A 72,089-nucleotide genomic window follows, 5' to 3' on the forward strand; every position below is an offset into this window, starting at 1 on the left:
GAATAGCTATTCTTCTTATCCGTTGCAATTTTTTTACTTTAGTTTCCATTTCAGGGTTACGATGACAAATTTGTCCAACTAAAATAAGTTGAACAAACTAAAATGCTTCCTTTTCACTTTACCGTGCAATCCATTGTAGGAGCCAAAATGAGGACATATCATATGCTTCCAGACACCAAAATCTAAATGTAAGAGATTTATTTCTGGAAAGAGTAGAAATTAAATGAACAGCAAGTGTTTCAGGAACATCTTAAGTTCCTTGAAGAAGGGAAAGCAGAGCTGCAACAGATGGGAGCCCAACCAATATAGTTCAAACGCTCAAGAAAACATTTAAGTTATAGAACTAAGTAACGATTTATTAAGAAGTTAAGGTAGACAGGGTACACAAGGGATACACCCAAAGCCGCAAAACTTACTGCAGCTTTAAGCTATTTTTCTAGTCCTAAATACAATTTTAATAGCTATCATCAATTGTAAGATCCTCTAAAATTTTAACGCTGCAGGAAGAGATACAAGGAGAACAATTCGCAGGAGCATACTACTGCAAGCTGCAGTATGCATGCTTTTGACCTTCTATTAATCAATAGATTCTATTGTCATGTAATACTTTTCACTGATTCTTACTGTCTGTGAAGTATACTTCTATATTGAGCTCGCATTGTTGATTTTCTTATCAACTATTTTGATAAAATTATTACTATTTCAAAGTAAAGCTAAGCCGTTAATTCCTGTTTTTCTTTCGGTTTTGCTTATATTTTTTGCAATGTACATATTTTTATGAATTATTCTTCTTTTCATGTTTTTAAAAATAATGTCCAATAAAAAATAATAATAATTTCCAAAGAAAGCAAAAAGTATTAGCCTTTATATTTCAGCTTTCAAAGTTCTAGGAATAGGGTAAAAAATCTTGAATAGAGAAAGCAAAAAAGTAAACTAGATCTACATAAGTCTGATGGCAAATTAATGTGGGAATTCCAATGTATTACCATGTACATTTGTTTTGGAAATTATGACAGTGTTGCAATATTCATGCCTTTGTTTTCTTTCACAGAATATTCAAGGAGTTATTATCTTGGTCGAAATCTGCAGGCTATGGATGGAGATCTTAGCTGTGTTAATACGTTAAGTATGGAACTTATATAAGCATTATGTTTTGCCTGCTTTTGTCATTGATTTTCAAATAATAAATGCATTGTATATATTGTATCATGGCCTTTAAATAATAAATGTATTGTATATATATCTTATGATGACTTTCAAATAATAAGTATATTGTGTGTATTGTATCGTGGGCTTTAAACATAAAGAATGAAGCTATTCTCGTAGATTTAAAGGTACAAATATCCTAACTATTTTAACCCTTTGAACGTCTTTTATATATTTTTGTTTGAACAAATCTCTCTTTTTCTCGGACACTTTACATAGTTAACATGACAATATCATTCAATTATATAATTCTGCTTTGACAAGCCTCTATGTGACCAAAAAAAAAGAAGAGATTTTTATTTGATTTATTTTTGGGTGATATTTTAATCGAGATTTGAATCCATATGTATGAATGCTTCTTATTATGAATGAATCAGTTATGATTAGTACGTGATTGAATGTAATTTGTTAGGGAAATATTAATGCATGCTAGGCCAATCTAGTTCAGTGTTTGACAAGTTCAATTTTTAAGAAGGCCTTTAAGATTTTTTTTCACCTAATAATATAAGGTAAGCCCTAAAAATCTTTTCACCTACTTAAGTTAAAAAACTAACTTCCAATAGACCATAGTTAGCAGCAGAGTGAGTTCTCGAGTTGTTTAAACATTTAATCCAACAATGCATTTTCCTTCCAAGAAGAAAGAAACTCTACAAGCATTTCCAAAGACCATATGAGCATATGATTTCTTACAATGAATATGAAATCATGTGGAACTGACTCAAAGCATTCTTTGAAGACGACAAATGCTGAAAGCTCCCTTTGTGCTACATTTAGAAAGTTACATACACTGTAAAAGAAAATGCCAAACCACAACATACAACCCTAAGCTCACCTGAGAAGGAAAATTTTCATAACTCATAATTTGTGCAGAAGCTGCAAGAATCAAGAATTCAACGAGAGATATGCTATGCCCTCCAGCTGCACTCGACGTACGATTCTGCTCGACATTTTGTCATCCAACAAGTGATCTCAAGGGGAAGAACTTTTTTTGGATCTGCTATGAGTAAAATGGATCAGCATTCTCTTATGTCCAGTGTATAAACAGGTACCTGCCATGTCTTGGTATTCTTTTTCGGATCGTCTGTGAGGCTAAGATCATTGTCGTCTTCCTTGAACGTTTTAATGAATGTCTTGGCTCCCATCACGACAAGTCTCTCCACCATAAAGAGTTGATAGTTGTTCTCGACCACTGGATCCAAAATGCTGCTATAATTTGATGCGTATGCCAATTTATACCTAAAGTTTAGGAAAAGAGACGTCTATTAGCCATCCCAGGATCCATTAAACCTGACTTCATAAGTTCAAGCACATTGTAAGCAACAAAATTGCCCAAGTCACGAAGACAATAAAAACCAAAACAGCATTGCTAAACAACATAAGCGAAGATTCCTAGATCTCTTTGTGACAAACTCGGAACTTGGTGTAGAGAAAAACTAGGAAAACAAAAATTGGAAAATTGTCTTTACCATATGCATTTACAGTGTACTCGCACAGTCATATTCATATAAAAACCAAATATGGCTGATTTAGCACAAACCTTAAATTTGGTTTAGAAGACCTCCAACAACAACAAACACATCCCATTGATGCAAACCACACATAATAATACAATGGAGGAAGGACAAATTTGTAGTCTTCTAACCCAAAAGATGTTCCGATCAGAAAAGTTTTTTTTTTTCCCCCAAAGAGTTGAACCAAATATATAAGTGAAATAACATTAGGATCCTCAACCAAGAAAGTCGATAACCAGAAAGTCCTAAAGGTGACTTGAAGACCTACAGCTAATTTTGCTTTGACATGTCGACTATACCAACAGGATGACATTATTTAAAAAAAAAAAAAAAAAAAGACACCTGCTGAAAGAAATCCTCAGCATGCTTCTCATCCTTTGCAGCTGATTCTCTTTCTCCATACTGCTCTCTCTCCTTCTCCCCCCAGCACCCCCACTCCCCACCCCCACCCCCCCCCCCCCAAAAACAACAAAAAAAACAAAAAAAGACAGAAAAAAAGCTTAGCAACATTGGAATCAATAGTCCAGGACAACCAAAACAATAGAACACCACTTCTTCTATCTACCTCCCATTCAAAATTTTGAAGGCACCAGCACATTATTATGCATCCCAACTACTACGTTTATCATCCACATCTTTGTCAATCTATCCTAATCCTTGACCACACATGCACCTCACCACTACATACAGCTCTCTAGATGGTCTTGATAGGCATTTGTTTGTGAATAGTGTACAATGTGAAACAATAAAATATTGGAAAAAGCATGTAACTTCAAGCTGCTAATTCAAACATAGAACAGGAGAATAGGGGAGAATAAACATGGCAAACCAGTTCAAAGCAATCAGACGAGCTAATTTCTGTGATAATCAACTACATAGGAGTTGCTTTTATGTCATTTTGCAGACAATAGTAACAATACTAAATCACTCACAATACAGTCAGATGAGTATTTATATATTAGATAACAATGAGAAAAGACACCAAAGCGTAATGCTAATTGCCCAGAGTAGCTTAGCCAAACCAAACGATAAGTCAATAGGAAAAAATTTCCACCCAAAATCTGACCCATAGGCAGAAAGAAAATTTGATATAAAAAAGTGTCATTAGGACTCATACAACTACCAAGGCAAAACAATTTCTCTTAATCTTTGATAAGCAGAAGGCCTTTATTTTTATTGGTTTGGGGAAAGGGGGGTGGGGGTTGGGGGCCCCAGGATATCCAAAATTTTGATCTGCTGTTACTCCTAGACAGCAATCATATAAAGTTCAGGAGGATCAGATTGGAAGACAAAATACCTCGATGCAAGTGGGGCAAAGAAACCTGGGGTTCTCTCATTTGAAGCAATGAAAAGAGTTCGTCCCGGTGGGACCCATTTTGCAATTCGGCACGAAATAAATTCTGGACGGGTATCCCTGTCAAGATGAGGATGCAAAGACCGAACAACACCAAACCTATCCTTACGAGTTTTCAGTTTATCACCTCGTCTGACATGGATAGCATCATAATCACCAAGAAGCACCTTAATCTGTACGGATAACAATGGAAAACAACATCAATCATATTAACTTTATATAAAAAAAAAAGGCTTAAAGCAAAGCAATACTGCAGCTGACTGCAATAGAACACTAGGCATTTGAGGGCACCAATGATGGCATCTTAAAGCTTTTGACTCCCCTAAAGAAGGTATTCGAAACAACACGTGCCCACATGCAGATGACATTAACCACAATTAGGCCAAGCCATTTTGAGTCACAGATGAACCCAAAATGCATATAAAACTTCTAAATACACACAAAACCCAAAGGTCACCTAACCTATATTGACTTTGAACAGGCATATGCCCCGCCAATGACATACATCCAAAACTTTTTTATTATACACGCTCTTGACTCTCATTTCAATTGTGAATGCAGAACCAACGAATGATCAGCACCTCAGACCAAAATGGTTTGGGACATACACAAACAGCCAGCAGAAGAAAAAAAGAATAGCTCTAAAACAAAAGAAACTTACTGTCATATTTGAACACCAAGGTTCATTCTCAGATCTCCAGCAAATATTCAAGCCCCACAATATGCACCAAAAATTTTAATCAAGCAACCAACCAAAGAAGCCACTAGTAAAGCATGCAGCAGCAGTGAAAAGGCGAGGCTTCTTGTAAAATTCAAGTGGAACTCACAAGCATAATACAGTATTTCTATGTGGTGAATTAACCCCCTGGCCCTCATCTATAAGCTGAAGCTATAAAAAAGAAAGAAATTACTTATTGAAGCCTCTCACGTGCCCCCTGACCTGTATGCTGGACTCCTTTCAATACAAAAAGCACGTGACACACCTATTAAGAATGGTTCGAAGCATTAACAGAGAACCTGTGCTTACCCAGACACTAGTGTTCACTTATGGCCATATCTAGAAGCTTCAACTCTCAGACAGGAAAAGGAGTTAATATATATTTAAAAAATTAAAAGTTCCCAACCTGTTTATGGAAGAAACAGTGCACCTTACAACTAATTTGCAGTTGTCAAGCTTTTATGACATTAACGTTTACCCTGCCATGGAGTGGTGAATGGTAGACTGATCAGTCTTCTTAAATTTCCATCACCAAAATGATTATAAAAGGGGAATATCTCATTTCAAACTTCCAGTAGCAGCACCAACCAAAAATCTTCCATAGGAATGGAAATTTTACGTATCATTGAGATATCATTACACATTTGTCCAAAACAAGATCCACAGCATTTTCAACATCAAGTTTACTTTATGCCCAGGTTTTGCTCTCTTCATCAAACCAAACTTTGATAGTCAACTCAAAAAAGCAACAAACCTTTTGCAGTGCTCAAATAATGTAATGAGAGTATAAATTTTGGCTATCAGACTTAAGGACAACTTATCGACCATCTCCCCCATTTTCAAAAGAATACCAAGCAAAACACTTATAACGAGGGCTTTATTAAACATTGCACCTATGACAGACCATTCTGTTCCCATATTTGACAGAACTTTCTTTTCTTTCCAGCATTTTTTTCCTGTCCTTTCTTTTCCTCTTTAGCTATGGGAGAGGAAAGGAAGGGGAGAACTCATGGCAACAATTCTCCATGTCAAAAAAGTTCACACCATATGTAGCATCCTCAGGAGATCATCAACAGAAACATATGCAATGCTTCTGTCATGTCTAACTTAGATCAACAAGAATATAAAATAAAAATAGTCAGGCTGTAATTGTACATTTACCAAAAGGACCAAAATAACTAAAGAGTTCATAATGGATATAGACTATGTTGTAATGCATCAAATTCAAAAATGGTTAAGATACAGTGTTTGGAAGCTGGAACCACTCTTAGCTTCTTAATAGACTCTTTGAAGACCCTCAAGATCAACCAATCAAGATTTTTTACATCCACTTTTAGACAATAAAGAAGTTAGTTTTCAGCCTAAAGGTAAGCTTGTAGTTAAGCTTACTTCCGCAATTCGTAAGAACACTCTCAGAAAATTAAGAGACTCCAATTAGTTAGTACATTTTAAATGAGTATTAGGTGATATAAAGCTTTTCATAAACAATACAGCACTTGGAGAGCTAGGACTAGACCACAAAAGATTTCTTGATTATTTAACTAACCTGATGGTGGGAAATTTTTCCAAAACGACCTGAATTGCTTCAGTCTAAAGCTTACATTCAAAGAGAAGTTTATTCTTCTTTGTCTACAAGCTACCTGACTCTCAGGTTATAGACAAGAAGTGGTCCCAATTTAACATCACATCACAGGCTACTATAGTGCATACCTTAGAATCATGTCTGTCCAAGGTTTAAAGCTAACATGGTGTACCTGAGACTACAAAACAAGATCCCAAAGCAACTTAACAAATGATTAGAGAAGTATATTACAAATAAAAGGAGAGGGGAAAAAAACTAAAAAATCTGAATATAGACTCCAGTCAATTATGTTTTAGCCTTTTGCAAATCCTAGTATCATAAATATGAGTGGAGAAGGTCCTGCTTTGCCAAACGCTCAAAACACATTACCATGATAAGTGGCTAAATTAAAAACAAAACAGTAAGAGCAACATTACCAATTGCATGGGCATAAACCAGAAAAGATAGTGCGCTAATAAGAAGTGTTATTTGCAATCAAGTTAAATTGCTAGGACAGAGGAAAAAATCTCACAGCACAACAAATTTGTGTTTCACTAGTGACTGATACTAATGACAGGAAACAGAAAATGGAACAAAATGCTGCATATATCACTATGAACCAACCTTTTCTGCTGCATTCCGCAACTTCTTGCTAGCCATTGAAGGAAGAAAAGAATATGACAAGAGAATAGCATTACGGTTATTCCGATCCTTGCACTCCATGAACCTGAATGATTACCATGATTAATACCTACAAGAAAATTATCAAGATTCAAAAAACCAAGCCCATGAGCTTCACAAAGAACTTTCTACAATGAAACTGTAATCATCGGTGAACCTAAACTTAGAGGGAAGAGGAAGTGACCAACCCGAGCATGATTCAACAAGTTAAAGGGCTCAAAACTTAGATCCTTTACCAACCCAAAAACAAGATCATCCTTCAACAGTGTGTAACAAAATTTTAAAGACTGATTGCTTGTATACAAATCATTGAACGCAAGGAAGATGGAACAGTTTAGAACAAAGCAAAAGGCAATACAGAAGTGTTAAATTACCATGATAGATGACTTGCTGTTCGATTTATGAGTAAAATATTCGAATACGAACTTTTTGATCCAAGATCCTCCCGGCTAACTCCTTGCACATTGGCGATCCCTCTGGATCCTAATTTCATGCTTGTTAATAGCACCCGATGCCATTCTTTTGAGTTATCCAAAATTACAGGTACTGTTCCAGATATGAGATCAAGATCATACAAGGAATCCATTGCACAAGAGCTAGCTGCCCACCTAACAAAAAAATTAAAATTGTAGGTTAGTCATTAAATGACCCCTTTTTGCTGATTTATTTCATCATGTACTTAAGGATAATATAAATGGAATAAAACAAACAAGCCTTACAAAATTTTTCAGCTGCACCACTTTGTTTTACTCTTTATCGATTCATTTTTGTTTTAGAAGCATTTGTAAGCAATTAGTAATACTGGAAAACTTGATACTTGCATCTTTTAAATCAAACAAGTAGCAACTGTAACCATTTTTGTCTTACCTTTATTTCTTATATTTTCTTTTTTTTCCTTTCAATGTAAGAGGCCAGAGTTTGCAGTGATACTAAATACAAGTCTTGCCATAACTCACCTTTCTTCTGAACTGGCATCATTGGACTGGTGAAGAATCCCTTTCTTATTGTGTATTGGATTGATGCACATTCTAGAAGGCATTACCAAGGTTCTGAAACATACAAAAGGAGCAAAGAACAGGAATCAGTAGGCCTTTTTTTGCATAATTATGGGCATTAGAAAAGGCACAAAAACTTGAAATGCTAAGTCCACCAATTGTCAAAACAGATGCTTTTCTGTTCTTCAGTGAGTAAATTGAATCAATGAGGCCATGAAAGGGGAAGACCCACAAAACCTGTAACCCAGTAGCACCAGAGCATAATGCTAACAGCTCCAAGTCTTTTAAGGGTTACATCCATAGAGTAAGACTTCCAACTGAATGTGAAAACAGGTCCTCCAAGTGCAAAACACTAAGAAGAATGGAAAGCCTTAAAATGCAAAAGTTTGCCAGAGTAAGCTAAAATCTCGAAAGTCAAAATTGCAGAACGTGCAGGTAACTAGAACATGTTTGTTTTGTTATAATTGTAGATAACATCCAGCAAAAATTCTCATTGATATGTAACTAAAGTTGCATACTACCACAGCTCACATGTGCTGGTTTATCTCTATATGCTACAATTTCATCAGCTGTCCCCAAATTCTTGCAACACCTCAAACAGTTTTTTGAATCACAAAACAACATTCAAGCAATGCAGTGTAAAACATGCATCACCCATAATTAGTACTGCAAAACTGTCCTCTTCATTTAAAAGTTCCAGTCTTTCCCAACAAAATCCTAAAGAAAGACAGGGGACTAACGGTAAAATCAAATCCAATGATACATACACAGGGGAAAGCAACATTCTTCTATTCCCCTAGGCACAGGATTCAACTGAAGTCACTTGAATCTCCCATTTTGCAATGTTTAGATAACACCCTCATTCCAAATGATAAAATCTATAACCTCCACAATCAGATTCACTCAGGGAAAGGGGGATAACGGAGAATAAAAGGAGGATCAACTTTTCTTTTATATCAGTAATAACGAGGGTATTTACGAAGACAAAATCAATCTATCTCAAGGTAAACTACACCAGATTTAATTATTCACTTTTACTCAGTACCGGAAAATAATGCAGCTTCCTCTTCTTCATTACTAAACCCATATTACATCCAATCAAAGATTCAAAGTTACTAATAGAATGCATTATATGCCGGGTGTGTAAGTAAAATTCTTCCCACAATACAATTATGGCAGTGCACTTGTACTTTGCACTGCCAATGTTGTATATAACTATATATTTCCTCATCAGTAAAATTTACGACTTTCTGAACCAAATTGAGTTAAAAAGGGGACAAAGAAGAGGGGAAATGAAAGGGAGATCAACATTCTTCTATATCAGTATCATGCGCAGTTTACTTACTGAAAACCAGTACATTTTGAGGTAAACTACATCATGTTTACAGAATTAGTTGTACTTAGCAATGCCAAAAGATGCAGATCTCTCTCTTCTTTAAAATTAGATCCGTACTATATCCAATCAAAATTACTAGCAGACTCATAATAGACGTAATGCATAAGCAGAATTCTTCCATCGATTCTATATGAAATTTACTTGTACTTTTGCCAATGTGGTACTTTACCAATACCTTCTATCATAAACCTTCATCCTTCCAATGGAAACCCCTCAATGGGGAAAGTTGGATAATGAACCAGAAGAGACAAAACTACAAAAATCCCAAAGCCGTGAATAATCAACAATATTCCTCTCATTCTCCTTATAGTGAAGGATCAGCAAACTCTCCTCTCCCCTATTAAATTTTTAAGAAATCCAATCAATATCACCAGTAAATCCAGTAATATACATGCTGTACGTCCAAAATTGCTCCTCTATTACTATTATCGCTTGTACCCAGTGCTGACAATCTTGTACTTCAATATACCACTGATAACAAAGCTCCATTTTTTAAAACCAAAACCTCTCCGAAACGAGAATTAACATAATAAAACAACAAAAGAACAAAAACCCACTTGTCCAAGCATTCACGTAGTCAAGAATTTTCGGTTTCTCCTTCCGTTAAAAATACTAATATATTTACCTCTGAAGATACATCGCCTCCTCAAGAGCACACCTGAGGCTGGACTCTTGGTGGCCAAGGCCTTCACAAGACTCACAATGCTTCCCGGGACAGTCAATTCTTTTGCCCCAATACAAATACTTCTCAGAATCTCTATGATTCCTAGCATTGCTGCTCTGTATACTCGTTTCTGTGATGGAATAAAAAAACCCTTTTGTGGAAGAGAAAGAAGATGCAATGTAGAAAACAGCAATGCAGCCAACTGTAGCTGTAAGGATTATAAGAATGGAAGATCTAGAAGGTGGCCTCTGGAGAGGCTTTCCTCTCTGGGTTTTGTGGATCGCCATTTTGCTTGTTGGGTGTCCCTGTATAACTTTTATCTCAAGTGAGATTCAAAGAAAATAAAAATAGATTTTTTTTTCTTGTTCAAATTTCCATTATGTCTAATTTATTTTTTTTTCCCCTCCTTAGGGCTGGGCCTGCCCTGTACTAGTTCGCAATTTTGTAAAAACTTGTCGTGGAAAGTGACTGTACAAAAGGAGTATATTTCAACAATAACCTTCTTCTTTAAAACTATTCTCAAATTAATACACTTTCAAAATTTATTCTCTTGTTAATTTACTTGTTGCCTTTTTCAAAAAAAAAATTTACTTGTTACCATGTGGACTTTGAGTATGGAAGGTATTCACATTCTCATCTTATATTGAGAAATACAATTCACAATAATGGATTCTTAATAACTTTTCAATAGTTCAAATGTTGTAACTTGCGTACAATCTTAAAGATACATAAAAATATTTATCTATCTATTATTAAGTTAATTAGTATTTTTCACATTAGATGGGCTCATATAGTGTGTTAAATTTTATACTAACAATGACCTAGTCATATTCTCTCTCCTTTTTTTTTGAATGTATTCTTTTTTGATGAGTCAAAGAATGCAAGGGAAATTTTTTTGAACTTTTCTTTCCCCTTATAGCAGAATTTTTATAGTTCATGTAAACTATGATATTACATGTATCTTGAAATGCTTACTCGTACTTCAAACAATTTGAATTTTTGCAAATTTCTTAAAATTTACAATGTCAGGAGAATACCATATATAAAATTGCAAGTAACAAGAAAAAAGAGAGGAACTTGTGAAATAACAATCAAGAATGATGCTAAAGAGGAACAATGACAGCAAAAAAAAAAAAAAAAAAATCTTCGGCAAAAGCATTGCTATTAGAGGGTGGTCGACGATTTTAAACCACTAATTATGGATCCACTTTCCTTTTCCAATTTGCCTACCGAATGTCATTAGAGCACTAAATAAAGAATAACTATGTAATATATGAAAAAATATTTACAAGTGATTCTTTTCCTTTGATGGTAGTCGACATAGCAATAACTAGATTAATAAGGGAATAAAAATTGAAAGAACGTTACTACGAGATTATTTTCTGAAAAGTAGATTATTTTAACCAAAAACTCTAGTGAAGAGAAATCAATATCAGCAAAAACCCACTATAGGTTAGATTTTAGGTTTTAAATTTTTTAATTATTAAATAATTCAAAATCTAATTTCCAAAGCAAATACAAACATAAAAAAAAATTGATTATCTAAAATAAAAATATGAAATCATGTGAATTATCTAAAATTTAAATATGAAATTAGATGAGATGATCAATTGTGTATTGGAAATTTTATTTTAGATAATGAGGTTTAATTAAATCCACCTTTCTAGCAGTTTGTCCAAACATTTTTTTTATTGAGGTTTTTTTAATTGCACTTAGTTCATTTCTTTTTTTCCTTTTTTGGTACTTAGTTCATTTGTTTTCATTCAAGTTACCAATTATTACTTCTTCTTTTTTTTGGATTAATTGCATCTACCTCGTTATGCTTTGGCCAAACTACGACAAGACTCCGTGAAGTTTGAAAAATAGGTCAGTCTTTTTTCACTCCAACGTTTGTTTATCCCAATCAAACCAAAAGATACTAAAAGGTCCAAAATACCCCTTCATGTCTTACCAATGAAGGATAAACAAAAAACAAAAAATAAATTTTTTATACACTGACAGTGCATATACTATCACCGTTAGTTGGATCTATAATACGTGTGCAACGGTGATCCATAACACATGTGCAAAAAAGTTGAAGTTCAAATTTATATAGTTGTCATTCTTCCAAAACTAACAGTATAGTATACACTATCAATGTAAGAAACATTAATCCAAAAACAAAATTGATATAAAAAAGAAAAGTTCAGCAAAGAAAAACAAATGCTTTGCTTCTCCATCCACCGCTCTTATTCCAAAAACCACTAGTAACTGCACTAGTGCATTCCCAATTTGTGTAATATAAGTAAAAACAAATGCCAAATCTTCTTCCTATGCCACCAACAACCTCCGTCAAGCCAAGGTCTTAAAATCTCATGAACCTCCATGCTTCCTGTATAGGTCTAAAATGGGCATCAAAGGAAGATTCAATTCCAATCTATTGGAGAAGAGATTGTGAAAGGCTCATCTGAGTGGTCAAGGGTGATAGAAATACATATTAGTGCTATGATTGATCTGAAAACCTAAATTGCAAACGAAAGAACACAACAAATAGGCGAGGGCTCAAGAGTTTGAGGGTGCAAAAATGGTTACCTAAGTGGAAGGGAGAGGCGAGCATAAATGGATGAGTTCTTGGACATGAAAAAAAAAATATGGATGGTTTCAGTTTATCTGTGGAATGAGCATTTAGTTTTGATAACATTATGAGCAATTGCTATGGTTATATATTTTATAAGAATTGCACGCGGTTCAATAAAAGAGTCAATACAGTTTTTTAGAAACTTTTATGTTGATCATTGTTCCTTTTCCCGGAATGCACTGGGACTTGACTTTAAAAAATGTATATATTTCCAGAATCATGTTATCATCTTTGCAACCGTAATCATTGTTTAGTGGCTTGAGTGTCATAAGCAGAATTTGTTGCAGTCAGGATGTGGGACTTGGGATATTACTGAAGATGTGATAGTATGGATTTGTGCTGGGGAAGAGGATGAAGACAGATGGTGGTGGCCGGTTTGTTTTAGGGGAAGGGTCTTTTTGTCTACACGCATAATATTTTAACACCATTTATCAAAGGTTGTTTGGTTAAAGAGGGTGGCCATTATTTTTCAAACTTTAAGGGATTTACTTGTAGTTTGACTGAAGCACAAGGAAGGTAGATGTAATTAACTCTTTATTTTTTTTGTTTGTTCAAAAACACCAATTATTATTCGAGTTTTAACCAAATTACACTTACCATTGGAGTGTTCATTGGCCAATAATTGGTAATTTCGTAAAAAAAAAATTTTGATTTTTTCGTTATTTTCAACAATCTCAACATTCAATTACTGCCCAAACTTTTATTTGATAATTGGATTTCGGCCAGATAATAGGTATTTCAGTAAAATATCCAAAGTTTTATATTGGTTTTCTAATATAGATTAGTTAAGTCTATTGAATATGTAATTAATAATATAAAAGTTATCAATATGTTAATTAATATGCTTTTAAGGTCACATATTTATTTATAATAAAAAATTATAACTTATAACAATATTGACTAATACATTAATATGTAATATGATATCTTAGTCTGCATGAATTATATAAAATATTTAATTAAAATATGAAATTCAGTAATTAGGTCGGTAATTGGTAATTTGGAAATCGAATTTCAATATCCATTCCCAAACTATTTTACCAAATTTTAAGATTGGATCTTAATTGTTTTCTCAAATTCTATTTTATTGACATCCTATTTCTGATCTAAGTTGGATCGGCTGGTTATTCAATTTTTCTCGAAGTGTGAACACCCTAGACTTACCATTGTCACTTACAAAATCCAAAGCCCATTCTTTTATAGGTATTTTATAGCCCCCTTCAATTTCTTTTATAGGTATGTTGGCTCCCTCTATGATATGGTTGGACAAAATTAATCCCACTATATTAATTTTTTTTGTTTCCTTTTTTCTTATTCTTTTTCCATTTTTCTTTTTGCTTTTTTTCTTCTTTTTTTCCCTTTTCTTATGTCACTTGCCAAATGTTTCCCTCCATTGCTAAATTATGACACTAAATCTTTTAATTCTCTTTAACCCAATTTTTTATAATTTATTTATTTGCTAACTTCACTCTTAAAAATTTGTCATAAACTCTACTCTACTCGAATAAATATATATGTGTGTGTACCTTGCATTGTAAACATCTTCGAATTTAGGAATTTAATGATTTGAGTACATATAAACTAATTAAGTTCAAAACTAGTTAACTAGTCACATTAACAGTAACGTATTACAAATCACCTAATAGAGAAATGTTAATTTGTTCATTTATTATTTATTCATATCAATAATTCATTGATTAATCATTCTATTTTATTCATATATATAAATGTGTATATATATATTTCAATTCATTAGATGAAATAGACTTCATAATATAAAAAACCATTGATCTCTTGTTATGTTAGGAAGTTTCTTATGAAATACTGATTTTGACAACTGATAAATAAGCAAAGAACCACCAATCTAATATGTCAAGTTAAACAAAACTAAAATCCATTTGAATTAGCTGTTTTTAGAGGTGTTTTAAAATTTTTTTACTGTAACAGGGTTTTTAGAGTATATTTTAGGATATTTTTAAAATATATTTTTGGAATATTTAAGAGTAGCAAAGTTTTTAGAATATATTTTTGGATATATTTTTAAACATTAAAAAAAATTTAGACTATGTTTTAGAGTACTTTTTAAAAATTTTTATAGTATTTGAAAAACTAATTTTTAAAAAACTGATGAATCTAAACAGAGCATATGCACACAAATAATAATGGCATTGGAGATAAAGAATGAAAAAAGAAACAAGAAAGAGTAAACTAAAAAGAAAAGAGTAAGCAAAAAAGAAAATAAAAATAATTAAGATGGAAGGGATAGTTTTGTCCAAAGATATCATAAGAGGGACAATGTGCAAGTTGAGGAGAGTAAACTACAACTTAATGGATAGTTTAAGGGCGTTTAATGCATTTAACTCTAAAAAATATGCTTCTACGGAATAGACAAAAGGGTTATTATCACTTTACCCTTTTAACGTTCGGTGTAACTATCAATTTCCTTCTTAACATTATTTTTTAGTCACTTTATCCCCAAAACTAACGGTCAAACTTAACGGAGTTTGTTAATTAAAGTAAAAAGAGATGTTTAGCCCTTAAATTTATTATCATTTTACCCCCATAAACTATAGTCTCATTATCAATTTACCCTATAGAGTTATTTTTTAGACAATTTACCCAACTATTAAACCAACTTAGTAAGTTAAAAAACTTTAGAAAAAAGTACCCCCATCTTTGTATAATAAAAATAATAAAAAATTTAGAGTCGCTCTTCTCCTCTTTAGTATCAAGGAAAAAAATCAAATATTAATTTCTTTCTTTTTGGCAATCTTGTTAATATTAAAAAAATAAAAAGATAGGGAGGGAGAGGGAGAGGAGGAAAAAGAGATAGATAGAAAGAGTTCAATTCTTTTTTTAGAAAATACAAATAAGAAAGAATTAAATATTTTTATTATTTTAAAATTATTTCACTTTACTGTTTACTGTGACGACCCCAACTCCTCATACGGTGTACCCTAGAGTTTAGCGGATCGCCTACCCAACTCTCACCAGGACTCGCTCACGCACCTCAAGAGAATAACTTACAACCATAGAAAGGAAATGAAATAACAAATCCCAAACTTAGAATATACATTAATGCTTAAATTCAGCTCCAAGGGTTATACATGTCCAAATATATCAAAATGCGAAAATTCAGGTACATTCAACTCTAGTCGAGTACTAGCGCGAGTACAATCGCATAAATTCAAAAACTAGACTACGCTAGCCTGTACCAGTATCACGCCTTAACTCGTACTCCTTGTAAGGAAAACAAAAACTAATAGAGTCAGCTAAATCTCAGTGAGATTCCAAGTAGCAAGTTGACCGTTATTGAAAACTTGAACTCTTAAAATGAGCGAGTGTAAAAATTCATAAAAAAAAAAAAACAATAACACGACAAGAAATAATCATTTCAAAATATAAGGATACGGATGGCTCTCAAGAGCCAAATTTCCGTTGGTTTACCAGAGTTTGATCAAGTAGTAGTTGACACTCCGTTAACTTTCAAGTAAAGTAACCAGTCCAATAGAGCACCACTTTAACTACAATCTCCGTCCACTATCCAAACCCCCTACCGGGTCCAAAATCCTTAATAAACATGGGTGGTAATATTCGAGCATACCGATTAGTCGAAAAAATAACACTACACTCGATAAAACAAGAGACCTAGGGTTCGTTACCCAATCGACCAGACCCTTGCCGGCTCGACTCAAGTAACTAGCCACAGGGTTTCTGGAATTCCAGAGAGTGCGCACATCATGCACAAATATATCAAGTTAATTGCAACAAATAAACAAGTATATATCACATTAGAGCAAGTGCGATAAAGTACACCCTTGCCTGATCATACCCCGCAAATCTTATCTGATCACGTTGGTAAAGAATTTAAATCAAGTAGCAAGTTCAATCATGTATTTGGAAGCACTCACCAAAGATTTAGTGTTTGTCAAAATCACGCTCAGGTACAACTCCTTGGTTGGAGTCCAAATCTGCAATAAAATATCATTTAAAAATTTAAAATCCACTAGGATTCGAAACCTAGGAGTTTCGTTTCAAAAAAATCAAATAAATGAAACTTGTTTAAGTAGTAGTCATATGACTTCTCAAACTCTCGAAAATTCATGCTCGTTCTTTTAGTTTCGATAAAGAAGTTATTTATAATTTGGAATTCACACTTGGTATGAAAATCAAGAAAATAGTATTTTTAAAGGTTACTACTTTCACTTTTTAAAGGATACGAGTTTCGGCAAAAATTTCAACTTATGTACCCCTTACTACAAAAAATTCGAATACCATAAACAAGCGGAGTTCGCTTCAACCTCGAGTCGTCGCTCAAGTCTCGAGTTCACTCGCCTAACCCTCGAGCGAAAATTTGGGCAATACGCCCGTTGTATTTATCCATTTTCCCATCTAAGTACAATTTAGATTCACAAGCCAATAAATCTCCAATCATACACCTATTCAAGGCCTCAAAACCAACTAAACAAACGAAATAATAACTTATCATCATGAATCAAAGTTGGAAACCAGTTTAAAGAAAAACTTATAAATGGCAGATTTTTCATCCTTCGGTGTTTTGGTCATAACTGTAGTTAGGTATATGAGATTGAAGTAAATTTTATGGCATTTCAAAAATAAGACATAGACTTACATTTCCCATGAAGACATAGACACCCAGTTCTCGCATTTTCAGGGTCAAAAATAGATGATCAGAAGCACATGAAAAACAGATCAGGAAAATTAAAGTTTTTGCACAGTCAGGAGTGCTTTGGCCAAATCATAAGCTAAAATGATCCAATTGATCTAAAATTTTGTAGGTAGAAAGCTAATTCAAATCCCTATGACTTTCATGTTTTGTCCAAAAGATGATTCAATCTAAAACATGAGAAATTCATAGCCCAAGTTGAGTCCAGAAACAGGGCAGAACTGAAATTCACCACCAAATGCTGGAAATACTTATCAACTCTAAAACTATTCATCAAAACTGAAAATTGCTTGACAAAACTGAAATTTCATCTTTTAAGGTTAAATATCACAATCAAGCCACTAATCATCTCACAAATTCCATTTCCAAGCTCAATACCAACATCTTAGAGATAAACATCATAAATCAAAGTTGAAAAATCACAAGCCCTAGCTGAATTCGTTAATTTTCACTAAAACTAGAGTATCATCCAACATAATTCAAGATTTTGCTAAAAAAAGAAAGAAAAAGGAAGTTTTAGACTTATACCTTTCAAAACACTTGAAGAAAGTGATGAACCAAGCTATTTCTCTCCAAACAACTCCACAACAAGCTTCCTTAGCTCCTTGGTGCTAATTTAATCGGTTTAGTTTTGTTGTTCTTGTTGATCTTCACTCAAACAAGACAAAGATCAAGATGGAACTTGAAGCTTTCCTCTCTTGTTTTTCCTCTCTCAAGTTCGGCCAAGACATGAAGGAAATGAACAAAAATGGTAGCTAGAGGAAAGATAAGAAGGAAGAAAGTTTCTTGGTCAACTACTCTTGGATCTTTGACACTTGTCAAAGCCAAGTTTTCTCTTTTTTTTTTTCTTTCCTTTTCCTTTGTCAACAAAGATGGCTGGATTAAGGGGTAATTTAGGGAGGATTAGGTGAAATATAACAAAAAGATTATGGTAAGAAAGTAGTGGTCAAGTGGTGTATTCAATCGGTAACAAACGGTACGCGTCCGTTCAAACCTATTTTCCTTAACTCGCTCGTACTTGTGTTTTAACTTATGATTCACTAACTGATTAATAGCACTTCTAATCACCCACTTTCTCTTATCTAAAACTCACTCTTAACCACCAAATTTAGTACACACACCTCACCAAGACACACACCTCACCAAGTGATCACACGGCCAAAGTGCACAAAAATCCTAATTTACGCTAACTATAAACGATAAGGTAAACTCTCGATTCTAGTGTATATTACACCTATTAAGAGAGTAAATTAGTAGTAAAAGGAATTTGTAAACTAACTTATTCAAAATAAGGGAATTATAAGGAAAATATAGGTAAATTTTCAAGTCCTCACATAAACACCAGATTTCAATCATAATCCTAACAACCTTAAATTAATATGATAATGTTAGACTTTTTTTATTTTTTTCTTTGCAAAATCTAATTTTCTGTCTCTTTCTTTCCTATCTATTTTTTTCCTAATATTAATAAGTGTGAAAAAAGAAATTTGAAAAAATCTTTTTATTTTTATATTTTTGGATCTCTTAAAGTGAAAAAAAAGAAGAATAATCATTCTAAATTTTTTATTTTTAATTATCTATATAAGAGTAAATATATTTAAAAATTTTTGACCATACTAGTTAGATTAACGATGAAATAAAATTTCAAGAAAATAATTTTAGGAATTAAATCGATTATATCACTATAATTTAAACGAATAAAGTAAGAACAACAATGTAGTAATGCTATAAAATAAAAGGGTATTTTGTTCCAAAATTTCTTAACATGTTGAGTTGAATTACTTATGGGGGTGAAATGACTAAAAAAATAATCTAATGGGGTAAATTGATAGTGGTGATATAGTTTAAGGGGGTAAAGTGATAATAATCTTAGACAAAATAAAAAAACAAACATACGAAGAAACTAGTAATCCCAATCTTATGATTCAGGCAATCTAATATTTAATCTCTTACAATTTTGAGACCTTAGGGTCTCTATATTTGACCAAAATATATGATGGAAATACATATTCAATGCTAGCATCTCTAAAAACGCCACAAAAATAATTCAAAATACATCTAAAAACATCCCAAAAATATCTTAATAAAATACCCAAAAACACCCTAAACACAGATGGACGCGCATCATCATTCCTTCTCCCTCCATCACTATTCCTTTGCCACCTACTCCCTTCCCCTTCCCTACTACGAATTCCCCTTCACCCAACAGCCCTACTTCTTACCACCCTACCCTACCTTTCTGATGACCTCTCCCACCCAACTCCTTCCCTTCCCCCTTCAACCCCCTCACATTTGTCCAAATTGGTCATATACAAAAGGAGGGTAATGAAAAGGTTTGACAGCAAGCAAGAGAGGGTAGGGATTATAACAATAAAAAGGGGGGGATTGATCAGGGAAAGTGGGATGAAGAGAGAAGGCCTGATGGGAAGAAGAAGAGAGAAGGCCTGATGAGGGCGACAGGAAAGGGATGGTGGATGGTGACAACGAAGAGACAAGGATGGTGACGGGGAAAAAGGAAGGAGACGGGAGGGTGGCAGGAAATCGAGAGGTGGCAAAGGACACAAGTATAAAAAAAAAATCTCACAAAACACCTTTTTAGAAAACATTAGTCCAAAAATGCTCTTAAAATTAGAAACATCAATCCAAATTTTTTTTTAGAAAGACGTCTACAATATTTGATACATACCGCTAAATATAACCAAATCCAAGCTGCCCTTAAACTTTCATTAAAAAAAAGGGGTTATTATTACTTTACCCCCTTAAACTATATCACTACTATCAGTTTATCCTCTAACGTTATCTTTTAGTCACTTCACCTTCATAAGTAATTCAACTTAACATGTTAAGAAATTTTAGATAAAAATACCCTTTTATTATATATCATTACTACATTGTTATTATTACTTTATTCCTTTAAATTATAGTGATATAATCAATTTAACTCCTAACATTATTTTCTAGACATTTTACTTCATCGTTAATCTAACTAGTATGATAAAAAAATTTTAAATATATTTACCCTTATATAGATATAATTAAAAATAAAAAAGTTAGAATGATTATTATTTTTCTTTTTTTTCCACTTTAAGAAATCAAAAAATATAAAAATAAAAAGATTTTCTCAAATTTCTTTTTTCACACTTATTAATACTAGAAAAAGAAAAAGAGATAGCAAAAAAGGAGACAAAAAATTAGATTTTACAAAAAAAAATAAAGAAAAGTCTAACATTATCGTATTAATTTAAGGTTGTTGGAATTAGGATTGAAATCTGGTAGTAAACAGTAAAGTAAAATAATTTTAAAATAATAAAAATATTTAATTCTTTCTCATTTGTATTTTTTAAAAAAAGAATTGAACTCTCTCTCTCTCTCTCTATCTTTCCCTCCCCCTCTTCCTCTCCCTCCCCTCCCCATCTTTCTATTTTTTTAATATTAATAAGATTGTCAAAAAGAAAAAGATTAATATTTTGACTTTTTTTTTCTTGATACTAAAGAGGAGAAGGATAACTCTAAATTTTTTTATTGTTTTTATTATATAAAGAGGAGTGTACTTTCTTCTAAAGTTTTTCAACTTGCTAAGTTGGTTTAAAATATAACTTTATGGAGTAAATTGATAATGGAGCTATAGTTTATTGGAGTAAAATGATAATAACTTTAAGGGCTAAACTTGTATTTTTACTTTAATTAACAAATTCCGTTAAGTTTGACCGTTAATCTTGGGGGTAAAGTGACTAAAAGATAATGTTAAAAGGGAAATTGATAGTAGCACCAAATGTTAAGGGAGTAAAGTGATAATAACCCTAAATTAAAAAAAATGCTCTTAAACATTAGAATATATTTTAGAAATTAATTAGGCTTGCCATTTTGGTTATTGGGGGGTGCTCTTAAGAAAGAAAATTTTATTGAAGTATCTTTTTACAAGCGTGTTTTGAGTGAAAAATGTGCTTGAATTTGTCTTCCAAATAGGGAGGAGTTTAATATATACTATAATAGTACTTCATTACAAGGGTGGCCATTGAAAGTCGCTATAGAACTACTAGAAGTTTAATCTAAAATGAAATATTAGCTTTCACACCAATTTAGATACTAAATACTACTAAAAACTAACTTTTTCACCATCTACAACAATTCAACAATTCAGTTCCTTAATGTTGTGTACTGCTAATTTGGGTTACATATAATATGTTGGTAAAAACCATTAATTTGAACTTTTACTAGTGAACATATAGTTTTTAGTCCAAAGCATAGAGGGGTTGAAGTTAGATTTTTAATCTATACTTAGGTAAAGAGTTAAGCGATTCTTACTTTTCTAAATGCTTTTCATGACTTGATAACTCTACAAAACTACACGTTTTATATATGAATGCTTTGGCCTATGTGCCTCCGATGGGCTCATTTCCTAATCATTGGATATTGGTTGTGTATTAGAATTATGTGTAATTCCTAGTGGATGTTTTATTAAATGAAGTTTGGATTGGTTTTTGTGAGGATGCTTTAGTTTATTCTTAATTCTACCTTGCATAATTTGAGAAGACCAACGTCAGTGTCTCACGTTTTCTGCTAATAATCCTATTTCCTCCGTTGACATCCACGATTATGATGAAAAGGAATGGTTTGTTACCCTTATATGTTTAGATGGTAGATTATTTGAGATGTTATTTGAAATAATTACTAGGGATAATTTCAAAAACCTTTCCTGAGATTGGTTATAATATCACTCAGCTCCTCTAAAGTTTTAAAAATCTCACTTACCTTCCTTGTCAGTTTGACAAGACTAAATATTCCTATCAAATGTCACAAAATTCACAAGATTATCCTTGCTCTTAATAACTATATAACCAAAAAACAAAATAAAATAAAATTTTAAACCAAAATATCTAGATTAAAAAATTGATATCTAATAATGGTCCATGTTTCTTTATACAGAGGTCATTGTAGGATAACAAAGAATGTGGGTAAATTAAATCTAGTCAAAATCAACTATTTAGAAGGATGTTGGTGAGTAATTGACACTTGAAAAATTTTGTGAATAATTATAAGGAAGTCAAGAAATTTAATTAGGAAATGTATTTTAGTATATGATGCAATTTAAGTGGTATTGAAACTAAAATAATCTCTTCATACATGTGAATTTTGAAGATGTAAATTTTGTTCTTGTTCCAATACAACAAAATAAATAGTTCAAGTCAAGAAATTTATACCTTATAAATATTTAATTTAATTTTATCTTTTATTGTTGTTGTAAACTTCATAAGTAACATAATATGAGAGTATTGTTGAAATAAAAGTTTTATCTTTTTTGTATTTCCTCTAAAGGAGCTAAAATATTACAAAAAATGTCAATCAAAGGGAGGTAAGTGAGATTTTAAAAACCTTAGGAAAGTCAAGTGATATTATGAAAAACCTCTAAGGGTGGTTTCTGAAATTATCCCTAATTGCTATTGCACTTTTTGTGATATAATGTATATGAGATAAAAATATGATTGAAAAGATAAAAACGGTATGATAAAAGATGTATTCATTATGCAAGCAAATAATTTTTCGACAAATAAGTGCTATCCAGACACAAACATGTTATCCTTTCCTAGTAGTCCTTTAAGGATTTTCATTTACCTCATTATTCTTTGGGAAAAGAGTTCTAATGGCCCTCCAACTCTTACCCAGGTAAAGTTTTGGCCCTCCAACAATTAAAGATAAATTTTTGGCCCTCGATCTAACAAAGTAGTATATTAGTGGCCCTTCTGTCAAATCCAGCAGTTAACTATGACAGGAAATTTCATCTCGTGAGATGCGCCACCAAATATGAAGGGCACTATAGTCTATTTGCCAAGACAGAGTAAAAACAGTTTCACCAACAATTTTCCCTCCAACAATTTCCACCCTCTTTGCTGTAAAACCCTAGTGCGACTTAAATCAGAGTTCTCAATCCGGATGCTGTAGTGAAAGTGGTAATTGCCGGCGTGGGAGGGGTTGTATAGGCAGAAATAGAGTGGCAAATACGGAGGAAAGATGACTACTTTGATCCGTACCTTGTTTACGGTAATTGAAATTGTTGTTTACTAACTCATTTGGGTTTAAGATTTGTTTATATGTTTGGGTAATGTGTACTGGAACTTATTTGTTTACTAGATGCATGTGTAATGAGACTTATTTGTTTATATGTTGGGGTAATGGTGCTGTTGGGAGGCTAAGTGGTCCAATTTGTGGTCCTACTTTGTTTGTTGTAAATTGACAATATCGGACAAAAGAGGTTGTTTTGAAAGTGATGTATTTTAATGGCTGAAAAGGGACACTTTATTTGTTTAGGGTAATTTTTTTTTGGCTGAATACTTACCAATTCAGTATTTCATTTGTCAGTCTCTATGTGTTTTTTGTTGACTGTTTTATCCCAATTGCCATTGTAGAGACTGATTTTGAATGGTTTACTATTCGGATGCATCATGGGGGTAGAATTATGTGGGAACAGTATGTATGGTATGCTAATGGAGAGGTGGACTATGTAGATGTTTGTGATGCCGAAAGAATGTCAACTATTGAACTAAATAAAATGGTGGAGAAAATGGGACATCGTAATGCTGCCATAATGTATTACTACCTTGAACCAAATAAGGATCTAACAAATGGTTTAAGAGAGTTGTGCACCGATGATGACGTTAACAAATTTTGTGCTTGGATTTTTAAGTACAAGGTAATGGAAGTCTATTGTAACCATCTAACAGCTGAAGAAATTAATAGTTGCAAGTCTCCCAAAGTGATCCAACCAGCAGAAAAGAAGAAGACTGGTGTTTTGATAGAAGAGTTGGATAGGGAGGGTAGTGTAGTAGAGGAATCTTTTTCTCACCTAGTTCCTAAGAGGAGATAGTTAATTAGAAATTTAACTGGAGAACAGAGTCAAAGTAGAAGAACAGCCAAGAACCAGCACATTGCTGAACAAAGTGGTGATGCACAAGCATCTATTCATGAGGAGCATCATGTAGGGTCCTTAAGTGAGCAGCAACATGTGCAGCAACCTGAGCAACATGTAGGGTCCTTAAGTGAGCAGCAACAGGAGCAGCAACCTGAGCAGCAACATGTAGGTTCTTCAACTGGATGACAAAATGGTGATGCACAAGCATGTCATAGCCCGCAGCATGTTGGAGAAACTGATACAGCACAAGAAGGATTGAGGTGTCAACAGCCTAATGAAGATGAAGGAAATGGAGGAGATGATGAAGATTCTGGATCAAAAAATGAATGTGACAGATTCAGTGGTGATGTAGAATATTGTAGAGATGAGGATCTTCTTGATGATTTGACATTGGAGCCAACTCAGTGTAGAAGCACATTAAAAGAGATGCAAACTAGAGGACCTTCACAGCAGGGAGGAGAAGCAACTGAGCAGGCTACTACTGAACATTGTACTACTGAACAGGCTACTACCTAACAAGCTGAAACACAAAAGTCCCTAGAACAACAGCAAACACAGCAGAAAAAAAAAAGTAAGGCGAAGAAGAAAAACGTAACAGCAGCAGCAGACCCAAGATTCTGCACCAGAAGTAGATGCGTTGGCAGAAGATACAATTCCAGATCATCTAAGTAGTGATGCTGATTCATCAGAGGAAGATCAAAAAGCTGAACAGTATGCTGGTAGGTATAAAGATTTTTCCTGAAAAAAATTTAGGATTGATACAAGGTTCGAGTTGGGTTTGAAATTTGAGTCAAGAGCCAATTCAAAACTGCTATCCAAGAATATAGAATTAAGATGGGAAAACCAGTGTACACAAAGAAGAATGAACCAAAGAGGGTGAGAGCCAGGTGTAAAGATCCATGTCCATGGAATGTGTTTGCCTCAATTGAAAAGGCACTTGGTACAGCAGATTTGGTGGTGAAGACAATGTATGACAAGCATGAAAACTGTAATCATGCTTGGAAAAATAAAAATTTGAAGGCCAATTGGTTGTCAAATAGATATATGGAGAGAATTAGATCAAACACTCGCATGCCAACTCGGAAGATTAGGCAAACAGTGCATGAGGAGTATCAAATCCAAATTTCTAAATGGATGGCTTCTAATGCGAGGAAATTGGCTGTCAAAATGATACAGGGGTCGGTTGAAGTCCAATACAAGAAAATTTGGGAGTATTGTACTGAGATAAAGAAGACACATGAAGGGAGTACAATGGAGATAATGTTTACTCCATTTAGAGGATTAGGGGGTAATCCTAAATTCATGAGGTTATACTGCTGTTTAAGACCACTGAAAAAGGGATTCAAGGATGGCTGTAGGCTAATAATAGGCCTGGATGGTTGCCATCTAAAAGGGATTTATAGAGGACAGTTACTAACTGTCATTGCTGCAGACCCGAATAATGGATGGTGGCCTATTGCCTGGGCAGTTGTGGAGAGAGAAACAACTGAACAGTGGACTTGGTTTCTCAAATATCTAAGTGAAGACTTGGAAATCAAAAATCAGTGCCACTATACCTTTATATCAGATCAGCAAAAGATATGATATGAAACTTTGAAATTCAAAATTTGATTCAAATATGGTAGAAGCTAACAGTGTATCATGATTTCATTTTAGGGGCTAGACAGGGCACTTAGTGAAGTTCTACCTGGATATGAGCACAGGTATTTTTATCAAGTTTTTTTTTTGCATTATAATTTTTCAATTGTTTAATAACGACTTAAACTACTTTGTAAAAACAGGTATTATGTGCAACATATGTACTGCAATTTCAAGAAAAAGCATTTTGGTTTGGCTCTTAAAAATAGGATGTGGAATATAACATGTTGCACAACAGTGGAAATGTACGACAAAGCTATGGAAGAACTTTAAACTTTTGATAAGAATGCATATGAATGGGTCAAGAAAGCTCCTCATCCTCGACATTGGTGCAAAGCATACTTTCCAACTCACGTGAAGAGTGATATGATAGTGAATAACCTATGCGAGTCCTTCAATGCCCATATTAAAGATGCAAGGGACCAACCTATCATTACAATATTAGAACTGATAAGGGAATATCTTATGGACAGGATCCAAAGAAGACGAGCTGCAATGGAGAAATAGAAGGGCTTCACTGGACCTTTAATTAATGAGATTGCTCAGACTAGGGTCAAGCATTCAAGTCAGTGGATGCGCATTTGAAATGCACTGCATGGCTATCAAGTCAAGGGTCCAAGAGAGGCCCAATTTGCAGTAGATATGCAAAAAAAATATTGTACTTGCAGATTATGGGAGATTAGCAGAATTCCCTGCTATCATGCAATTGCTGCTATCTTCATGAGAGAAGAGGATCCTTACAATTATCTGGATCGTTCTTATAGTAGAGGCCTCTTCTTCAAGATTTATGAGAATGTTTTGCAGCCAATTAGTGGTGAGGATCATTGGCCCTCATTCACCATGCCTGTGTTGGATCCACCAATACCAGTTACTCAACCTGGTAGGCCTAAAAAGGCCCAGAGAAGGGATGTATCTGAGGGGAGGGATCATGGTAGAAGGTTGAGAAGGAGGATTGTCATTCATTGTAGAAAATGCGGTGAGGTTGGTCATAACGCAGCTACGTGCAAGAAGCCTCTCAATGAAGAAGCACAACAAGGTTCTAACAAGTCATTCGAGACTCAACCGAGTAATCAGCAAAGGCAGCAATCAGTAGCAAAAGAGAGGACAGTAAGTGCATGCAATTACTGTTAATTTTTCACTATTCTACATCCATCATGTACTTACACGTGTCATTTACAATTTTGATAAGAATAAGGACCCATGCCAGTCTTCTCAAAATTTGCAACAACAAACGCAACAGGCTAGCGATGAAACTGGACAGCAACATCCACAACAGAGCCAACAACATCATCATTCACAGCGAAGAAAAAACTCAGCTACAAAGCCGCTTACTGATGCAAAAAAGGGAGCCATCAATGCGATCTATACTTATTTGGATAAAGAACTCCCATTCACAGTTGGCAACTGGAAGGGGAGATGGAGTAGAAGAGGCAAAAGCAGAGGCAGAGGAAGAGGAAGACAAGGCGAAAGAGGAATGGGAGAAGGAACAACCACTAGAAGAGAAACTCAGCCATGATAGACCCATTTCTTTTTGATAAACTCTTTTTGTCTTATACTGTGTAAACTGATGATGACAATTCATTACCATATCAGAACATGTTTTTGTGTCTAGCAGTTCTTCTCTGTTTTTTTTTTTTTTGTCTAGCAATTACTTGTTGGTAACATGCTGATTCTACTTTGTATTATAGCAGTTCCTTTTGATGCTCACAACATGGCTTTATCTGCTTCTTTTTCTTACACCATTATTATGCTTTTTTTCTAAGCACAATACCAAACCAATTCATTGAGTCGAACAAATGAACTACAACATTTTTATTTAATAAAAAGAGATGAGCAAATATTTCATTGCAACCAGCACAAACACAGATTTCATTACAAGCTTTGCGGATACATCATACAACTATAAATAAAAAATTTACATTAAAATGAACAATTTGAATTATTTTCTTCCCCTGCAAACTTCAACTTGGAAAGGGCCAGGTGTTTGCAAGCACCTTGTATTTGCCGAAAACTGACAAGGTTTCCATTTTTTTGGCCCCAACTCATCAAAATTAAACAAATCAATATCCATGTTAAAAAAAGCAATTTGACCAGTAACTTATTAACCCATTTCTTGCTGCGAATGTCTTTCTCCAATTCTTTAACTTTTTCCTTCAATTTTGTTACCTTTCTTTCATTTCTTCTTGCTATTTCTTCGTATTCATCTCTGTCCTTTTCAGTTGCATTAATCTTTCGAAGAAGGTTAGGTATAATTTCTGTAGCCCGTCGGCACATCTCCTCATCGATCCATGCCCAATATCTGCAGCAACCTTCTACACACATAGCAAACCTTCGCCCAAGATTTTTTGAAGTCCACGAAATAATCACCATAGTCTCTTTCTCACATCTGCACACCGATAGAGGGGAACTGTTCATTCTTCGCATTTTCAGCTCCAACTTTGACTGGATGGAGATTTTTGTTGCTCTAACTTAAGGTAAGAGAAGAAGCAACCTTTTTTACTCTCTCTTTGCTTGGTCAACCATCCTTTAGAGACTATAATGCCCTTCATATTTGGTGGCGCGTCTCACGAGATGAAGCTTCCCGTCATAGTTAACTGCTGGATTTGACAGAAGGGCCACTAATATGCTAGTTTGTTAGATCGAGGGCAAAAAATTTATCTTTAATTGTTAAATGGCCAAAACTTTACCTGGGTAAGAGTTGGAAGGTCATTGGAACTCTTTTCCCTTGTTCTTTTCCTACCATGCAAGATCTTTATTACTACAAAAGTGAAGAAACCTCGTAAACAACATGACAGTTTTCGGATTGGAATGCCGTTTCGTTTATATTTTTGTATCATTTTATCCCTATTGCAGCCGTCGCTATTTCTAATTTAGTCGCATTTCAGGTTTATGAAAAATTTGTCCACCCTAAAACAAATTTTAGTGAAACAAACTGAAATGCCTCCTCTTCATTTTAATGTATATTCCATCGAATGACTCAAAGATCAGGAGATAACATATAGAGTTTTTGTTTTATTTATTTTTTCTGGAATGCATAACTTATAATCCAAAGAAGAGGAGAATATAAACAAAGCAAAAAGTAGTTAACTGCATCAGAAGTCCATGGAGAAGGGAAAGCAGAGCTGCAACAGATGGGAGTTCAACGCATTACAGTCCGAAAGCTCAAGAATACATTCAAGTCATAGAACAAAGTGAAGATTTATTAAGAAACTAAGGTGGACGGGGTACGCAAAGGATACACCCAAAGCCGCAAAACTTACTACAGCTTTAAGCTGTTTTCTAGTCCTAAATACATTTTTGATATCTATCCTCAACTGTACAATCCTCTAAATCTTAAATTACCGAACGCTGGGGGAAGAGATACAAGGAGAACAACGAGCAGGAGCATACTACTGCCAGAATAAGCTGAAATAGCTTTGAATTGACAAATCTAACAAATTCCAGCTACTGCACTGACAGTGCCCTGCGACTGCAATTAACAGATAATTCTTGCCTTTTACGTGTCATTTTAACAGTCAAATCTTTAACCCTTTAAGATGCTGCTAGTCTGTCGATTCAGAAAAGCATTTGAAGGATCAACCTGAGTAGCTGGTGGTTTCAAGCCTTCTGAAATGTTCGTGAGGAAACTCCATGCAGAAGTCTAACAAATCCCAAGAAACTGAGTTTTCCATCAGAATGTCGTATCCAGTCCTGCAGAACTACATGAACAGGGACTGACGGACTAAGTCCGAGCTCCTGTGTAGAAATTAAAAGTCAGGAATAGCATTAAGAATGCTATCATTTAATGCACTACTCATCAATCATAAAGTCAAGTGTTAGGAGATCCTAATTCACAGAACTGAGAGTTATGTATTTTGGTGCTACAATTAGCATCATGACACAAAGCACTATTCTCAACCATTTCTTAGTAAACCCATGTAAGAGTAAATCTACATCAGCGGCTAACTGCTTCTAGTCATTGCGTTTTATTTCATCTGGATTACTGGCTCTAAAGCTAATACAAGGATTACATTTCAGACATAAATATGCATTTTAGAGTGAAAAGTCCCAGTTGATCATTCTGCCTGTTGTGGATCTATAATGCATCAAATTCCTATTGCCCACTTCAAAAGATATTTAATAAGTCATGCTAATTAGCAAAATGCACAACCTTATTATGAGTTCTCAAAAAGTTGCACCTGTAACAGAGTTTCAGATTGCGAGCTACGGTTCCTGTGGCTGTGTGTCTGTGTGGGGGTGTTTTGCATTGTCAATGCAAGGGTATGCAAGGGAGAGAGAAAAACTTACTGATGCAAGTTCCTCTATCATAATCGGTCTGTTCCCATCCTTCTCAAAAAGCTCGTAAGCACGGCGTGCATGTTGCTCCCAGCTTTCCATGCCTTCAAGCTGGTGCACACTTATTGCAGCTGCACAGAACTCTTCAAAGTCCATTTTTTTGTACTGAAGACAACTCACCTACGCAAAGATGAAATATATTGAGCTAGTCGAGAAATTAAGTGATACTTCAATTTCATAATGAGAGTCAGAAATTTACCAGGCTAACATATTCCAAAACCCTTGAATCTTTCATTGCATCAGTGGACATCCTTGTCACAGCCTGCAGAATTTCATGGCAGGGTTTTCTTTTTACCCGTCAATATCACTACTTTGAAATAAAAAGTGAAACACCAAAAGCAGTGTGACCCACAAAAACCAGTGCATTGCCTGTGCATGGGTGTCTGTTTGTGTGTCTGTGAGAGAGAGAGAGTGTGTGACACTTACCGATTTAAAGTTTTGTACTGATACATATCCACTTTTGTTTGGTCCCAACATTGTGAATTGCTCCCGAAGATATGTTAGTTGTGCTATTGTCAGTGTTTTGGCAAGAGCCTGTCAAGCCAAAGTTGACTTAGGTTGGTACGCAGCAAGGTAGATATACATGTTTTGAGTCCAAAAAACAGAATTAATAATTCTTGAATCTGTTTAACCAAGGCACTGAAATAGTTATTTGCAATTCAATCTGTTTGTGTTAAAAATACTTCGCCTTGCTTTTCTTACCTTCTGCCTCTCAGAGTATACTGAGAAAATACTATAAAATTTAAACAATCTAGAAATAAGCTCAGAAATCAAACAGAAGAAAGTCAAATGCAATGAATTCTACATAATGACAGGAAGATTCCTGCCAAAGGTAAATTACATACCCCTAAAGCAGCTTTTCTGAGAAGGGAAGAACATGTATAAGCTTTTACTAGCTTAAATATTATCATATCCAAAGGTATCTTGAGATCGTGATGTCCGGCGAGCCATGGATGACCTTACAAGAAATTAACCAACAGGATTAACATCAGCATACAACAAAGCATTTCGTGCAAGGTAACAAGATATGACACTTTCAAAATGCCCCATAATGTGTTACAAGTCCCACACTTTCTTCCGCCAATTCAGGAATAAACTTTTAAGAGAGAGCCATTAACACTGTCCCTTTTCATCACATAACAGCTCTAACTGTTAGATGATTTTCCAAGGACAACATTCAAGTTAAGAAAAATTGAATAGAAATAAATGCAGAGTCAAGCAAATATGATTAATTTAGTCTAATTAAAGGAGTGATACTACATAAGGATTGCATAAGGCAGAAATTTACTTACTCAAAGCCTGAGCTGCAGTAAGCCTTTTCCTGTAATCTTTGTTTAGCAACCTCTTCACAAAATCCACTGCATCAGCAGACAATGACGGCCACGGGGCTTCATCAAAGCTAGGGTCAGCCTTAAGGACCGCTCTAAAGATTCCTGATTCTGTCCGTGCCCAAAAAGGTCTGCTTCCACATAGAAGAATATAAGCAATCACACCTATACTCCACATGTCAGCTTCTGTTCCGTATGATCGATGTAAAACTTCAGGTGCCACATAATATGCACTTCCAACAATATCATTCAGCCTTTCATCTGTCAAAGTCCACCCATCAATCTCTAATCTACTTAATGAACAACTAAAAAGCAAGAAATTCCAAGTATGTGACTTGACCTGGTTTCACATAATCTGAAAGGCCGAAGTCAATAGCTTTAAGAGGAGAATGTTCCTCCTTCGAAGTAAAAAGAAAATTCTGAAGCACAAAAGGCAGCAATCAGTGCACCAGGAGGAGAAACTCTTTATGACTGTGAAATGAACTTTTACATAAACAAGCAGAGCAATTTGGTAAAGACAGTTTTGAACCCAAAGTATGCTAGCTGACGATGCCAAGAAACAACAGAAAACTTGGTAAGTTACTTGAAGTGTATTTTATATCATATTCTAACATTGTGTATTTTTACTGATGTATAAGTCACAACTAACATATGAATAGCATAAAATGAACACCAGACATTTGTGCGTAAGATTGATACTGAACCAAGAACTTGAAAATGAAACCCATTTGTCGTGTCCAAGTTAAATCAGTAGGAACAAAACACAAAAAAGCTGGAATGTAAGCGCATAAAAAATTTCAATGTGACGATTTAAAAAACAGAGTAGAGTACATTCAAATCCTTGGTTCTTTGACACATAAACAAGAAACTTCAGAATAGCAACTTTTATGGAGGTTTATATTCTAGCCTTAATCGGACAGATATAAGGCATATCTATCCAAGGGACCTACCAACTTTAAACCAAGTTCTGTTTCATACTCTACAACTGGATAAGAAAAAGGATTTACATGCATAAGCCAGACCGTATTTCAATTTGCATGTCCTTTATTTATAGATTCTTGACTAAAATTTAAAGTCAAACAGACATCTTGATCACAGGAGTTTCAAAGAGGGAATTTTCTTCAGGATACCGTTTTCAAAAACCTTAACTTTACAACTAACAAGAAAAAGATAATGATTCAAAATCTTAATTACCTCAGGTTTCAAGTCACGGTGAACAACACCTTGGAGATGACAGTAGGCAACCACACTTAAAATCTGGACCATGACAGCTTTAGCATCCTCTTCTGAGTATTTGCCACCCCTTCAGTTAAATTTGGAAAATTAGTGAATAAGGATCTTAGAGGTAAGGACAATAACTGGATAAAGGATCTGACAGTTTTATGTACCTTGAAAGTATTCTATCCAACAACTCTCCCCCTTTACATAATCTGAAAATGCACAAAGAACAAGCAAAAAGAAGGTTCTAACATTAGAAGGTAAATGAAATCTTGAAAAGTTGAAATTGATGTCTCATGAAATAAAATCCATGAAAAGACCATCTCAGAAAAGACATCTACTTTAGAAGATGAAATCAGGATTAAGAAATTAAAACTCCAGCAAAAATGAGAGAAAAAATTGCACTGACATCATGCCATTCAAACCATAGTTATCTCAATGATTGCCCTATGTAAAATGATTATCTGTCCCTTATTCAAACACATTGAGAAGTTCATCTCATTTAAGGAGAAAATTTTAAAATGACAGCAACTTGTAGAATACCTAATGTCAGCAATTATCATGTTTGGAAAGATGAAAACAAAAAAGTACGGCAATAGAAAAGAACAAACAGAAAAGAAATGGACCAAAGACAAGAATAGATACAGATTGACTAAATCAGGTAAAAGAGAGTTTATTTATTATAAATCTCATGTACCATCATTATGGCAGAGCTATCACTGGTAACTGAGCCACAAACACTTAAGAGGGGACAAAACAAGGAAAACCATAAAATCTGTCCAATGTTGTATGAATCTTACAAACTTTTGTCAAGACAATTATGACAAGTTATAAAGACGATGAATAAGCATAATATCATAGTTGGGTCCTCATTGACCAAACTTACTCCATCACGACATAAACATTGTCTTCATCCTCGTAGGACTCATAGAACTGCACCAAGTTCTTATGCCCGGTTAAAGCACGTAGTATTTTAACTTCTCGTCTCACATCTTCAATTGCAATTGCCGTAGTCATCTGCATGGCATTTAACTCATGGTAAAACAGAAACACATGGGAGTACGACTCAAACAGCAACTCATTCAGTTAACAACAAAAATCCTATGCAAGAAACAGCATCACATCCATTTGAAAGAAAAACCTTACATGGCAGAAGCCCAAATGTTATTCGAAGTAGGCAATTGATCATGAAAAAGCATATGAATCATAAATTTTAGCACGCATCAACTAGTTAAGAACGAAGTAACAATTTCTAGCTACATCTTATTGCTGTCCAGACAATCCCAAAACTCAGACAAACACAGAACAAATAAACACCCAAGCAGCTGCAAAAGCAAACTAATCTGATAATCCACCATAATTAACAGGCTAAAATTTTGATATACACACATGTTGAGGGGGTCCAAAAAGGCTCATTTAAACGCCACTATACAATATATAATTCAAGAGGACAAAATATCATGCACTTCCTCAACGAGTACAAAGTTTACAAATGAGATGAAACTGCCTAAAACTATGCACAAGTCAGTTCTGTAGACTTCTAATTTTGTGTTACATACTCTCAATTAACGATCTCAAATAGTAAACTGAAAAATTAACTGGAAGAAACTTCTAACAGTAGCAGCCAAAAAAAAAAAAATTAACCTTAGATTTTGGGATGACTTTGACAGCAACGTCCTGCCCCTTCAAGCTCCCTTTCTTGCCTTTGGCGGAACAGGTATAACCAAAATGTCCACGACCCACCTCTTCACCAAGCTCATAATGGCTTACAAAATTCTTTGCGAATCCAAAACTCTTGTCCAGTCCAATCTCACACTCACTTCCCTCAGGAATGGTAGCCTCATTAGGCTTGACTGAGCCATGCCTCCTTGCAAGCAATGCTCTAATATGCTTAGCCGGTGATGGTGGAGGAAACGGCCTCTTAAATAACCTCAGAGGTGTCGAACTAACACTGGAGTTTGCTGGTGAGTTCTTGAATCCACTTGGCAATGGACTTGGACTGTAAAATGGAAACTTTGGTGTTTTCCCTGTTTGAGTAGTGCTTAATGCAGGCTCATTATCTGAGGGGATTATTGGATTTTCTGATAGATGTCTTGGCGGTTCGATTGGTTTCCCATGACAAAGTCCCATGGAATCAGAAACCCACTTTTCAAAAACAACTCAAGAAACAAGGGATTAAATAAAGAAGTTGAAAACTTTTCAACTGGTGAAGAAAATAACAGAGATTACAGCAAATTAGACCATTAGAAGAGAAGGGATAATACAGCAAAGACTGAAAATATCAAGAAGATAGAAATGTTTTTAGTTATTTACTCAAGTAGGGAAAAGAATTTCCAAATTTTGGTCTTTATATTGGAAACAACAAAAAGATAGCAATTCTGGGCTGATCAGCAGAACCCAGAAAGGATCAGGGCTAAATTTAGCAAGGAAGTGAACTTCCTTTAACAATTTACAGAAGGGAAAGAGAAAGGCTCAAGAATGGGAAAGTTTGAAGAAGGAAAGGAATTGAACTTTTATGAAGAAAATGATCAATGCCAGATAGACAAAGGGCAGCAAGCAAGAATCAGAGAAATAAGTAGCAAGTGTTTTTCCAGCTGAAGTTATGGGAAGAAAGAAGAAATAGTAAGAGAGGAGTCTGTAATCAGAAGGAAGGAAGGATTAAAATTTTCAAGGAACAAGGTAAATAAATGAATGAGGTACTCAGAAAAAAGAGCAAAAAAGTGGGAAAAGATGCTTAGCAGACGCTGCAAGAAAAGAGAAGTGAGGAGGAAAAAGAAAAGAAACCCAACCTCTTTTCTTGCTCTGCTTTTTCAAGCTTTTCTTTATTGTTCTCTCTCTCTCTCTCTCTTTTTTTTTTTTTTTGTTGGAGTGGGAGGGGGTGAGAGGGGGTTGTGGGGAGTTTTGAAGTGGTCTTTCTTGGTTGTTGGTTTCTTTTTCTTTTTTTCCTCTTTTTGTGGTTTTGTGGGAAAATGATTTTGTTAGAGGGCCTATTATTAATTGAGAATAATGAGTGTGGGGTTTAGGTTTGGATCCTTCCAGCCTGTCCTTATTGTTGAGAGAGAGGGTGATGTTTATTGTCTATTGAGATTTCATATGCAAGCATTTGCATACAACTAAGCTAACTAAACATTTTCTATGTACAATTTGAGCTTTGACTAGCTTTTTGTGGGCTTTGGAGTTTGGAGTATGAACTTGCCTTTATTTTTCTTTTTTTTGGCCAAGTTTTTTCTTTTTTTGGGGGGGAAAAGAACACTTTGAAATGCTTTTTTTTTTTGCCTCATTTAATTTGAAATTTATATAGTTCTGCATAACAAATTTGACTTCTTGGAATAACAAACTTTCTACCTTTTGTTTTTTTCTTTGTGGAGCTTTATAGTTCACCAATGCAAAAAAATGGAAATAAAAGTAGCTATTGGGATCCATACTAGTCATACTTTTAGATTCCCTTTTCCTTTTTTATTTCAAAATGGTCATAGTTTAATCTTATTTACTAACGGCATATTCAGTGCAAATAAAGCCCAATAATCGATGCAATTCAACTATTCATTGGCTAGTTCAACAGTAAAAAATTTGTCTTGATTAATACTACTAATTAGCTATAAGTTTATTTTCTTGGGCTCTTGACATCTCCATTGAAAGGAAAAGAAATGAAACAAACACTAATTATCTTCTTTGAATTTAATAAACCAAAAGGCTGATGTACTTCAACCTAGCTAGAATCAGAACTGATTTGATGCAGTTAATTATCTGAATTGAAGCTGCCTTCAATACATTAGGTGCAGCTACTTCTGTTCAACAATTGTTCATCAATGACTACAGTTTTTCTTTTCAGGGTCAAACATCAAACACAAGAAACTCTTCAAAAGTGTTTCCTGAAATGCTAGTTATAGGGTTTGTTTGGTATGATTCAAGCAGCACATGAAGTGTGAGTTATCATATGTAAGGATATTGACTTCTGTTCTGTAAGCAAATATTTGGAGGCAATCAGCAGATCAAAGGCATTGGCGTGGACTGTCCTCATGATCATTTCTATATTTGAATAACGCCTTCATATGATAGTTTGCAGAGAATCGTGAGAGGTCGCTTACCAATTTGAAGTTGGTGACCTATATATATTCATCTCCCATGTCATGATGGAAATTTTTCTTAGTTTATTTGCAATGATCACATATAGAGTGTGCCATTTGAGTTGTGCTATTGTTTGGATTAATCTGGCGCCAATAGTTACAAAAAAAATGTCATATTACCTATTACATGATCTGTAAGTAGACTATGCATCTTGTAATTACAGTCAACGGATACAATTAGATGACATGTTATACATAGACTTTTGTACAATTACAAGAGTCTTATGGTGTGTGTGTATATATATATTTAAAGAGCCTTATAGTATAAAATTTGGCTAGCATGAAAAATCAAATATCACTCGTCATGGACACACTGACCATTACGAAACCTTATAGCCTCTTTGGATTGTTATTTTTGGGAGTTTTTGTAGAAAAATATATTATAACGATTTGATTTATGTAAGGTAAAAAGGTAATTAGAAAATACGTTAACAAAATACATAAAAAAATTTTTGCAGAAAACTACATTCCAAACATTTTATCGATGCTATATTTTTTGGTACTTATCCTTTTATCTTTCAGTACTACTCAACAGCAACAAAATACTTTTCGACACTTAAAAATTTGCCCATTTACAAAATGTGGGTTTTATGTTATATCATAGTTTGCCATAAATCTTAAAGATGATCTATTGGCATAGATTCATACATACATTCACTTCATGAAAACACTTCAATATTTATCAAGCGATTGTATAGACATACATTCACTTCATGAAGACATGCAATGTTTGCACTTCAAACATTAGCTTGAAGCATTAATATCTAGAAGATTGCAATAAAGGTTAATTTGGAGGCAACTAAATTGGTTCTGTTTGAATTGCTTATTTTTTTGAGTTTCTCTCCTTCTTTTTTATCCTTTTTTTTTTCATCTCATTTTTTTCTTCTTTATGTCTTCAATCTTATACGACAATGGCACGTAGAATTGTTTATATTGACCAGCTCTGATCGCCAATGCAATCTTCATTGATGTGAAAAACTACGTAACTATAATGTCTCACCATCATGGATTTTCTTCTACACGTATAAACCACAAAACACTTGGTTGTATCAATTATATTCAGGACACATTTTGCCTCCTTTAATCTATTGTTACATAATATCAATATATGAAGTTGAGATAACGCACCTTTTTGCACCCAAAACAGAGAAAGTAATAATGCACCTTTACTTCAACATTTCTCTTTCGCACATGAAAACAACAACTGTACAGCCAAAATTCTATTGCTTACTTTAGCTTGTTGAAACTAACATCAGCACAAATCAAATCTTGCCCTAGCATCACACATTAGAATGTTGAGGAATAAAAATGGATATGAAATGAAACTCGTTACTTCGGTCTAATGTCTTGTGTGTACTTTGTTTTTGTACTCTTTTGTATAGAAAAAAGTCAGTCCAATTAATTGAATACAGCCCCATTTTGTTTCGTAATGCTCACCCTTTAGTTATAGGGTAACCCTACTGAAGAATCAAGTGCATGTCCAAACGTTAGTATCTGGTCCAGCCTAACCCAACTTTTATGGCAGCTAAGAGACCAGCAGCAACAGTAAAGTCAACCAGCCCATTTATGAAAGAGCAAGCAGATCATCCAAAAAGCCACTGGCCATTTGGTCCAGTGGTCATCACCTTCTTTGGTGATGCTGAAGGTCAGGGGCTCAACCCCTGCCTCCCTCAAATTTGTCACAATATGTGACTGGTTTTCGTTGACCATCTCCTCTTACCGCCCTCAACCTTAAAGTGTATGTATAAATTGTATGTATTTAAGGATAAACTTTAAATGCATACACTTTAAATACATACACCTTAAATACATCTCCTCTTACCGCCCTCAACCCGTATTAGACCCGGATCCGGATATAAATGAATTAATAATTTAAAAAATATATATTTATCAATATAATTTGATTAGGGTGATGTATTTGAGTAAAGTTAATTTGATTTCTTTTCTTATTTGGTTTTTTCTTTGCATTAGTTAGAAATTAGTTTACAAATATATTTTTTTCTCATTTTTATTAGAAATTATAAATTTTACTAAATTTGTGCGGATAGGCCCGACCCGGATCCGAAACCCGCCGGATCCGGATCCGAAACATAGAATAAAAGACCCGTCGGGTAAACGGGTCGGATCCGGTTCCGGTATAGTAATTCGGGTCCGGGTCCGGAATAATGAATTCCGGCTCGGACCTGGCCCGTTGACAGCCCTAAGTGTAATGATATTATTGCCCTTTTATTCATGAAATTATTTATAACTTTTTTTTAGTGTAAGTGAGAGGCATAGAATCCAGAATCTCTCACTTACACTTTCTTCTCTCATACCATCTAATCCATCATTTTCTCCAAATTATATAACTTAATATCTTTTCCTGTCATTGCCAAAAGATTTACATCTTATATATCGTATCAATTATACAAAAATATCTAACTAAAAAATTTAAAGAAAGTTCATATTTAGTTTATATTCTTGAAATTTTTCCTATTGGATTAATGTTTACTTTTATGTATGTTTTGTTCAATTCATTAGAATTTAAGTCAAACAAAACAAATAAACAACACAATACTAAAAATAAATATAATTACAAAAATTTATATAAAAAAAGGTAATACCAAACTCATTTCTTCAAAGTGATTTTTTTTATCATTATAATTTTAAACTTTTAGACTACTATCATTATTTTTTTTTGTTTATCAAATTAGTCCAATATGAAATTCTTAATTAAATTTGCTAAAAATGGTTGATATGTCTCATTTTTAAACTTAGAGAAGGATCATGGAGATTTAATAAATTTTTATTTTTTGAGAAGAAAAAGAAATAATAGTAAACTATAAATACATCAATAGAAAATGACAATAGTATTATTGTAAAAGTTCATAAAACTAAAATAATTTAAACACTAATTTTTTAAACAAAAAAAAGTTTAGTGTTATATCTTTTTCAAAAAGAGATTTGGTACTTGTGTTTATTTTAGTATTGTGTTATTTATTCTTTTTTTGTTTGACTTAAATTATGCTCCTAATAAATAGAATAAAGCATGTATAAAATGAATACTAACTGATAGAAAAAATTTTAAAGATATAAACTAAATTTAAACTTTATTTAGCTTTTTCCAGTTTGATATTGTTGTATGCTTGATATGATAAAGAAGATGTATATTCTTTTAGGAATAAAAGAAAATAATACTAAATTATAGACAATTTAATGAATAAATGAGCAATAATGTTATCGCACTCTTTTTTTTTTTGTTGATATTTTTAACTTTGACTAGTTTTCATGAGGGGCAAATTATGCAATTGCTGACATAGACGATCAAATGTGTGTGTGTGTGTATATATATTTTTAAAGTTGAGTGGGGTAAAGTGTGATTACCTCCTAAGTTCCGGTGGGCAAAAGTGCCATTAACCCTATCAATTAATTAAAGAAGAAGGCTTGTTATGTTTTTCCCTTTTTTTTAAATTTTTCCTATAATTTAATCATTTTCTTAGCTGGAAATCTTGTACAAGGTAAAGATGTTTATTTCATTATGTTTTTCCGTTAAGAATGATGTGTTCTCTCCCCTCTATTCTCTTTCTTGGTAATAAATTCATCTTGGATAAGTCTTAATCCATACCTTTCAATTTTAAGGTGTCTTCTAAGTGCTGTCTTTATTCTATTCCTTGTCATGACAGCCCATTAAAGGGAAAGTCATATACAAGGGGGTGGTCTAATGAAAGTCTCATAGAGGAGAATAGGATGAGGTGGGACCTGCATATGAAACTTTTCCAATTCTTCCCCACCCCCGAAAAAAAAAAAAAAAAAGAAGAAAAAAACCCTTTCACAAATGAAAAAGAAAACCTCTATTCCTTTTTTAAATGATTTTCTGGATTGTAATTGTGGATTTCCCTAGCATTTTATCCTCTACTCCTTTTTCTTGTTTTTGTGGTTTGAATGCGTTTGTTTTGTTCATATTAGATGCCATTTTCCTACTTTGCTAAATTACAAAGTCCGGACCTAATTTTGATATCATTGAAATTTTCCTATCTTTGACCAAACTTATCTACAAAACCAGAAGCAAAAAAAATCGTAACAGAAGAAACAAAACCTACCATGATAATGATGCTCTAAGGCCATTGTCATTATCACGATCGTTTGTCTCATTGCTCTATAAAATATAGTAACTGTAATTCCCTCCATGATAGGATACCTCGGCTTCTTTGTCCCAGTATTTTCCAGCCAGGGGATTATTGAGGCAGAAACTTATAAGAAAAATTTTTGAAGATTAATAAACCATTTGGACTGCGATTTTTGAAAATTTTTTTTTATAGAAAAACGTAATGTGACGATTTGATGTATGTGAGGTAAAAAAAAGTGACTAGAAAATGTATTTATTGAAAATATAAAATTTTTTGAAGAAAAATTGCAATCCAAACAATTGCACGACGATATTTACAATATGTAATAACTATAGAAAAAAATGAGCTAGGCTGAAAAGTTTTGGAAATTTAAAAATTGTTAGAAGTATGAGAGTTCATTTTCAGATAAAATTCATTACTTCGTTTTTGAGCTATTGTGCCTTTAATGTGGTGCCTCCTAAAAGTAGGTCTTCAAGGCTCATCCAACAGAATTTATTCCCCTCATCTAGAATTGGGATTTTGTTCGATTCTTTTACTGTTCTTGCACAAACCTTCTTTTCTTTCATGATTAAAAAGGTTTATTCCTTGTCACATTGTGGTTGAACTCGGGACTTCATGAATGACTAAAGGGAAATACTGCCCTCCCTCAGCCACATCTATCCTTTTCATTCTTTCCAATCTCAAAAAAATAGGTAAGACTTTTAGGGTTCATTGATTTTGGATTTTAAATAATATTTCCTAGGCCGAAATTATAAGGGCTGCATTATTTTATTGGCCTGAATGCGTGATAAATGATATTGATTTAAGAAATTAAATTCTCTAATATATCGTGTATACGAACTGTATAGCGTAAAAAATCTTGATATTGTCAAATGTATTAAAGGGTAATAAAGAAAATTACCACTAACTAATTTTGTCGAAGTTAAGTCTTCGTAGCCTAATATTGTACTTAACTCATAACATTGAATGGGACCAAAGGAATTATTGTTCATTAGCTTCCAAAAGAAAAACAGGATAAGAATTGTATAGTTTCGAGAACCATGCCCTAATAGAAAACTTCTGGTTACAGAGAATGAGATTCTGATATGTTTATTGAATAATCTTCGATAATGCAATTAATTAGTGGAGATTAGACAAATAATACCAATTTTATAACCCTCACAACTTTTAAATCCGTTTAAAGAATTACAAAAAGACAGTGCTTGGTTCTATATAATATTTCTTGAAGGTCCCATTACAAAAACAAGTTCATTTACCTAAAGACAAAGGAATTAGAGAATTGGTTGGTTCTTCTCACTGTACATAATTATGACAAATTCTTTTTTTGTAACAAAAACCGCCAAATCATGTGAACTTTAAATAGCATTTTCTATTCGAGCCTTGGCACAAATTTACAAACATTCCTAAAATATAGGAAAGCTAGTAATAATTTTGCGTGTTGAATCTATTGATGCCATCTTTTTGGCATAGTGGAGCTAGCTTTTTTTTTTGCAAGAGACAAGAGAAATTCTTATTCTTTGATGCCCTTCTTTCTCAGCCATATCTTTTTCTTGTGGAATAAAGCTAATAAATGTACAAAAGGCCTGGATGGAAAAAGTTCGAATAAATTTTGAGAAAAAGAGATGACAGAATTGGAAATTATTTTTAAAAAAAAAATTCTTTTGGAGAGGTGGGCTGGTGGCTTTGGCTAGAGAGAATAATTTGTGTTTTGTGAATATAAAATTTGCACATGAACATGCAGGAACATGGAGTACAGATATTAATGTTTTCTCAAGAATTTGTTTAAGCAAGAGGACAATTGTTGGGCAATTTGGTCAAAGTTTGTTAAGAACCCTTTTGATAAATGAGAATCCAATGGCATTCCAAACGCAAATCACGACGTATGGCCGCTTCCTTTTGCCAATCATACCAAAATTTTGTTTCATGTAGCGGCACCTATGCAATACGCTTCTTTTTGTGCCTATTCCTTACCACCAAATACGAGTCTTTCATATGATAAAATAATTATCCCAAGGATTATAATATGTATCTACCATATTGTTGTCGATCAATTTTTTCACCTTATTATATATTTTATTTTTAATAATTAATATTTTTGATATTCTTATTTGTTTTTGAACCTAGATTATAGATTTTTTTTTCAATAGCTTAAAAAGCTAAATTCTGTGTCAGTCAAATAATAATTTTTGCCGATTTTGATTGTACCGTATAATCACACTCTATAATTAAATTTTGTAAAATCTAAAGCACACTTAGGACAAACCCTTGTACGTATCAATTGTAATCCAAAATACCAAACAAGAAATTAATTGATTTTCTCCTTATTTTTCTTCTATCTTTTTCATTGAGATGAATGCAAAATATTCACCAGCTATAAGAAAACCTTTTATCCATACCAAAAATGGTCAACCCTAAAAGTGCCATCATGCAAGTTATATAACATAACAGTTGTGTTTAAGATTTAAGTCAAATTGTCGTCATTTTTTTCCCCTTCCGTTGAGTGAGATTCTTGTCCATTTAGTAGATATTGACAATAGGCACGTATAACTGCAACTCCTGTCAATTGTCAATAAGAAGGCAATAAAAATTCCAGAGTCTAATACCAAACTGGTTGACAAAGAGATTAACTGAAGCACTAATATCAACTATTTAGTTCTTCTTGTTCCACTATATTGTTTTATTCTTGTCAAAAGCTTCAAATAAATATGCCCTTTGGTAGCCTCATCTTGACTTGACATTTTGTTGTTGGGGGGGGGGGGGGGTTAATGTTCATACTAAAGCACTTTACATGTGTTTTTCTTTCATATTGTAGCTAGAGGAAAGCCAAATGTATAGTATATATAAAAATTGGTTACAAAATTATTTCTTGTTATAATGACAACTTGATGATTAGTGTTGATAGGATCCCAATGGAGGAGGTAGGTGGTTCAGATCCTCCTAACCAAAATGTACCTTAGAAGCAAGAGATTGGAATTGATGTAGAGTTAAAAAAAAACCAACTACTAATGAGTTGTTAATATTGAAATCCTAGTTAATTTGTGTGGAGAATTTGGTCAATAAAACATAATAATTGCAGAATTGTTGTCATTATATTTTTTCTGATACTTTTGACACCACCACTTCTAAATATAATTATGAGTTTCCTTGGTGACCCACTATTGCCAGTTCTCACTTGCTAAATGCTCTGACCAAAGCAAGGATGAAGATTAGAGGGACCGCCACTTTTAGGGGCTTATCATTGAGATTGAGATTATAATATGGGTCTTTTTCTGTTGCTTCACAATTAGTAGTTCATTGTTTTGCAGTTTTTTATCCAAGCAGTAGGAGGGAGGAGGGGGGCAGGGGGGAGGAGGGGGGGTGGTGGTGGAAGATGGAGGAGTTGAACTACGAGTGATTCTTGGCGGGCTTTCGTGAAGGATCTTAGGGTCGGCTAGTGGATCACCTGATTAATCCGTGCAAAATAATTTCGTAAAGGATCCTACGGTCGGCTAGTGGATTGCTTGATTAGCCTGAATTGCAAAAGTAAAAAAAAAAAAAAATTAAATGTTATTCAACTTGCATCATAAACATGATTTTCATCCACATTTTTATTATACATGAATCACATCACAAAATGGGTTACAGTATTATTTCAAAAAAATTTTCTAATGTTTGAATTGTGACTTTTAGCAGAAAAATTTTTACGTTTTCCATGAGCACATTTTCTAATCATATTTGTATCTCACATACATCAAATTATTACAGTATATTTTTCTACAAACGTCGGATTGTAGTTGCAGCAAATGCATACCAGTACCTAAGAGAGGTAGGAACAGTCAACCCTTGTTACTTAAATCGTTCGTGAATACTAGATTACCTATTTAATATATTATAGGAGTAATTCATTGTAAATTGCTTGTCCAATTTTATAATATTGATATGATATTCAATTATTGTTCATATTAATCTATTTATTTGTGTACAAGGTAATTGTATCAGAATTAAGGAACATTCACCTAGTGCTGCAAATAAATCGAGCCGCTTGTAAGCGGTTCGAGTTGAAATCGAGCTCGAACTCGAATATTAAGCTCGTTAGTTCGCAAGCTCGAGTATATATATATAATATTTTTTTTATTTTTTTTATTTTAAGTATATATATTTTTTATTTTAAGTATATAAATATTTTTATTTTCTTATTTTAATAGTAAAATTACATATATATCCTTAATATTTTATTATTTATTAAGAAAAAATATTATTTTATTTATTTTTTAAAAAATAAAATAATTATTTTTTATTTTTTTCGAGCTCGAGCTCAGCTCGAATTGATTCGAGTCGAGCTCGAGCTTTAAATTGCCGGCTCGTCGAGCTCGAGCTCGAGTTCGAGTTTGATAAAATTTAGTCGAGACTTGACTCGATTAGCCCAAAACTCGACTCAACTCGACTCGTTTGTAATCCTACGTTTGCCCGACGTGAATATTCACTTTGCTGGCAAGTTTTGGACATTGAACCTCCACGAACGGTTAGTAAATAGTAACACAATTGAAAATTTTCCTGGTTGAATTTTAGACTCCCAAAAAAGTCCACGCCACTTTTCTTGCCAATAAAACCATGACAATGGAAGGTTATTTGCACTATAATCAGATATGTATAGCAACCATTAATTAGAATAGTGACTTCCACCAACAAATACCAACGCAATAAGTATGTGCAACTAATATTAATTGAAATTGCAATCACCTGATTTAAATTCTACAGAATTTGGTTTTAGATTTTAGTCTAGCCCGTGTGTTGACGCAAATGCATCCTATGTGAAATTATATACAAAACATTAAAAAGATTCTCTAAATTAACAAACTTTATAATGATTAAACTATCTTTTAAGAAAGCTTTAAAACTTGCCAGAAATATTTTGATTTGAAAAATATTAGCATAGTTAATTCAAAACGATTGTACATATACAAAGTAAAGCGATACATTTCCTGCAGAATTAACACACTTTAGCATATGAGGCAGATATCAGCATTATTGTTAAATAGTTACAAAAGTCCCAACCTTGTTATTATTCAACTATAAAACCACAACATCATCTTTGATTCTTACACATTGATAGTATGCTATGATATAAGCTTTCTTTAAAGAAAAAAAAAAAAGAAACCTATAAAAGAACTTATTTAATCTCCAACTTTACCTTATTACAAGTTCAATCATTCTAATTAAAACATTTAATTTTAATCAGTACATTCTCATTTGCACAAATAATGCATGCAAATCTTTGCTCATTAGCTTGTCAAACTACATGCAAAAATTTTGAATTTTTTAAGTCTACCACTCCAAAATTTTTGGATATGTGCTAGCTCGTTCAACTATCATTTGCAAAAAGAATGTTCCTTTAATATTTCAATTATGCGTTATGTGTACAATAGGTATATTTAAGTACTAATGGTGTTTAAGGCATATGCTTGTGTGTGGACGTAAATAAATATTTGAAATATAATGTGTGTTAAGACTACACAATGATACTTCTCTTTTATGTATTGTATAAATATTAGAAATATACCTATTAAATGTTGATTTTTTTAAAGACGATCGATATTTGGAATACTTTTGGCTTCATTTGGATTGAGAGATTTGACGAAAGATTTGAAATTCTCTCGAATGCCTCTAATTGTTTATATTATTTAGGAAGTATTTGAATTTATAAATTACAAATTATTATAGTGTTTAAATATATTTTGATAATTAGTGAATTATAAATTCAAAAACCTCTTAAATAATTCAAACAACTAGAGCGATTTGGATAAATTTTAAACCCTCCGTCAAATCGTTCAATCCAAATGAAGCCTAAAAATTCTACCAAGCATTCCAACAATGGAACTAGAACTCGTGTATGTCTTTGCATATACTAAATTAGCTTCCAAATGCAGATGCAAATAGCTCACACTAGTAGGAAACTTGGGAAACAAGGATGTTGGTTAAAATAAGGTAAAAGTTGAATCTGGAGGCTTTCAATATTTATTACTTATTAGTATCAGGGATCATTAATTTGTAAGAGACATTATAAAGTAAATGCAGGCATATAATATTTTTAAAGAAATCGGAAAAAACAGCAGGGAAAAAAATATAAAGATTTTCGTGGTTTGATAAAATACAACAAGAAAAGATTTTAGTGTGTTTTCATTTTAGCCCCCAACTTGTTAGTGTCATGGCTTATTAGTGCGCTTTTTCAGAAATTATATATATATATATGTGTGTGTGTGTGTGTGTGTGTGTGTGTGTGTAGGGCTGTCAACGGGTCGGGTCCGGGCCGGAATTCATTATTCCAGACCCGGACCCGAATTACTATGCCGGATCCGGATCCGACCCGTTTATCCGACGGGTCTTTTATTCTATGTTTCGGATCCGGATCCGGCGGGTCCCGGATCCGGATCCGGGTCTACCCGAACAAATTTACCAAATTTTATAATTTCTAATAAAAATGAGAAAAAAATATATTTGTAAACTAATTTCTAACTAATGCAAAGAAAAAACCAAATAAGAAAAGAAATCAAATTAATTTTATTAAAATACATCACCCTAATCAAATTATATTGATAAATATATATTTTTTAAATTATTAATTCATTTATATCCGAATCCGGGTCTAATACGGGTCGGAATACTATATTCCATATCCGACCCGTTTTTTTGTTTGACAAAACGGATCCGGATCCGGATTCGGGAAACGGAATTAAATCCCTACCCATACCCGCAATAATTTCACGGATCCGGTTCGGATCCGGGTCTAGACCCGACCCGTTGACAGGCCTATGTGTGTGTTAAAAGTTGAGTGACCCAAAACTAAATTGGGCTAGGCCTCTGGGCTATGGATTGCCGGCCACTTGAAAGGACAAACTGGCCCTCTTACAGAGCTTGTCAAGTCCCTAGCTTTACAAACAGCCCAAAAGTCTGTTTACCCTTCTATGCACAGCGTTCCAAATTGATTTTGGAGTTGGGCCCAACTATTGTAAAGACTTGATTTTAGTTTTTTTTTTTAATTTATAAAAAGGCTATCCATTTATGTTCTCAACTCCATTTTTGTTTCTGTATTTAGATTTTTTTTAGGCTAGAGAAAAAAACGCTGAACATGAAAAACGGTCTTATATTGTTTTTTGATAATGACTGGGGGATACTTCTTTGTGCAGACAAAAGTAACTTCAAAAATTTAAGATAATTGCTAATACACTTAGAATCCATTTAAGAAAGCATATAAGAGCACTTTAATCATTAATTAGTCAAAATTAGCTTTTTAGCTTTTGTCAAGATTAGAAATGCATTCATTTAAATAGCTTTTTAGTAGCAAACAACTGTGTAAGTTATTCTGAGAAATCTGATTTTAGAAGTAGATTCTACAAAATCAATTTTAAAACCAGAAAGAATTGAGAACAAACCCTTTATGGAATTCAAGCACAAACTTATGCACTTTGTTTAGAGGATATATTACGAGTAGTGTCATATATGATTTGTACCCATAAAGACTGAATCAAAACTAGAAGACACCCATAAAGACTGCGAACTTGATTTGTACCTCTTGAATTCCATTGGCCTTTCATTACCTCCCAAAGAGTAAATTAAATGCTCTAAGTGCTGCACAGAATTGTATTGCTATGGTGCTAACCTGATATCTACGTGGTGGAGGTGATTTTTTTGTTTCTTTTTGCTCCTTTCACCTAGTGGCAAGAGAAAAGCAATGGCAAACTTTTTGCTTTTAAAGTGGCAGTAATTAAGCTAGCCACATTCGGAAGATTGCCACCCACTCTACATCTTGCTTTTAAATGTGATCGCAAATTCAGACACTAGTCTATTGATTACAACCTTACATGTCAAGAATAGATTGCTTAGAGTAATAATATCTTCCAACATAGTAGCCAACAATGCATCTCACTTTTAATACTTTTCAATTTTGTCAGCAAGTCTCTTTAATTATCTCAGGCTACACCTCAATTCTCATTCATCTTTGTCCTTTTTTTTTCCTGATCAATGCAAATTCATTGGCTTGTGCTGTACCAAACTCTTGCATACCACCACTGGATTCTAGTAATGCCCACCATAATTTGGGTTGGAGGGGCCTAAGTTTGGGTTTTGAAATGGGACACCCATTCCTAAATGGGATCTTTTTGGGCAAATCTGTGTATCTCATGGACCCAAATATATCAAGTTTTATCCCGCTTTTCTTTCTTTCTACGCCTTGTTTCAATGGTACTTTACTATGTAATTCATGATTGAAATAGGAAAAATTGTGCAAAACGTCTATCATATTTTGTTAAATGAATTTTTTTGTCATTTACTTTTAAAATGTTAACTTTAAGTCCTTTACAAATTCAAATTAACAAAATTTGGTCCAAACCTAATTTTCTGACCACTTTTTAGCTTAAAATTATCATGTAATTCACATATAACCATTTTTTTGCACACAAAAGGTTGAATCCCATTTTTTTAGTAGTAGAAATAAATATAGATTGGGTTCGATCCCACTTTCTTAGGGAAAAAAAATGAATATGGTTCGAGTTAAATTCTACTTTTTTTAGAGGAAGAAATGAATATGAATAGGGTCATTTGTTTAACTACAAATGGGATCTAATTTTTTTTTCCAAAAAAATAATCATATGTCAGTCACGTGATGGATTTAGGGTAAAAAGTGATCAAAAACCTAGGTTAGAACCAAATTTTATCAACTTGATTTTATAAGGAATGTAAAACTATCATTTTAAAAGTGAAGGATAACAAAATTTATTTGGTAAAATATGATAGATGTTTTGAATGATTTTCCCATGGAAATAAATAATAGACTTTATATTTAAAATGAGAAAGGCAATCCTGACACCGATCATACAATGAACCAAAGACAATGTAAAAGTTTTTGTAGCGGGCAAATACGTTGGGATGTTCTAATCCTAAACACGGAATTGACTTGTATAAAAATGCAATGAGAGAGAGCATGATTAAGGAGGTGCTTGGTAAGTGAATTTCATACTAAGGAAGAGTTTCAAAATTAATCTTAGTGATATTTATAGTTTGATTAAGTTATTCAAAATTATTTAATAGGCATTTTAGGTTCATTCTATGTGTTTTGAGATTAACTACTTTTCAGTAGGGAATCAATGTTTACTTACTCCATGTACCCCATATTTCTAATTAAAAATAAAAAAGCTAAAAGAAATACTAGAAGAAATGGAGAGCGGTGAAAAAGTAGAAAAAGAAAGGAGGATGAAAAGAAAAAAGAATTACATAAGCCATTTATGAAAACACTATGAATTTTAACAAGAATCCATTGTTATTAATTTGTTGATCGTAATTATAGTGGTGTGACTATGATTGATGAAGTTTTACTAAACGGCTTTTAATTAAGAACTAATGCTTGTGTTCGATATTCGGACAAAAAGAATTAAAATATGCATGTTCATAAAAAAAAAAAATTCAACAAGATGAAATAGAGGAATTGACACTCTTTGTAAGCTCTCTAGTGTCCTATTCATCCACAATCAGATTACTAGTAATTATATAAGGATTAATTTTCTATATATTGACAATATATACTCTTTTATCGTTAGATGTATTATATATATTTCGAATTTGAATTTGAAACTCAAATTTGAGTCATATATCAGAACTTTTATAAACTAGTTTAGCGCCTCTCAACTTTTACATATATAAAAAAAAAAAAAATCTCTAACAGTGTTTAGCGCCCCTCAACTTTGATCGTACACTAGTTTTCGCTAGGCTTTGAGTAAGATACGCAGGAAGTACTTGATGGACCTAACTTGGACCTACAAAAGTAGGAAATAAAGAGCAACATTTGAACCAACAATTGCATGCACCAGAATGCATCTAAAGCAACACAAAATGTTCAAAATTTCCTAGAAACTGCTGTTCCATTGCTAATCTTAGTTGAGGGATTACTGACTAAATCTTCGGAGTTTGCTTTTTGGTTCAGAGAACTTGAACCGTACAGCTGATTTCTTTGACATCCCCAATGTGATATCCTGTTCATAACCAAGTTTGACAGTGCTAGTAACCAAGAATTTCTTCTAGATGTTACCACCTCAAGAATGTCACTCCCTCAGCCCATATCGAACCAGACAAGGGCATCAATCAGTCCGGAATTCTGCTTCTCTAGTTTTTCATTTTCTGAGAACTCTTGTTGGAGGTGGTGATCTTTGGGGCCCGTCAATGGCTCAATGGGCAAGATTTGCCCAATTGAAAAAGAAAAGATAATGGGGGTAATTTCATCAAGCTTCCTTGAAGTTTCTAATAATTTCACTAACTCTCGTGAGATTTGAAAAATTACACTAACTTTTCTTGGAGTTTATGATTTGGTAACAAATTCAGTCTAACTCTAAAAATGTATGATTAAAAAAAATTACTTCCAGGAGAGACGAACATTTTGTTCCACAAATGACCCTTATGCATTCCAATGAAGGCATATTAGCAAAAATAATTATCAGTCAAGTTGTATTGCAGTTATGAACTTATGATCATCTAGAAATTTTTCATGATTTTCAATTAAGATTATAACTTTTAAATATTAAACTGAGAATAGTAGAGATTGTTTACCTGATTTAGGATTTGTATACAAAAGAACTTCCAATTTTACCTTTCTTCTATCTCTTTTTTCAACCATTTCCATGAAATTATTCTGATACAAAGGCCATCTCTTTAGGAAAAAATCGTCAAGAGTAGACTTGATTTTCTATTTCTTTCCTCTATGCTTCCTTCGTTCGACTCGAGCCTTTGTTGTAAACAATTAAAATGTGATCACGTCAAGTCCTATCAATCACAAAATGATGCGAATTAGTGTAGCTCTTTCAATGACAGTCAATGACTCAATGAGTTTGAAAAAGAAGATATTAATCAGAACCTAACGGGTCTTGATAACTATTAGGCCGAGATCCGACTTAGACCCAGTCTATTTTTCCGAATCCAGAATAGCTAGCGAGTCCGTTTACTTAGATCCGACTTATTAACATCCTTAGATTCAATGACGTGTGTACAAAGAAAAGTTAGTCCACCAAAAAACACTTTAAATCATTTGTTCCGAAATTACCTTTTGTCTCGTTTGTCCTGTATTTATATAATTGTCATGTGTATTGATGCATTGATAATTCAAACAAACTAATAACGAACTCGTTCAACAAATCAAAGATTTGCTTGAATTATTAATGTATCAATACACCTGATAACTGTATAAACACTAAATAAACGGGACAGAAGATAATTTTGGAACAGAGAATTCTAAGTGTTAAACAAGTGCCTAAAAATGTCAACACTTTTTTTTTTTTTTTTAAAGATTTAGAATGAAAAGTTGATAATGTACATTGGACAATAAATTACTGCTAATTAATTTGCTCTCTCATGCAAGTGGAAATCCAATTGCCAGTCTATTGTCATGTGTATTTCAACCAGTGTTTTGAAACCCGGGTTGGACTGGCCAACTCAATTGGTCGGATCGCGATCCCTCATGACTCTGATTCGATTCATATTTGGGTTGAATGAACTTAAGAATTGATGAGAACTGTGTAAACTACGTGAATCGAAATTAATCGTTGAATTGACAATTTTTTTTTGTTTTTATCAATTAAACTGAAAAAAATAAAAAATAAAAAACATAGGTTCTCCTTAACCCCAAAAACTAATCACTAAGTGTCACACGCACCCACTTTCTTCTCTTCTTTTGCCTCTTAACAAGTTTTCAACTCTACTTTCTAGTTTCGTTGACTTTATCCAAGCTCCAAGTTTCTTTTTTTTTTTTTTAGCAAAGTTGTAATCTTTAATTCCCAAAGACAGTTTAAAGTTTAAATTCACAATTTCTAATTCCCAAGGACATTAATGTTATTTAATTGCAGAATATTGTGGTGTTCTTGGATAAGATTTAATATTATTATTTGGTAGATACAATTGAGATGAAATTTATCTATTCGAACTTAAATTTAAAAAATTTATTATGAAAGTCCAAGTGCTTTAAAAATATTTTTATCAGATAAAATCTTAAATTAGTCCGTTGGGTGTCTTATCATGTGCACATATATATATTATATAAAAAATTTATTAAATCAGAGTTAAATCAGTCTAACAAATTGAACTGTGATTCGAACGCCCTCACTTGTGTAGTTAATGGTTCAAATTTCAAAACATTGACTTTAACTGAACTATCAGAACCAAATCTTGACGTAAGCTTTACTAGTTTGACTCTAGTCAAAGCTTATAAATAATTGACCAGTTGTTGACCGAAAATAAAAAAGAAAACTATAAGAGAGGGGGAGAGAGAAAAAAAAAATCTCCCGAGTTATTGGCTTCTTGCTGGTTCTACCTAGCTCATGATTGTATTGTTGTTGTTTTTTCTTTTTTTTTTTTTCCCCTAAACTAGAATTGGCCTGTGTTACAAACGTTTCTCCGGCCCCACTCCCATTCGCCCGCTTCCCATTCGGCCTTTCCCCTTTCCCACTATAATCGTGGGTGCCCTTGTCACCGGTCACTAAGATTACTTATTATTCATTTGACTATTTTACTTCCTACATATATATCGCTAATAGAAACTTTACTAATTATTCTTTTGAATTCTTAATCAGAATTCAACGTTAAGTCAAGTTTAAACATCACATTGATCTTGCAAATTCATTTCTCCATATTTCATATGACGTAGACCTTAAAACAATAGTTGTTACTTTTTTTTTAATAAATAACATGCAGTGCATGAAAAAAATAAAGTAAAATAAAATTATAGAATTTTCCATTTACCACAATAAATTATCACGATCATTTATTTCATGTCATATAGTATATAAATGCATATATATATATATATATATATATATATATATATATATATATATATACATAAAATTCTAGGGTAGAGACAAGGCAGCCTGCCCTATTTTAAAGCAAAGGAGAAAAATCACCGTGCCTCTACCCCATGTTTTCCTTATCTCTAATTTCTACTAATAACGCATGCTTTTAGATGAAAAATTACATAATCAGAAAGTAGTAAGCCTTTTTTTCTTATTGGGTTTTTCAACAAAAAAAAAAGGCATTTTTACATTAACACTTTTTTTTTTTTTATGCATGTTAAATGAAAAGGTAACTAAACAAGAAAATTTTTTTAAAAAAGAGTGAGTGATGGTCACGCACAGCAAAAGGAGAGAGTGAATTTTAGCTACGCCTCCTGGTGCACGCTTGTGGTACTATGTTTGTCAGAGAGATAAAAAGAACTTAGAAAAGCAACAAGAGAAAGGATAGAGCAATGATTGTCTTGAAGAAAAGAGTGTGTAAAAAAAATTCTGAACAATGACTCACGAGAAAAAAAAAAAAAAAGGGGCAACTGATCAACTCACGAGACAACCTGCACGCCAGGCGGCAGCACCACCCGACATATTGCTGTCAATGCGTGACGGCATTTGTCTGCTCTTTCAGTCCCAGAATAGTCCCTGCAATGTTTGTTTAATACTACTACTATTCTCGGCTCCGTCGGTTGACACCATGCTGATGCTTTTGCCGCCCTAACCTTGCGTTTTTGAGCCACCTGAGTTCTTTCATCTTTGTCGACCAAAAGCTACTTGGGAGCTCTTGTTGGTCGAACAAGAATACTGGCAGAAATTTGTATATATACAGTTCAAGGGTGTCTGTAGAGGTCCTAGAGGACATAGTGCCGAAAACTTTGGTCAATTGTATGCCATGCACATATGGTAAATCCATGTGCTTTTGTTTTTGTTTTTGTTTTTCTATTCTTTCCATTTACTTGGTTGAGACATATTTATAGTATGGACAGCTAGGTTTTGGAACCATATGCATCATTCTCAAACCAGTGTGGGATAATTTCAAGTATGTTACACTAGATTATGAAAGATTCTAGCGTCATTTCATGGTTAGTTTAATCTTGTGGAAGCCGAACTCCACCTCAAATTCTCAAATTAATGCTCAAGCAAGGCACCCTCATATACATTTCAATACAGACAGGTTCAGTTATGTTTTGGTGTGATTGTGATCTGTTATTTTATTTCTTATAATATTTTGTGGAGACATTCATAAATTATTACGCATTTGTTATGCATGACCAAAATTTATAGTTCTAGCGCATGCACACGCTAAAAGATAAATGCAAGTGTATATCAAAATATGTAATGCATACAATAACCGTTGCATCGGCCTCCAATTCCTTCAATTACGTAGTTAAAGGTAGGGCTGATGCTGGACCGATTAGCTTGACTCGATTTCGCAAGCTATTCGATCAGCAGCTCAGCTGAAACTCGTTTTGACCGAACTCGAGTTTTAATATTTTGCACTCGAAAGTTCGACGAGTCTAATTGAGTTTTTTATAATATATATTTTAATTTTTATTATTGTGAAATGTCAATAATATCTTTTATTTAGAATTATATATAAAATATTAATTTTTATTACGTGAGCATGATTAGACTTGATTGAGCTCGAATAGGCTCGATTGAGTTTGATTTGAATTGATTACATTTAATTAAACTCGAACTCGAATAACGTAAATTGATATCGAGTTCGAGCTTGAGCTTGAATTCTAAAAGCTCGACGAGCTCGAACTTAGCTATTTTACCTCATTACTCGAGCTTGATTCGATTCGAACGCACCCCTAAGTTATAGGTTTATATTTTGTGATCCAACATAAACTGCAGAAAACTGTTTGGATTGTCATTTTCTGCCAAAAAATTGCATCATTTTTCGTGATCACATTTCCCTACCTTTTTTCCTCACATACATCAAATCACTACAGTAATTTTTTCATGAAAAATGCAATCCAAACACATGTCCAGCACCTAGAGGACAACCCTTGCCAACAAATAACTTAAGGTCATAAACACAGTTATATATGCTACCACTAAAAGAGTTAATCAAGAAACATAAAGCTAACGTACTATGTGTGTTGTTAAGACTCAATTATCTTTTAGGGCCATTCGTAGGTAACTATTAGGTTTTTATTTTTACTGTTAAATCCTTTTCATTTCTTTCTACTTGTATGATTTAAATGCTTCCTTAGCTGAAAAAAAAAAAAGAAGAAGAGGAGGAGGAGGAGGAGGAGGAGGAGGAGGATAACATTCAATTAATACTCAATAACATTAAAAGCATTCGATTGTGGTATCGATCAACAGAAGAAAAAAAATGCATTCAACTATTGATCAACCATTATATCTATCTTTGCACATAGAGATGCACATATCACCAAAGGTAGAATTGCCTTCCTACTTAACAAGATTGAATTGCTCGTCTCTTTGAACCTCTCAGTGGACTATTAAATCTTTGTTAATTGCTTTGAGTCACTATCCTCAACTCAGCAAATATGAGAAAAGTATGTAACAAAATTTTTCAATAATTTGCGATTATAAGAAATAATTAGAACATAAAAATTCATGAAACAATCAATTTTAATGTAATATGACATGAGAAAAACTTGAGTCAAATAAAACTTTTATTTTATTATTTTTTTAGTGGGGAAGGGATGAGATTTAAGAAATCAGGAGAGAGAAAAGGGATTTGGTTTTAGGGCTGCACATATATTTGGCCATGAAAACAGAAAACATTTTGGCCATGAAAATCCATCGCCATATTTGGTTTTAGCAAAAACTGGCTATATGCTTCAACATATTTTTCCAATACATGTAGTTGAAAAATTACACAAGCAAGTTCTTAACTACTGGCCGACACTTCCTAAAGGTAACGTGCAGTCAAGTCAACTATGGGACATATATAACGCGTGCCCAAGATTCGCAATAAATCCACTGATAGATCATAAGAATAAATGGTAGAAATACTCCCAAGATTCTTGAAACATAAAGTCCCTTAATAAATTTTTTTTTTTAAAAGTTGAGTTTTGTTTGTATTGGTCATTATTTGCAATGGTGAGTTTTATAATGTCCCTTAATGTGATTCCTTTTTTTTTTCAACATTGATTATTCTTCTAATGACAAGCTTTTTATTTTTTTTGCTCGATAACATTGCTCTGACACCTTTTTTTTATATTTTTTTCACTGTAAATAAAATTTAAACTCTCGTTCTAAAGAGTAAAGAGGATTTAATCCCTTTTTAGTGACTACCGAGCTTTCTCACTTGTTTCTTTTTCAACCATTGAAATTACTGAACACACAATAAAGTTATATTAACACTTAAAGGTAATCAAAATCCTGATGCACAATATAATTTAAGGTAGAGCCCACAAATTAATACCATCCAACCAATTGGCAAGCCTTCTCACTTCTTGATGACAAGCTTTTGAGTGAGCAGCTTATTGACTGAAGACTCTTATTTTTGGTCAGCTAACGCCGGAGACTTGAAGTCTTAATCATACAGCCGGCAGAAGTACCGCACGCATGGAGACATGGGACCATCCCACATGGCCCATCTCGGTTCTTAGACGCTCGGGCTTTCCTCCTCAGGCGAGAATTTCCACGGCTATACCCTAGCAGCACTCAGTGTTTTGAAAACCGGACCGGACCGGCCGGTTCGACCGGTTGAACCGCGAACCGGCCATGGCTCCGGTCCGGTTCAATGCCAGGTTTGACTTTGTCAAGAAACCGGTCAAAAACCGGTCGGACCGCTAAACCGTTGAACCGGATTTGAACCGGTTATTTCCGGTTTTTGAGTTTTCCTTTTTTTTTTTTTTTTTTTTTTTTGCAAAATGTAGTTATCAAGATTCGAACTCAAGACCTTTGTAATAGAAGACCAATGTAGTAACCGTTGCACTATCACATCTTATTAGTTTTTTTTGATAACTTATTTATATAAAATAAACACTCATATTTCTTTTGTTCCATTTTTTTCACAAAATATCATCCTTTCATGACTCTTTCTTTTTAATCTTCAACACACACACACACACACACACACTCTCTCTCTCTATCATCTTTTCTTTTGCCACTCATTTTTTAATCAAACCTCTTTATTTTTAATTTATTGATGTTTTCTTCCATATTTTAATTTTGTTTTTGTCCATTAAATTTAAAAAAGTTAAAAAAGAATTATTTTTCTTTAACCCAATTTATTTAATACCACAACCACTCACTTTTATCTAATTTTTTGTTTCTTATCAAATTTGCATTTCTATTTTCAATTCTCTTGATTTTCTTCGAACTCCAAATTTCCTTTTTTAAATTGTAAATTTAAATTCCAAAATGTAAATTAAAATTTAAGTTCACAATGTCTAAATTCTCATAGACGTGAATTTTGTATAATTTCAAATATTGTGATATTTTTGGATTATATTTAAGATTTTTTTGGTAGATATAATTGAAATTGAGATGAAATTTATTTGTTTTAACTTATAATTTAAAAAATTTATTTTTAAAAATCCAAGTTATTCAAAAATAGTAAACTTTTCATCATATAAAGTATTAAATTATCCATTACATGTCTTATTTTGTGCACATATATATTTATATAAATTATTTTTTAAAAAATTCATTGAACCGAGGTTGAACCGGTCCGACCGGTTGAACCTCGACCCTTTCACTTCACCGGTTCGATTAACGGTCCGGTTTTTAAAACATTGAGCAGCACCCTAATCGGGAACTGGCTGAAGGATTTCGCACCATTGCAATTGCAATAGTAGACTATGATTCGGAATATGAGTCAGTGTCTTGAAGACCGACCGAATGGTTCGATCCATTGAATCACAAAACAGTTGTAGCATCAATTCTGCTCTATCAAATCTGGAAAGTTAATTAAATCGGTCACACTCGATCAAAAACTGTTTGAATAGCTCAAAATAGGATTTTTTTGAATCATTTTTTTTTAAAAGTAAACTCCAATTTATTTTATATTAAAAAGAATAAAATAGAATATTTGATCCGAACAATATAATTAATTGGACCAATTGAACCGTGAATCGAGAACTCATTCGATTTTACCCATCGATCTGAATTCAAAAACTTGGAGTTGATTTAGTAATTTTCACTATTCACTTATTGGGATTGAATTTGTACACAAATCTCAAAGGTATGCAATAAATATCTTTTATGTTTTACTGTTTGCTGTACAAATTTATTTCACTGATGTGTAAATTTAATTTGTTAATATGTAGGTTATAATCTATAATTGTCACCGATAATTAATCATAGAGTTAATTACAGAAGTCTCTAATTCGAGTAAACCATGTTTATACTTTTTGATAAATTTATTTAAAGTGTTAGAACTATAATTGGTTTCAAGACAAGGCGTCAAATAAATTTATTTGATGAGAATAGGAATGTCCATTACAGTTGTCTTTTTTTTTTTTTTTTTTAAATTTCTGCAAATACTCAGCTGCAAACCTTTTCGGCTGGATTTTAAAAGTCTCAGCGTAAGAAGCTGCTAGTATTGTACTCAAAAGCATCTGATACGAAAAGAAGATAATCCTGTGGGTGTAAAGTGATGATAATTTGTGTAGGTAACCAAGTGTATTCTTAAAAAAATGAAAACCCAAGTGTATTCTCATTCATTGTCAACCAATTCCTTAAACCAGCACAAAGCGGATGCTGATGTTTTCTCACTTCTTTAAATCTCTTAACATTCAATTGTTATTCATGAATATCAGAATAATAAAACAATAAGAATATGTTGTGTTAATGTGATATATAGTTAGCTATCGAAGCAATTAATAAATCAACTAAACCAAGTTTAACTAACAAAACAAACCACAAAAGACGAGAAAATTTGTACAAAATTCATATGAATTGAAAATAAAAAGTATTTAATTTGAAATTGTGCTCAAATTTGACTTGTTAATTTATTGAGCTAAAGTCCAACCAAACTTTGTTGAGCCAAATTTGAATAGTATGAATTTTTGGGCCCGTTTGGAAAGCCATTTTTCACCAAAAAAAAAAAAATTTCCGTAAACATATTTTTTATTTATTTTTTTACTTTACGTATATCAAATCGCTATAGTACATACTCTACGAAAATTCTAAAAAATTGCAATCCAAACTAGAAATTTTATGCCAATCCAATCAAACTCAAGTCGAGTTGAAAAATTATAGAACACAAAATACTATTTACATTGGCTTTTAGTTGGTAAATCAAATTCAAACAAACTCTTATGAAATTTATTTTAATTCAAGTATCAAGTATTTTGATTCGTTTTCTAATCCTATAATCCTCCCTTCCTCTACGTACGTTGCTCCGTCGGTGGTGGTATTACCTATGGCCTGAGGTTCACTTCTCAGCAGAAAGAAAACACTTGATTCCCGCATGAGCTATTGCAGAACAACACCACTTGAAAATCAGCAGTTCCTGGATAAAATTCTAGGGTTCTCTTCACACCATCTTGACTTTCATTGGAAATAGGATCTAGCATGGCGCAAATTGAAGCTCTAAAATATTACTAATACCATCATTTTCAACTCAAAAAACTAAGTCTAGATTTGTAAACATTCTAGGAATCAACATGCAATTTTACACGTTACAATTAAATGAGACATCAAGAAAATTTGTCTCCTCCTCCCTTTCTTGCAGGAAAAATAAACTTGATTCATGAGTTCACATATAGACGATGAGCTATATTAAAGGTTTCATGGTCATGATGATATATGGTGGTATAAAAGTAGTTACGGTGAACGACGTAGAACAAGTTGGAAGGAAACTGTTATATTTTACATAGACCACATCATATGAAGCGAAACAGAAGAGAAGCATACGTGTAAATGCTTCAAGAGGCCTAAAAGGCATAATGCTCCAAGAGGAAAGTTAATTCATCGGTCAAGATCGATATCCAAAAAATGGATGCCCACAGCTACAACAGCCAATAGCCAACACATATCATCCTAGATTGCAGTGAGAATGTTCTCCCAACCTTAGTTAAACCTCCTTGAAGCACATATCGATCATGTCTCTCACTCTCCTTCAACATTCACAGAGCCCAAGAAACAACGAATATTTTTCTACCACTGTTGCTGTCTTGCCTACAAGAACATCTCGAAAGGAGGAACTACTAAAATCCAGTTTGCAAATCACATGTACTTGCAAAATTTAGATAACGAATATCAACAGTATAATCAACTTCCAAGTTCCAAGTTCTGTTGTCTTTACACAAACACCAAATATGCCACTCCAGGGGGAAAAAAAAGAAATTTGTCGTTTATGGAGATTTATCATAACCAAGTACATTTGAAAGAAGAAGGACTCCAAAAAAAGAAAAAAAAAACTCAAAGAAATAAACCAATCCACACTTTTCAATAATCCCCATAAACCAATAGCATTACACTTACATCTTGACTTATACATAATATGGTTTTAGGTAAAATTAACCAAATTATTACAAGTCCAAACTTATAAAGCATCCCACAATCAACACTATAATGCAAGAAATCAAACAAGGGTTTTCTTGATCTCAACTTACTATTCCTTGGTCAAAAACTCTTCGCCTTTTTGGCCTATCTCCAGACGCATGATTTGAACGTTGAACTAGGGACCTTAATGCATCTCTCAGGGATGGAACTGATTCATCATCAGTTTGACTTTTGTCACCAGCTAAGATGATCACATTTCGAACTCTTCCTCCCAAAGTAACAATTTCAGCTTTCAACGGACTTAAGTGGAATGATTTGAGTATCTCATTTAGGTCCGGTATGAGATCGGACCGATCTTCGCAACATAAAGAAGCCTTGATTAGTAACTTTCCATCAGTTGAATTGTCATTTAACATCACTGAGATTTCATCAGCCTCAGATGGGAAGCATTCAAGTTGCATAATCTCTGAAGTCTGCTGTTTCAACTCCCTTACTCGTTGAACAACTTTTGCAAGTAGCGAAGCTTTATCCGTCTGAAAATATATTTAAAAAAACAAAAAAGAAATAATCAAGCCCAGAAGACTAAGAAAATAAAATGAGCACAGAGTTGGGGAAGAGAAAAAGAAATTTGGAAATCCTCATTTGGGACAAAAGGTAATGTACTTTACCAAATGTATGAATGAGGAATCCCAGAAAAAAAAAAAAGAATTGGGAATAATTGGATTCTTTTCTTTTTCAGATTTCTGTCATCGGAATTTTGAATATTCAAAAGAAACCTTTTGGACTGCATCTGAAGTCTGAAATGATAAAAGGGTACACAAGTAGAAGGTCAGGAGTTATTCTTTGACTAGAACAGTAGGTCTATGAGAAAATCACATCAAATTTTCAAGCCATGAAAAAGTTATAAACCTTGAATCAATTAGCTCATATTACTAGTTTTGGAAACTTTCCATAAATTAAAAAAGTAATCATATCTCTTTTAGAAAATCTTAATCAATTTGCACAGAGAGAAAACAAAAGAGAAAATCTTCCCAACTTCATTTTTCGACCAGGAAAAAAAAAATCGAAATCAGACTTGGTTATGAGACACAAAGAAAACCCACGAGATTAATATAAAAGAAAAAATAGAAAAACCCGAACTTGATAACCCTAGAGGGATTGACATCTCCCAAAGGGCCTAGCGTTTCTGCTGTTTTTTCTTCTCTTTGTTTCCCCCCTTCCTGCTTCGTCTTCTGCTTCTTATTCTTTTTTGTTTACAGAAACCTAATTGATTTCTTGTTCGTCACAGAAGAAGATAAAACTAACAAAGAAATGTGCTCAAGAGAAGGAAGATTACACAGTATAGTAGTTACTTTTGTATTACAAGGAAGAAGGGTTCTGAGCTTATCAAGATGAGAGTTGATTCTCTCTCTCCTTCGTCTCTCAGCTTCTTTATGCTGTTGAGAAGCAGCAAGAGCTCTAGCTTCAGGGCTACTTTCAGTAACATCAGACATCTCCAGAGAGTAGAATGATGTATTATTATACAGGCTCTGAGTTTGAGCCACGCCCTGAAAGTCATAGTTCCGGGGCAAACAGTAGGCTCCGGCATCAGAGAAGCTGGTGGTTCCGGCGAGATAATCATAGAGGTCAAGATTTTCCGACAAGTCCTGTGGCTGCATGTTATTGGGGTGGGACAAAACTGAATAGCTTTCGGTGGAAGATGGGAAAATGATGAAAAGGGGAAAAGGAATGAACGAGGGAATAGAATAGAATGGAATAGAATGGATGGATATGTCTAGGGTTTGGTGCTACTTTTTTTGCTTCTTTCTTTTTGGTCGCTTGTTGGATGCATTATGCCTTTGTGGGTCTTTTGTTTGGTGTCTTTTAGGTTGTGGTCACATGAAAGCCACGCTATATGATTGTGGTTAATAATATACGTTTCTTGTGTGGTACAAAACATAAATAAATTTGTTTAACGAGTGATTTAAAATATAAATGAATTTGTTTAAGAAGGATCCCCGATGTTAAATTGTGGTTTTTTTTTTGGGATAAAATTATGTCACATCGTTAAAATATGTAAACAAAGAGGGGGTGTGAGTATGACTTCATATATCTTTTTGATAAAATATAATATTTCATTGCATGAAATCCGCACTAATTATGACTTTGTACATTTGAAATGATAGATTAGGTGTTCATTAAATATATTAACGAGTGTCATTAAGAAAAGCACTATGTTTTGGTTTTTATAAATCACTCATGCCATATTGAGATTAATTTTGTATAAATGAAAAGCAGAAAACTTCAGTTGTTTTGTAGTTTCTTAAAATAAATAAAACTTATCTGAAATTTTTGTATCCAATGTTTCGAAATCCAAATAAAATAGCGCAAGGGAATTAGTTGAACCCGTTAGGATTGACCCGAATACTCCTGCGTTGACCAAAAAAAAAATAAAAAAAGAATACCGACTTGGTCAAGGTTAAGAATCTAGCCAATAAGTCCGCAGACTGAAAAGGTACTAAAACCTGAAAATTGGATCACGTCATCATGTTATCATAAGTAGGTATTAATTTGATACAACACAAAGTGCCATAGAAATAAACTTATAGATATCTCCATCTGGTGTTTGTAAACTTTAAGTGGAAATTGATGAGTTTATAGTTAATTCTACTTTGCACCCTTCAACTATGATCGTATTTCCATTTTGGTTCTTTAACTTCAAAATTGGACATTTTAGTTCCCAAAATATACAATGTTGATCGAAGTGGAACAAAATTTATTCTTAAGTGAGATAATTTTTTTTTTTTGTAAGTTTCAAGTAGGATAAATTATATGCTTTAGAGGCTAAAGTAGGATATCTTTAAGTGTAATTCAAAACCTAAACTTAGACAGATCATATGCTATAGGAAGTACTAAAGTATCACACTTTAAAGTTTCAGAGCCAAATTGGAAATTCATGAATAGTTGTAAGGGAAAAATGAAATTAACCCAATGAGTTTATAGCTAAATTCATTAGACCTATTCGAGAAACTATAGAAATTGAGATTGCAATAAAAATTTTTCAAAAAATTTCATGAGAGTATTTATAATTGTCCAAATCACCCAATGGTCAAAAAGAAATATAATAAAGGTTTTAAATATCAAACTCAAGCCTATAGAATTTAAGGACAACTTAATAAATTTAATAAAATAAAAATAAATTGCACCAAAAAAATAAAAATAATAAATAAACCGACTTTTTTCCTGGTATTTCTTTTCCAGTTTTTCTCATTCGGGTCTCTGCTATCCAATATTTTCCAGTGAACTCAGGCTTGACCGCTAACCGGTTCCAACGCCTACTTAAACAGCCCCTAAGGGGCACTATGGCACAACAAAAATGACGACGCGAAATTTCTCATTTTCTTGGACACAACCTCGTCGCCGAATTCTTCCACCACCCTACCGGCCCTTTCCTCCATCTTGGAGCCTGCTTGCCTCTCCGCTTCAATTTGAGACTACAGGAACCACTGTCAACTAACACCCTTCAATTTTCAATGGATTGAAACTTCTTTATTGTTTTAGAAGGAGAGGATTGCAGTTTTGATATCAAATATTTGGAATACGAACAATTTTAATTCCTAGCATTTGGATGAAAGCAAATGTAGTTTCGAATATTTTTTTTTCTAAGCATTTTTAGTCCAATTGACAAATTTTTGCCAATTGCTTATGGAATTGGGTCACATGTTGTGACGTGTTGGCAACTAATTTTTTGAAAAGAATTTAAAAAACATGATTTGGATTGAAATGATTTGGAAAAAATAATTTGCTTCACAAATCTCATTCACCTTTTTATCTTTTCAATCACCTTTTTATCTCACATACATCACATCATAAAAAGTGCTGCAGTAATTATCTCAAATAAATCATCCAAATAAACTCCTATCCAAACAATTGATTACTCATATACTAATCACGTGTGTATCTAGACTTTAGCCATAAATACAAAAATTCAGTTGATAAAAAATTCTGAATTAAAAATTAATTACTCATGTGATCATCATATGGATAATAAGCCACCTTTTTATTACAAATTATGCCTAGTAATATTTTAGGATTAATTTTCTATACTCTGACAGTATATACACATTCACCATTAGATGCATGATATACAAACCGAATTTTAATTTGAAACTCAAATTTTACATATGCGTCGTATATCCAACCATCATAGTGTATACACTGTCACTGTATTTAAGATTTACTTATATTTTTATTAGTTTTTTACAATTTTTTCAAAACTTTAGTTGTGGCACGTGATCTTATTTCAGTAACAATTGGTAAAAATCAATCAATTAGATTAATTATGCTTAAAAATTGAAACATTTAGGCTATATTTACTTTTATGCAAACTTTAAAAACTGGGACCACTTATCTATCAAATATTTGAGACCAAAACTCCAATTCTTGTTTTAAGAGTACATGGACTAGGCAAGTTTTAATGGACGCATCAAATTCAAAGCCTCTGCCCACATTTACTCACCGTCGCCTCCACCAGAACTTGCCATGTGGCGAATCATTGGAATATCCCTCTAGTATCTTGAATGCACTGGGCTTTCTTAGAAAGCGAATCACTACTGAAAACAATCGCGTCGTTTTATCTTTTATGCTTTTTTTTTTTTCACTCAAAACCAATTTGCTTCAGTTTTCTTTTCTTTTCTTTCTTTTTCCTTTTTTTTTTAGAAAAACAGCAGAGGCATAAATCTTTTCTTTTTAAGGGATAATATCAGAAACATCCCTTGAAGTTTCTCTTAATATCACTTGGCACCTTTGAGGTTTTTGATATATCACTTACCTCTCCTAATAATTGTAAAAAAAACTATATTAGCTCTTACTTGACACATAATTCACATATCAGATAAATGGAGCTCAAAAATTAAAAAAAAATCACTTTCTTTTCTTTTCTTTTTCTCCATCATTCTCTATTACTCATTTTTTGGATGATTATGCAATATTTTATTTGTAAATTATAATAAATTAAATTAAATTTATCTTTTATTTTTTGTGATTGTGATAAAGTAGGGCATGATTTATTTGCTTATTTTGAGTTCATTTTTATAATGATTGGTATAATTTAATAGTTTGGGTAAGGGTTGAGAAGAAGTTGAAAAAAATAAAAAGTTTATAAGAAATCAGTTTTAAGCATATAGAGTTAAATTGGTACAAGTGTATTTCCTTTTAAATATCTTTTTTATTTTTCAATTTTATTTTTTTGGGGTATAGCATTATGATGTGGTAGTACTATAAGAGATTGTATTTTAGGTGATGGTTTTCTTGAAGTGAAAAAAGTAATTTAGGAGTATTATTATTTAGCAAGTGAAGGGGCAGTTTAGAGCTTTTAAATATTTTGTTACACAAATAACAAAAGTAAGGGAGGTAAGTGATATTTTTAAACGTTAGGAGTGCTAGGTGATATTAAGGTAAACCTAAGGGGAGGTTTCTGATATTATCCCTCTTTTTTATCCCTCTTTTTTATGCTGTACAGATTTGTTTAACTTAGGATCTATATATGCATCTTGAAAACAAAAATTAAATAGCGAACCTGTCCCTTACAATTAAGTTATTCAACAAACTGACATAGTCATTATATAAGAACAAATGCAAAGAAAATGAAAAGATGTGTTCTCCATTTATGAAACTACTAGGATTCCTTTTGTCGAAAGAGTGTAGAAAGAAGAGGGAAACTAGTTTTGACTTTCGGATTGCCGATAAAGGATGCTAGGGAGATACTTAATTGTCTAATGACATGGCAGCTCCCAAATGAAGAGGAGACATAGGGTACAGAGGAAAGAATGACATAGGGGATTTGATGCATTGATTGTAGATATCTTTATCCTTAAAGAACTTTTCACAAGTTTTGGGGACCAGTTGCCTGCTGCCCCTGTTTCCGTCCACGTTTGTTTGGCAATGTCTATCAAGTGTAAAAGAAGTAGACAAGCTGATAATGAAGCTGTTTTTTTTTCTATTTTTAACAAGAAGAAAATGGAGGAAAGTTCTACTTTATAGCACAGGAAGTGAAAGTAAGGGGGGATATGTATAATTTTTAAAGGGAGGAGCTTCTTGAAATCGTGAAAATCCTTAAGCAAGGTTCTAAAATTATTCTTAAATAAAACTAATGTCTAGTTTTTCACATTTTTCAATTAGTGGAATCTATATACATACATATATATATATATATATATGAAAATAAATACTTAATTCAATTAATAATTTTCTCTTTCTTAAGTAGCATGCCAAATTGAGGGATACTTGAATTTTACCCATTTTTATATTTAGCTCTACTTAGATCAATTTTTTCTAATGTTTCTCTCTCCTTTTAACAACTTCTATTTTTTACATAAATTTTAATTATTTTCTAGTCATATACGGTAATTTTCTTAGTATGAGCTTATTTGATGCATTGGTACATTTATTGGCTTTGTTAGAAACTATAAATCGATCATGATAAAATACATCGCTGCCTTTTTTGTCTAGAACTAAAAATGAATAGGTAATTGTAGGTGCATAATCATTGTAAAGTTTAATCACTATCTAAAAGAATACGTCTTATTTATTTCTTTTTATATATTGTTATATTTGCTGAATGCTGTCAAGTTATAATAAATTTACGTATACAAATTTTTAAAGATAATATAAGTAGTTAAACATTTGGAATACAATAATTTTCTAAAATAAGTATGAGTAAATATGTAAAACTATGTTGATTAATTACTTTTGCCTTACATAATTTGATAACTAATCACAATAAAAAAGTTTCCTTGTCAATACACATGTTAAATACAAGTTAGAAAATATCGTATTTGGTCACAAAATTAAAACTATAAGGATGGCAGTAGAGTCAGGCTAAAATGACAACTTGGGAAACTATCACCTCCCAAGGCCTAGATTACGTCTGGAAAAATAATGTGATTGATTTATGGGTGGGACCATTCACTATTTCGTTGGAATGGTTTCTGAAGTACGTTGGCGACCAAAACTGTTAGCAGCCACAAAAACAAAACTGTTGTAAAAGACGGTAGGGTAGGAGATGCTTGAGAAGATAACTCGTGAAACAAAATATTCAAAAGATACAAATAGCCCGTGAGCAAAAGGTCAGTGGTCATTAAAATTGGACTAAATCCTTTTTGTATTATAAGTTGGGATTCAAATCTTATCTATAATGACAAAAAGTTAAAAGAGATGTTAGAAAAATCTGTTGGTCTAACAAGATTTATATACTTATTAATCCTTTACATACCGTTTTTAAACCCCCTCTTTCTGTAAAATTCTATAAAAAAAAATTTAAAAAAAGTGTCAGAACACTTTTTTAATCTAATAAGATTTGTATATCTGCTAGTCTCTTTTACAGTCTCTTTAGATTTTTCTTCCTGTAAAATAGAATAGATTAAATTATAACAAAATTATCTTTGCTTGGAAAAAAGAATACAAATAGCCCGAGAAACAGGACAAATTTTTCCGGTCTTCAAATAAAGAAAAGTATTTTCATTTGGCTCTTGATTGTCCATTGACCTTCTCCAAAATCATTTCGTACGGACCTAAAGGTAAACGAGAAAAATTCGAAGGACCCACCCTTTTCCATGTTCATTAGTCACATCAAGAGACTGAGTATAATTTGCACTTTCCCTTTTTTCTTTTTTCATTTTTTTTAATCTTATATAGCAATGTGCAATACTAGCAGTAAAGTTTATGATAGATTTACGTTAATGTGCTCAACAATTTTTTTTAATGTGCCCAACATGTTACCTTTATATTAGTTAAGGAAATATATCTGTAAAGTCATGGGAGACATACTTACTGAATCTGACATTAGTAATAGAATGAGAAATGAAGGCCAAATTGGAATAAACTTAATGTTTCGAGGGCTAAGATGGACAAATTTTCTTGGTCTGAAGACAAATTTCAAAATTCTTCACTTTTAAAAGCTCAATTGAAATTATTAATTACCTTTGTGAGCCAAAGTGAAACTAGCCCTGATTTTCATATTACAGAAAGCCAAGAAGAACAAAAAAAAAAAAAAGGCTATAATTGCTCCATTTATGTCTAAACACATGATTGTCAATATTTTTTTTAGCAAAACAACTTTATATCTGCAAGAAAGCTTTACAATGGAGTCCAAAAACGTCATCAAACCATGATCGCTATTGAGCAAGCACTTTATGGGTACTATTGTCAGTAGCTACACAGGAAGAAACAAAAAGGAATAGTTGCTAATCGTGCAGACATTCCAGATCCATCCCCCATTCCATTACCAAGTGCCAATTTTCCTGAGCTCTGGGAGCCTTAGGCCAAGAAACAATTAATGATGAGCTATACTCTTTGAATTATGGGATAATTGTAGAAACCTCCCTGAGGTTTCTGATACTAGCACTCACCTCCTTTGTAGTTTAAAAAATAGCACTTACCACCCTGAACTTAAGGTTTGTGTTGCAGATTCAGTCCATGCCAAAAATGTTACCATTAAATTTTTTTAAGAAGTGAGATGAGAAATTTGTACCAGATTTGCCCTTCATACTGCTTGCCAAGTTATATTAACAGAGGAATGACAAAATATGAAAAATTATTAAGAATTAGTAAAATTCAAGGTGTATAAGTGCAATTGAATGAAGTTTACCAACAATACATGAAGCAACGGTTGATACTAATGGCTAATTAAATGACTATATATTCAGGTTCTTGCAACAAAGTTTATAAAGAATATACGTCACTTTTAAAACTCTCTATTAGTAATATGAATAGCTATTTGTAGAGGTAACACAACTGCTTATGTTGTTAGTACCAATCATATACAAAAAAAAATATCGCTGAACAATCAGTTAATTAACAACATACTTAAATATCACTAAAAGTTACTGAGTATGAGATAAGCCTAGTTACAAGTAATTAGAAGTGCATACTAATAAGATAAAGTTGTCTTTAGTAAATGAAAACTGCAGTAAGCGCATTAGAACCACATACTAAAATTGCTGCTGCTGCTGATATTTCCAAATTATAGGGTTATAACCTTATTAATGGAAAGAGATATAGCAACTTGAAAAGTAGTAGTAGGTTGAACTAGAAGAACTTTTGAAATAGAAATAACTTGAGTAGATATATTTGTGCAAGTTCTCTTTATATTTACTTTAGTAGAAACTCCAGAATTGCTTATTGGCCTTCTTCTCTACAGTGTATAAAATTAGACATAAATTGACTGGTTTGAAGAATATAATATAGAAACATGTATGCCATTTTCTCCCTTCAATTGGCACAATTCCTTAGTTTTGTTTACAATGGCTAATGAGGTTAAAACTCACAGGTAATCTAGTTCAATTAGTCACTGAATTTGTTAACAAAAAATAATTTTTCTTTTCTAAAATTCTTTCCTTAAGTTTCTACAATTAGTTTGGGTATAAAAGTAAAATCATACAATTTATTGTTAGTAATAGGTCCAATTTCCTCCTAGGGGAGGTTAGTGCAATTTTAAAAATCGTAAGAGAGGTGAGTGTTAGTGTCAAAAACCTCAAGAGAGGTTTCTGCAATTATCCCTTGAATTATAGCAGCCACAACTTTAAAGGCAAAGCAGTAGATTGTTGAACCACCCTCCTATCCCTTTCTTGCCATGGGCGTAACAATATGTTCGGAAAAGAGACTATTTGAAATAATTGTTGTAACATTTTTTGTAACATGATGTATATGAGATAAAAGAATAGTTAGAAAGATAAAAAAATGATTGAAATATGTATTTTATGATGCAAAAAACATAATATTTGAGAAAAAAAAAAATTGGTGTCCAGGCACACCAATAACAGCCAGTTCTAGTCTCCTAAGCTTATAGCAAAAGAACCAGAACCAGCATGTTGACACCACCAATAAAACTCCTAGCTCCAAGGTATCAACCCCCGATATAATAAGCATGGAATTTGCACAATATCCCAAAAACTTCTGGTTTTGAAACAATAGATTTTATCCTCTTGACCACATAATAGACACCTTGGGGATGTATTAACTACACTCCATCTAATCAATGTTCCATCTTTAGTCATCAACTTATGTTACAGTACGAACCATATGATAAAAGCATACCTAGGAACAAAGCCTTTTCCCCACGCCAGTGCGTACCATTCCAGAGTCTTGCCTACATGATATAGTGTTTTCATTGCTGACTCGACCGAGAAATCTCCTACAACTGAAGCATTCTATGTCACGTAATTATCTCTATGTATAAATAATGCAATAAGCTGGCAGCGGTGGCTTTCTCAACTTCTCTCACTAGTGCAGTATATCCCCTTCCATTTGGCCAAAACCATTCACCATTGGATTAGAAATTTTTTATTATGATTTTATTGTCGAGACAGAATTTATTCTCTACTTTTGAGATATTAATATTTTTAAACCCATAGGAGGGTTGTAATGGCGGTTCTATATCAGATTAATTTGTATTAAAAAAGTATTTGCGCATTGATATTTAAATTTGGCGTATAAAATTGGCTATCAATGGGGTTTGTATGCGTGTTGCTTTGCTTTTTTTTTTTTTCTTTTTGTATGGTAAGTATTGATACTGTACATGTAATTTGGAATCTTTTAGATAGCTATTTAGTTTAAAACTTATGCTTGGATAGTTGTTAGGGATTAAGTTTGTTGATTTGTACAAAGTGTGGAAGAAAATGATTGATTATACTATATTTTTCTTCCTTAGTTTAAAGGGTAGTTTAGGATTTTTGTGAGAAAAGCTATATTGTTGGATCTACATTGTTACTAAACAGTAAAAGTAGGGGAGGGGAGGTATATGTAATTTTTAATACCTGAGGAAAGCTC

The 72,089-nt window shown here is 33.1% G+C and overlaps 4 protein-coding genes across 4 annotated transcripts; 1 reads left to right on the forward strand and 3 right to left on the reverse strand.

Annotated features, from left to right (window-relative positions):
* Positions 1–1,800: 1,800 nt before the first annotated feature.
* On the reverse strand, positions 1,801–10,428 carry LOC113693896 (uncharacterized). The gene is made up of 6 exons (XM_027212661.2): positions 10,048–10,428; positions 7,988–8,080; positions 7,406–7,639; positions 6,975–7,077; positions 4,015–4,244; positions 1,801–2,442 (listed from the first exon to the last, which is right to left on the reverse strand). The coding sequence occupies exons 1-6, from the start codon at positions 10,371–10,373 to the stop codon at positions 2,220–2,222; spliced, it is 1,209 nt and encodes a 402-aa protein (XP_027068462.2). The 5' UTR covers positions 10,374–10,428; the 3' UTR covers positions 1,801–2,219.
* A 14,703-nt stretch (positions 10,429–25,131) lies between these two features.
* Positions 25,132–25,881, forward strand: LOC113693148 (uncharacterized). The gene has a single exon (XM_027211722.2). It carries the CDS (start codon positions 25,132–25,134, stop codon positions 25,879–25,881), a length of 750 nt encoding a protein of 249 aa, XP_027067523.2.
* A 3,161-nt stretch (positions 25,882–29,042) lies between these two features.
* LOC113693717 (CDPK-related kinase 7) lies at positions 29,043–35,686 on the reverse strand. The gene is made up of 11 exons (XM_027212328.2): positions 34,461–35,686; positions 33,703–33,833; positions 32,987–33,028; positions 32,793–32,901; positions 31,939–32,017; positions 31,563–31,859; positions 31,116–31,228; positions 30,697–30,804; positions 30,470–30,532; positions 30,223–30,390; positions 29,043–29,670 (listed from the first exon to the last, which is right to left on the reverse strand). The coding sequence occupies exons 1-11, from the start codon at positions 34,944–34,946 to the stop codon at positions 29,533–29,535; spliced, it is 1,734 nt and encodes a 577-aa protein (XP_027068129.1). The 5' UTR covers positions 34,947–35,686; the 3' UTR covers positions 29,043–29,532.
* A 25,522-nt stretch (positions 35,687–61,208) lies between these two features.
* On the reverse strand, positions 61,209–63,111 carry LOC113692172 (transcription factor bHLH106-like). The gene is made up of 2 exons (XM_027210543.2): positions 62,636–63,111; positions 61,209–61,816 (listed from the first exon to the last, which is right to left on the reverse strand). Exons 1-2 carry the CDS (start codon positions 62,939–62,941, stop codon positions 61,385–61,387), a joined length of 738 nt encoding a protein of 245 aa, XP_027066344.1. The 5' UTR covers positions 62,942–63,111; the 3' UTR covers positions 61,209–61,384.
* Between the last annotated feature and the right edge of the window lie 8,978 nt (positions 63,112–72,089).

The sequence above is a fragment of the Coffea arabica genome, chromosome 6c (genome assembly GCF_036785885.1).
Source record: "Coffea arabica cultivar ET-39 chromosome 6c, Coffea Arabica ET-39 HiFi, whole genome shotgun sequence".
In the NCBI taxonomy this organism is placed as follows: domain Eukaryota; kingdom Viridiplantae; phylum Streptophyta; class Magnoliopsida; order Gentianales; family Rubiaceae; genus Coffea; species Coffea arabica.

What these genes read in the sequence shown, in the direction of transcription:
- LOC113693717 (XM_027212328.2), bottom strand. Translation starts at nt 34,946, where the DNA reads ATGGGACTTTGTCATGGGAAACCAATCGAACCGCCAAGACATCTATCA. An exon ending in TTGGATAGAATACTTTCAAG is followed by an intron (nt 32,902 to 32,986) that starts GTACATAAAACT and finishes ATTTAACTGAAG; the next exon opens with GGGTGGCAAATACTCAGAAG. An exon ending in TTTTGGAATATGTTAGCCTG is followed by an intron (nt 30,391 to 30,469) that starts GTAAATTTCTGA and finishes ATCTTTGCGTAG; the next exon opens with GTGAGTTGTCTTCAGTACAA.
- LOC113692172 (XM_027210543.2), bottom strand. Translation starts at nt 62,941, where the DNA reads ATGCAGCCACAGGACTTGTCGGAAAATCTTGACCTCTATGATTATCTC. An exon ending in TTCTTCCTTGTAATACAAAA is followed by an intron (nt 61,817 to 62,635) that starts GTAACTACTATA and finishes ATATATTTTCAG; the next exon opens with ACGGATAAAGCTTCGCTACT.
- LOC113693896 (XM_027212661.2), bottom strand. Translation starts at nt 10,373, where the DNA reads ATGGCGATCCACAAAACCCAGAGAGGAAAGCCTCTCCAGAGGCCACCT. An exon ending in GATGCCAGTTCAGAAGAAAG is followed by an intron (nt 7,640 to 7,987) that starts GTGAGTTATGGC and finishes TTTTTTTGTTAG; the next exon opens with GTGGGCAGCTAGCTCTTGTG. An exon ending in TGCGGAATGCAGCAGAAAAG is followed by an intron (nt 4,245 to 6,974) that starts GTTGGTTCATAG and finishes TTATCCGTACAG; the next exon opens with ATTAAGGTGCTTCTTGGTGA.
- LOC113693148 (XM_027211722.2), top strand. Translation starts at nt 25,132, where the DNA reads ATGGGAAAACCAGTGTACACAAAGAAGAATGAACCAAAGAGGGTGAGA.